Here is a 70,338-nt window from a genome sequence, read left to right on the forward strand (position 1 = left end):
CAGGTGGGCCTGGGTTCGAATCCCAGAAAAATGGGGACAAGAAGCCTGAGCTTACAGTTGGAGCATGGGACGTCCCTGTGCATGCGCAGTGAGAGGCAGGCAGTACCCGCAGGGACAGTGTTATCCCGGCCCTCCTGCCCACTGCAGAAAGTCAGGAATGGGACCGAGAGCCCCAAACCATCCCGAGATGAAAGGAGAGCTTCTAGCTCAAGTAGGGGAGCGTTCACGGCCATTTCCCGGTGCCCCCGGGTCTGTCTGCAGCCACAGACCCCGAAGCTGTTGCCTCTGGCCCGGCAGCCTCTGCACAGAGATCCTTGTACCTGTCACCTCCCTCAGCCAAATAAAGTGAGGTGATAGCTGACACCTGGTGAGCGTGGATGGGAGCAGGAAACCCGGCAGACAGGCCAGGCCCAGGGAATAAGGGAGCAGGTGGGTCGGAATGGGACAGAGAAACTCAAGGGAGCACTGTGGGATCTTGGGAGAGAGTCATAAGGCAAAGAGGATGCTGGGAGTTACTTGGGTCACAGTCTTTAAATGCACCAGAGTAAGAGGTCCAGAGGGTGGGGAGCGGATTCTGGAACTTGTTGTTGTGGTTCTCCTCAAACCCGGCGCCCAGGGCAATTGTTACCACCGCAGCCACCCCGTCATTCCTCCGGCATGCCAAAGATGCTCCCACCACAGGGCCTTTGCACATGCTGTTCCTGCTGTCCATATATCAGCTTGGCTTGCTCTCCTACTTTCTCAGTTTCTACCGCTGGCCCTCTATGAGGAGGCATCCCTGAGCAGTCTCTTGTCACCCTCTATTTCTTCTCGTCTTCATACCGGGGTTTGCTCAGGACCTGCTTATGTTTTGTGAGCACAGCCATCAGTGGCTCCGGAGTGTACCATCACCCCAGACACAAGCTTCATTCTTCACCCCTTAACCTCAACAGCAGCCAAAGGTGAAGAGGTCATCCAGTAAGAAAGGAGAACCAGCCATGGCCCTTTTACTCAGCCCAGATCTCGTGAGGTCTTTCTGCGTGCCAGGCCCCGTGCCGGCCACTGTGGGTACACATTACACCCCCCTCCCAGGTACCCGGCAGCCAGATCTCTGGACAAGGGATGACAGGAGGCGCCAGGGAGGCAGGGCGTTTGGCTGCGACCCCGTTGCTGACTGCTGCACGGCCTCGAGCAGGACACGGCACATTCTGAGCAGCTGTTTCTACACAGGTACATGGAGACACGGAGCGACGTTCCTGGGAAGCCTGAGGCACGGTGACACAGGGTGCACACACGCGGCCTTGAGCGACTCCCAACCTCGCAGCGACAAAGTCACCCCTTTTCACGTCCGCAAACCTGCCTGTCGCTGCGAGGAGGAAGTCTGCCGGGTGCTGCTGGGGCCTTCACACTTTTCCGACAGGCGGGGGAGCTTCTACCCGCCGACGGCGACACTGCCATGTTTTCAAGGTGTTTGCTTCGGGGTTATAGTAGGACACGCTGGGGCCTTTCCCCCAGAACCCCTCTATTCTGTTCCACTCTTCAGAGGAAGCACGCCCCGATTTCCATGTGACCCCAGCTTCAAATGTGGCCGAAAGGCAGACAAACAGCACAGAGTGTGCAAAAATAGAGCCCCCCACACACAGTCAAATGACTTCCACCCAAGATGGCTTAGCAGTCTCCCATCTAACGAAGGGACGAGAAGGCTCTCTCAGCGAGGCTACGGGACATGGACATTCTGGAAACAGAGCCCTTCCCTTTGCCTCAAACCTAAAGCAAAATGTGCCATCGAAAGCAGAGCGTAAGACCATCAAGGTGCCGGGGGACAAGCATGCCCCTGGGGGAGGTCACAGCTCTTGCCGTAAGAGAGACTTGATACCGTGGACTGGCTGGTGAAGTGTTAAGCCCCGGCCTTAAGAAGATCATGACAAAAGGCCGCAGACTGGGCGAAAATGTTTCCAACACACAGAGAAGGGGCTTGGATTAGGCCATGATGAAAAGACACCCGACCAGATTAAAAAAAAAAAAAGGGCCAAAGATTTTTTTTTTCATTTTTAATGCTTTATTTACTTCTGAGAGAGAGAGAGACAGCGTGAGCAGGGGAGGGTTAGAGAGAGAGGGAGTCACAGACTCTGAAACAGGCTCCAGGCTCTGAGCTGGCAGTCAGCACAGAGCCCGACGCGGGGCTCGAACCCACGAACCGTGAGATCATGACCTAAGCAAAGTCGGACACTTAACCGACTAAGCCACCCGGCGCCCCAAAAGGGCCACAGATTTTAAGAGATATTTCACTGATAGCCAATAAATACGTGAACGTATACTCAACATCATTAGGGAAATAGATATTACATCCACGCTAAGATGTCACTACAGCCACGTTAGATTGGCTGACGTTTAAAAGGACAGATACTGTTGAGCGTTGGCAAGGGTATTAGGAAGCACTGGAACTCCCGCACGTTGTCACTGGGATTAAAAAGCAGGACAATTTTGAAAAATGGTACAGTGGCTTCTTTTTTTTTTTAAGCTTATTTATTTATTTTGAGAGAGAGTGAAAGATTGCATACAAACAGCGGAGAGACAGGGTTGGGGGGGAGGGAGAATCTCAAGCAGGCAACACGCTGTGCAGAGCCCAACGGGGGGCTTGATCTCACAAACCATGAGATCATGACCTGAGCCGAAATCAAGAGTCAGACCCTTAACCGACTGAGTCACCCAGGGCCTCCAGTTTGGTATTTTAAGAAGGGAAGTATGCACCTGCAATATGGTCCAGGCATTCCAGAAAAATAAAAGCCTGAGTCCACACAAAGGTTTGTACACAAATGTTCAGTGGTATTTTTCTTCCTAGTAACTGATAACTGGAAACAAATGTGTATCAATAGGTAAATGAGGACACAGACTGCTTCCATTTGTAGGACATCAAAACACAAGAATAAGCAAAGCTAATCAATGGTAATAGAAGCCTGACCCTAAAGGTGCGCCTGGGGGGCTCAGTCGGTTAATAAGCCTCTGACTTCGGCTCAGGTCATGATCTCACGGTTCGTGGGTTCAAGCCCCACGTTGGGCTCCGTGCTGACAGCTCAGAGCCTGGAGCCTGCCTCAGATTCTGTGTCTCCCTCTCTCTCTGACCCTCCCCTGCTCATGCTCTCTCTCAAGAATAAATAAACACTAAGAAACAAAATTAATAAAAAAGTAAAAAACAAGAAGTTCGACCCATTGTTGTTCGAGGGGTGGGCTGTTCACTGGAAAGGGCAGGAGGGAGCCTTCTGGCGGGGGGGAGGGGGGTCTGTCCTGTCCTATGATCTTGGTTTGGATTACAAAGGTGTAGACATTTGTGAAATTGCATCAAATTATACACAAGATCCATGTGTTTCATTGTATACAGATTACACCTTCGTTTTTTAAAATGTGATAAACAATGGGTTAAAGAAACAAACAAAAATCCCCTTCTAGGATGTAAAATGGTGCAGCTGCTCAGAAAGCAGGCTGGTGGCCCCTCAAAAAGTTAACTGCCGGGTCACCATGAGACCGGGTGATTCCGCACCGGGGTGTACACCCAGGAGAACCGAAAACATGGTCCGGGAGAAACTTCTACCTGAAGGTTCACAGCAATATACGTACAATGGCCAAAAACTGTGAATAACCCCAATGCCCATCAACTGGTGGCTAGATAAAAATGTGCCATATTCACAGAGCAGAATAGTATTTAGCCAAGGTGAAAACCCGAGACCCTCAGACCAAGGGAGAGAAGCCAGTCCCCAAGGACCACCCATTGCACGATTCCGCTGATCTGAAATGTCTAGAATTGGCAAAGCCATAAAGACAGAAAGTACATTCCTGGCTGCCAGGGGCTAGAAGGAGGGGTAATTGGAATTTCATAATCACAAGTACATACACTTTAAATCATTTAGGGGGCGCCTGGTTGGCTCAGTCAGTTAAGCGTCTGACTCTTGATTTGGACTCAGGTCCTGATCTCATGGTTGTGAGATCCAGCCCGGCATCAGGCTCAGGGCTAAGAGTGGAGCCTGTTAGGATTCTTCCTCTCTGCTCTCTCTCTCTCTCTCAAAATAAATATTTAAGGGGCGCCTGGATGGCTCAGTTGGTTAAGCATCCGACTTTGGCTCAGGTCATGATCTCACAGTTCGTGGGTTTGAGCCCTGCGTCGGGCTCTGTGCTGACAGCTAGCTCAGAGCCTGGAGCATGTTTCAGATTCTGTGTCTCCCTCTCTCTTTGTCCCTCCCCTGCTCTCTCTCTCTCTCCCAGAAATTAATAAAAAAAATTTTTTAAATATTTAAAATCATTTTCTCTTAATAAAAACTTTTTTTCCAGGGTTCCTGAAAACCCGGTGAGGCTGTGTGACAAATGCAGAACTTGGTATTTGTCTGCAGTGGCTTCCGCATCAGGCCAGCCCCGCCTGGGGGCCTCAGCCTACATCTCCCACACCCTCCATCTCTGCTGTGACTCAGCTGTGACGCTCCCGGTGGGCTCCTCCCTGCCCACCCCCTTGTCCGTTAGGGAAATGCATGGTTCACTCTGCTCCTGGAGTCTTTCCTACTTTCGTATAAGGAGAAAGCCTGATGGAGCATCCTTCCTTGCACTTCCCCTCAGCGCTCCCAGAGCAGAGCGTCCACCCAAATCCTCCCCCATCCCTTCTCTCTCTCCTTTTTTTTTTTTAATGTTTATTTATTTATTTTGAGAGAGAGGGAGACAGAGAGAGCACGAGTGTGAGTGGGGGAGGGACAGACGGAGAGAGAGAATCCCAAGCAGGCTCTGCACCCCCAGCCACATACCCTGACATCACGACCTGAGTCGAAATCAAGAGTCAGATGCGTAAGCCTGAGCCCCCCGGGCGCCTCTCTATCCCCCCTTGAGATGGCTGCTCTGGAATGGTCAGCGCTGGGAGGAGAAGGTGTGTGGTGGGGCCTCTGGGTAAGACGGTGTTTCTCGGTCGGTCAACCTGCAACTGCACCCTTCCCTAGAGCCCTCCCCTGGCCCCCCCAGGGGCCAACATGCACCCCCATGTGGCAGCCCCCACCTCACATGTTCCCACCCCACCCCCAATGATGCACAGTCCATGGTTCTCAGGTTCTGGGGCCTTCTGTGACAGCAGCGTATTCAGCCCCTCATTCATTTCACACCAACCTGATGTCCCCCCAGTGCCCGTACCCAATGTGCATCATTCTGTCATATCTCTTCCCTTCCTTGGGCACTGAACGCAGTCATAGACCACTGTCACTTTGAGCAGGAGACCTTTAAAGGTTAGAGAGATTTTTAAGCTTCTCCACATTAAAGTGGATATACGGACCTTGTCCTTAAAACTCTATATTCTGACAAATGTGCCTTTGCATATATAAAGAAACTTTGAAAAGATGAAAGGAAGAAGTACAACAAAGTTTCTGCCCAATTAGGGTCAATTTATATGCTGGGGTGAATAAGACGAACTCCTATTCACCCTTCAAAACCCTGTCTGGACATAACCTGCTGAAGGAAACCCTCCCTGAACCCCCCACATGGGAGTCATGAATCTCACAGAGAGACTTTCATCCCTAATACTGCCATGGGCGATTGGGCATATTTCACTTTTAACTGTCAATTTACTCTCTCTCCACCCCACCCCACCCCCTTTTGCAAACTAATGTTTTGCAATGACCTAGAGTCTGAGGCTGCAGGTACCAGAATGAAGCTGCTGCCCACAGGGCGGCCTGGAATGGGGCTGGTGCACGTGGTAACCTTCAAGCTGGTGTTTGCTCCATTTCTGAGACAAGAAAGTGGAGGCCAGGTTTAAACCACTTGCCCACAGCCCACGGTTGTTAGCCCAGGACTGCCCGACCCCAAAACGCTGTCGGCTGTGCCCGCTCTGAAGGCGACGCAAGGCACTGATGCACCGGGAGCCCTCCCACCTGCTGGGTCCACATGCGTCCTCTCCTGGAACTCCACAAGTTCGACCCACTTCATAGATGAGGAAGAAGAGGAAGTGGGAGTCTCCAAAGCTTCCTGGGACCCGAATTCAAGACTGGGACCCCAAAGAATAACCACAGGAAAGCCACTTGGGTGGTCTCTCCTTGCCCCTTCCCTCCCGCACTCATCAGATACCAGGGGTCCTCGGTCCCAGGGGACCATGGGGCAACGTCTGGGCATGTTTTGGGGGTTGATGGGGACAGAGGGAGGGAAGAGGTTCTGCGGGCCTCCAGTGGGTGGCGGTCAGGGATACTGCTAAACAGGACAACCCCACCCTGAAGAATTATCCAGCCCAAGAATCAGTAGTGCCCGGGCTCAGAAACTCAGAGATGACCCAACTTAGAATAGCACCAACACACGCATGCCCACACCCACACATGCACGCACACACACACACACGCGTGCACACACGCCCCGCAGCACCCTGACCTGCACTCCATCCCCCCACGGAACTTGATTGGAACAGACCTATGGAAACGGGAGGGGGCGGAGAGAAGCAAGCAAGGCCCCGCCCACAAACGTTCCGCAGTCACCATTAACGTCATATTTATTGTTATTTAGCTGCTCAGGAAAACATATACAGGTATATACAATATGCATGAATACAGAAGACTGCACTTTACATATTTTTTTAAAAAAGAAAGAAAAAAATAACACTCAATTTCATGAGCTATTGTCACAGTCTTCCAACCAAGCATTTCAGAAATGAATTTCTTTTAAGAGTCAAAAAAGATTACAGGATTGCCTAGCACACAGTAGAGTTAAGATTTCCTATTTTACATGTGCAATAACGTTTTCGTTTCCTTTCCCCCCGAAAAGAAGTTTGCTATGCAGTACCGATTACCAGTGTTTGGAGTCTCATGGTTTGGGTGTGTTTTTAATTTGCTTTGATTCTTTCCATTAAACCAAATTTAATGAAATAACATCCTTTTGCTTAAGGCTATTTTTAAAGCTGTTCCATTCTGGGGTCGTGGGGAGCGAGGCAGTTGAGAACTTCAGGGGTTTCCGACATCGAGGACCATGAGCTGATGGCCAGGTGCTAACGAACTCAACGCACGGCAAGTCAAGATGCTTGGCTCCCCGGCCTTAAGCAATTAAGGAGAAATCATCCCTGTTTAAAAAATACAATAAAACGATGCAGCTTTCAAACTGTTGTACGTGGCGGAATGAGAGGGGTTGCAGAGCTTTTAGAGGCTCACACTGTGGCTGATTCTCCTGCAGCCCAGGGAAGGGGGACATTCGCTTTTCCTTTCCTCTGGGGCCAGAACCAGTTCACACCTTCTCTCTACCTTCTCTCTCTTGGCTGATCAATTCACACGCCCTGCTTTTGCCTGCCTTCTGTGGGGGGCCAGCTGGGCAGGGGCCTCTGATCAGACAGCCTGTGCAAAGACCTTCCAGACTCAAGATCCGAGCCAAAAGGGCCCCCCTCCCCACCACAGGGAAGAAGAGGGGGAGGGGAAAGAGCGAGAGGACACTCTTCTCCCTTGGCTGAAAAGTTCTTTGAAATAAACAATGTGGGTGTTGTATGGAGAGCCCCAAGCTTTCAGATCACTTGCTGGAAAAAAAAAAAAAAGCCAGGTCTGTGAACTCTGGGGACCTGGGGGCAGAGGGGAGGGGGCGCAAGGCTCAAAACAGAGCGTTGAGTAAGACTTGCTCTGGAAGAAAAATGGAAGTAAGATAGGGGAGACACTGATTTGGGGGAAGGGCTATCAGCCACTTCTTGTCTGGCCCACCTTGGAATCCATGTGACCCCCACAGCCCCCCAGGTCACACAAGCCTTTCGCAGGCATCCACAGCAGCCAAAGGTGCCCGCCTGCTAACCCTGGGCTTCCAGTGACTGCCCTTCTGGGTCCTTGACTAGGTCCAGGTGCCGCGCTCTCTGATGCCACTCACTTGGCCACCCCCCCCCCCGCTCCCCCCACCATCTTAGCTCTGAGAGATTATTTCTTGGCGAGGTGCATGGGACGTGGCTCTCGTTTTGCAACACGGTGAGATTAAATCAAAAGGTGGGGATGGGGGTATTCTGGGCTTACAGAAAAAGGCCCAGGAATCAAAGTTATTGGTTATATTCATTGTTTCCTTCCTATAAACCGCAGGAGCCTGCAAACCCCTGCAGAAAAATACACTCATGTTCAGAGAAGTTGGGGGGGGGGGCTTGGCGGGCTGAGCCTGAGGGCTCCTTCATCGCCCTGGCAAAATGGGAGGTTGCCCAGGTTGGAGGGGAAAAAAATAGATGGGGAGGTGGGGACAGAATGGGAGAGGTGAGGGAGATACCCACCTCCTTCCTCGCACGACGCCTGGATGGGAACAGCTGTCGGCAAAGGTCAAGGGCTAGGAAGTGATCCTCCCCTAACCTGGGCACCCACGACCCCAGCCGGGCCGAGCCAGGAGCCCACAGAGACTCGCAAGCTGGAAGGGACCCATCCCCCACGCACACGAGGGCTGCTTAGCATAGCGTGAAAATTCAGAGTCTGGCTGTTTGCACGGAGGCCCAGAAAAGGAGAGAAAACAGCACTGTGGAACATTCCGACTCCTTCCCACTGAGCGGGCTGGACACATCACCACCTCGGTTGCAGGGAGGACAGCTTCCGGCAGAAGACAGAACAGAGCTGAGCTGAGCGTGTGTTTGTAGGAACGAAAATAATCTCTCTCTCTGTTTTCTTAGGGAACAGACAAAACAAAACCCCGGGCAGAATACCTAAGGGGGGCATTCATTGTTTGGCTCCTGTCTGACTGGTGACAGTTGGGTGTCAATATATAATATCGTGATGACAATTTGACTTTCACCCGGCAATCTTCCAGAACTACTATTCTCCAGGATTTCCACTTTAATAAGCAGTGAACAAAGCAAAAAGAAAAAAAAAAAAAAGGCGGGGGGGGGATGGTGGTGGGGAGAGGAAGAAGAATAAAAGAGAATAAAAAAGAAAGTAACTCTTGTCTTATTATGAAATAACGACACTTGGGCATACAGCAGCATGAAAATAAAACAAGGAAAGAGGTCATCTAAAAACGTATGCCAAGATTACAGAAAAACGGGAATTATCTAGCAGGAAAAAGGCTGAAGCAAAAGTTTGCTAACTGCAGAAGGGTTAACACTGGTAACATACTGTGGCAGACGAGTTTCTTTTTTAAAAAAATTTTTTGAGGCTTTTTTTTTTCCCCTTTAAATTAACCCTTTCCGGTCCATATGCCACTAAGCAGGTACCAACCTAGGAAAAAAAAAATCATCCACTCAGCAATAGTGGCCCTTTCAAATCAACAGGAGGGTGGGTTGGGGAGGAGGGGGCCCAGGGCGGGAGGGGAGGGGAGAGGAAAGGGCCTGGGAGGGGAGGGGCATTTCTAATTCAAGTTAGGGCGGCCACGAAAGTCCCGAATCTGTTGGAAATGTCGGAGTGCAGAGACCGCCAGGTGGGCACGGAGGCTCGGGCCTTGGCATCGCCCACGTCGTCTGTGCAGTGGACAGACAGGCACTGCAAGTGGTTACCCGGCTGGGTGGCTGAGGCCTTATTTGCAGGGAGGTCATGGGCTGCAGAGAGAAAACGAAGAAATGTTACCAACTTGCTCCGAAATGTTACCAACTCGTAACTCGCTCCTCTTCGCTCCTCTTTGGGAGGCCCTAAGGAGGGGTGGGGGGCAGAGTGGGAGAGGCATGCCCGGGAAGAGAGGCACCGCGCAGGCCCTCTTTTCCTGCCCGAAGACAGTCTGAGGAGATCTAGAGGTGTCTGGTTCAAATCCCCCCACTGCTGCCTCTGACGTGGCTGGGAGATCTCGGCCAAGGGTAGGCCCCTGGCTCAGTGTCAGGTGTCCCCTCTCGGGAAATGGGAGAACTGGGCAGGGTTTGCCCTCTCTGATAGATTAGAGTTCTCAAAAGATTAGCTGGAGAATAAGTGGGGAAGGCTTCCTGGAGGAGGGGTAACTAAACTGGGCATTGAAGTATATGTAGGAGTTCGTCAGCTACAATTATTAAAGGGTGGAGGGGAGGGCTGTCAGGGTCCAGAACACAGCTCATTCTCTTGTCATCCTCTGGACAGACGCTTGCGGAGGACTTCCTGAAACAGCGCCAAACTGCTCCAGCCAGTGCCCTTTGCCCACCCCCAGCTGCTTCATGAAGGGACTTGCGGTAATGGGGTGACAATCCCTTCAATCTCCTTCTCAGTCACACAGCACCAGAAACACCACAGATCATAGTGAGGTCTGGGTGAGACAGACTTGAGGGGAAAGGAAGTCTGACAACCACTCATAACTTAGTATGAATTACACTCAAAGAGAGCAAGAGCTGGGAGTTCTCGGGCAAGGAAGGAATGGACAGTCATTTCGGAGGCTGATAATGACTGCTGCCAAGTGACCGATGGTTCTGTTCTGACACCTACGACGTGTCCATGACTACTCTCTTTGCCCCCCGTTTTTAGAGCCTGACTCTCAGACTTGGGGGGGGAGGCGACCTGCCCGAGGTCACACAGCCAGGAAGGGGCAGAGTTGGGCTTGAAGACGGGCTGGTGGTACATTCCTGACTCCAAAGAAGTGACCAGAGCTGGAACTGGGGGTGGGGGCCCAGCTCTGGCCGAGGGAGCGCACCCAGATACTGAACTCCGTGACCGGCCCGCCCTCCCCGGGGCCCTGTGCCAGGCAGGAGTAGCCCCGCCCAGCCCGCCCTCCGGGATTAGGGGGGAGGCCTCCCCTGGGAGCCAAGCCGTGGTATGCAGAGAAAAGCCTCCCAGAGAATGGGCCAGGCTGTGACTAACTGGGCTCCCACCCTAGAGGCCAGAGCCACCCGGCTCACCCGGCATGTGGGGAGGAGCTGGGGCTGAGGAGGACTCTGCCTCGCTCCTTCCTTCATTCATCCAGCTAATGAGCCTTTACGGAGTCCCTACTACATGCCCGCCATGGAGCCAGCGCCACAGATCAGGCGGCTCCTCCTGGAGGGGACGGCGAGGACAGCCACTTCCCCCCCCTCTCTCTGAGCCTCAGTTTCTCATTGGTAAAGTGGGGGCAGTGTCACCTCCCTTGGGCCTTACAAAGGCCTGGCGTAGACAGTGAGCCCCAGGCAGGGCTGTTGGGACTATCATTAGTTTCTGGGGAGGGGTCATGAGGTGAGGGGTCCCTGCACCCGTCAAGAGGCCCCCATGCCTCGTCTCCACCTTAGGACTAGCCGCGTTCCTGCCCCTGAGACTGGATCTTCACTCCCATTTCACAGAAGGGGAAGTGAGTCTGAGGTGTCAAAGCTGGTTAGTAGTGATGGCACGGCTGATGCCACACCCAGGGCTTCCTGGGGACAGAGTACCCCAGGAAGCTAGAGGCATCAGATTCAGGGTCCCCTAAGCGCACAGGAGGGCCTGGATTCTGGCCCCCGCACCTCTGCTCCTGAGCCCAAGCTTGCCCCTCTCCCTGCTCCCCACAAAAGGAATTGTGCTCCAAGCACTGTGAGATCTGGATTGGGGGAGGGGAGCATCTGCCAGATTGAGAGAGAGAGAGAGAGAGGAAGAGAGAGAGAGAGGGGGAGAGAGAGAGAGAGAGAGAGAGGAAAGAGAATTCTGCAAGGGTTTCCTCACTTTATTTCGTACACATCGTCTCAAGGAGCCAACAGAGCAGTGCTTGCGCCCATTTTACAGATAAGAAACTAAGGCCCCCTGCCAAAGGTTGCACTGCTAAAGAAAGACGAGACCTAGGCCCAAGCCCTGACACCCAGCTCCCTTCCCCTGAGGCTGCATGATAAAGGAACATTTCCCAAGTCCCTTGCTCAGACACCGGAGGCCTGGGAACCCTTCTGGAAGCTGGGTTTGCCCAGCGATGTTTCCAGACTGACCCAAATGGTCAAATTCCCTAGAGACACTCTGTTCCCAAGTTATGGACGACTCGTCAGTATGAGGTGCGCCCATGCCAGAGACAGCCGTTCTTACGGGGGAGGGTTTACGAGGGAGTGTCAGGCACACAGCCCAGCCTGTCCATGTATGATCTCATCCCGTCCCCCCGCAGGCCCAGCAGCTGGCTGCCCCTTCTCCCCACCTGGGGCCCAGAGAGGGCGAGGGGCTTGCCCAATGTCACAGAGTACGGGCACAGGATTCCCCAGCCTCTGCCTCAGACCAGCAAGGGAGTCTGGTATCCACGCGGAATATTTTTAAGAGAGAATATTCTTCTTCAGCTCCTGACAAACCCCAAAGCATGACCAAACGCATCCTCCCTCCGGATTCATTCCAGCTGGGGGGACCCAGCACGCCCGAGGTCTGCCGCTCCCCCCGGGCTGCTGAGTGGCGGCGTCCCGCGGAAGCCGCCACAAGTCGGGGCCTGCCCCTGCTCGAGAGAGGCCCTCGTTCCCCGCTCCCTGGGGTGGCAGGCATGCTGGCCCCCAGGCCGGGACCCAGAGGTACAACCACCCCTCGCGGAGTTGCCGGTCAGGGGAGACTCAGCGCACCGCGGAAACCCATGCAGAGTGTCACATTTTCCACGTGTTAGCTATCGGCCTCCCCCGTCAGACTGGCTGCAGAGGGGAGGAGGTCTGTCTGTTTGCCACAGCACCCCATCACAGGAGGTGCTCGGTTGGGACCTGTAGGCTGTGAAGTGGCCCTCGCCCCTATTTGACAGATGGGAAGACTGAGCCCCAGAGGGCATACGACTGCCCAGGGGTCACCTGCAGCCAGACCACCAGCTAGGATTAATCCTTTCAGTCCCAGACCCTCGAGGGCGGGGCTGAGGTGGAATCCCAGATCCCCTACACCTGGGCAGCGGGCCCCATGTGCAGAGCCTTAGTTTCTCCATCTGTGACTTGGAGATAGTGATTCCTGGCAGGTCCATCTCAGAGAGGCTCAGGGAGACCATACAAGAGAAAGAGGGGATGTGCACGTGGCGGGGGGGGGGGTGTCGATCCTCCAGACAGGGGGTGTCATCAACTTAAAACACATCACCCTGAATGTGCTCACTTTGTGCAGACAGCACAGGGGACAAGGTGATGAGCTTCTGGGTCACAGGACCCAATGTCATGCCCGCCCAGCAAGAAAGGGCCGCAGGCAGTTTCCAAGGACATCCCACTCCCGGCCAGGTCAGACCACCTGAGTCCCCGGGCACAGGCGCGGAGCTGGGATGCTGGGCACCCTTCACGCGCAGACACAAATCCAAGCTGGTCTCTCCAGCCCCTCCTCAGCTCCCCTCCCTTGACGATGCAGCACGTGACTTGGTCATTTTTGCCACCAACATGGGACCACGGTATCGAGAAACCGGTGTCCTTGGGCCCACCCCGCCATGTACATGAGACCACGTCGGATTCTGCCTTCTGCCCTCCTCAAGCTGCAACAGGGGTCAGCAAATTCCGCGAAGGGAAGGAGAGGGCCTGAGCCGGTGCCCAAGAGACGACCTCACGAGTAACTGATGTGGCGCCCCTTGCAGGGCCGCAGCGCCAGCGCCCACCAGCTGCGGAGCACAGGCTTTCTGCGAGCATCACTTGAGCTCCCAGAACCTCAGCCCCGGAAGACAGGGCAGCAGGACTGGTGGTCATGGGGCGGTTACGGGGACTAAGTGAAATGACCCGTGGAAAAGCCTTTTGAGCACGCTGCCTGGCACACAGCGACCTCCCCACCTGAGTGGGGGACCCGCAGGGCTCCGCATGGCCAACAACCCTTTTGCCAGGGTTCAAGGGAGAGGGCAAAAGCCGTGCCTTTGTGTACCCGGGGACACTTCGTTGTTCATTTCACTTCCGGGGTGTCACCCCGGCAGGCAGGGGCTGGGTGTTTTCTTCTTTCAAGCCAGCAAAATTGCCTTTGTCGCCGTCTTGCTCTGCACTCAGTATCCCCAGGACTGGGTTCCAGTTTGGACGAGGCACGTGGCTCGGGGGTCGTGAGCCGGGTGAGGGCAGCCCCTCTCCCACTCCCCACCCCACCCAGGGCAGGGATTGGTAATACAGTACTACTTACGCTCTGTCCTGAACCCTCAGAACGGGGACTTCTGCCTGGCTACCTCCTGTCCCCGCCCCCTCGCCCACCATATGGAAGGCCGGAGGCATGGGGGAGGGGGCTGTGGAGGTCAGGGTGGCCTCCAACTAACGCCCAGATCAAGGGCTCCCTGGGTGCTAATCCAGGGTGTGGGCTGAGCAAGGTGTTAACCTGTGCCATAAAATGGGAACCAAGTTCACAGGCTTCTGAGAGGATTAATCGAGATAACTCGGGGTAAAGACTTTAGCACATGAGCCTCCCCAAAAGGTTAGCTGCTCCTAGGATTATTACACTCACTATTCTTCAAGAGCCCAGGGCCCCGGAGGCATCAGAGCTCAGACTGCCAGTAGGGGATACTGGCCTCCGGATGGATGGTCTCCATGGGTGCTGGGGAGGGGGCCTGCCCCGCCCCTGCCCACCAAGGGGTGGGGGACCCGGGTGTGATCCCAGGCAGAGCAGGCAAATTAGAATTCCGTGCGTATTTTTAACTCACAGCTTATGTAAGGAGCAGTGTGGGCCCCAGAACACAATAGCGAATGACTCTCGCCCGACTCACCCTCTCCGGATTCTGACAAAGGGAAATGTATTTTGGTTTTTCCTTTATTTGGACCTGGCAGGGGAGACACTGGCGTCTGACAGCTGCCACTCAGCTGCGGGGGGGGGGGGGGGAGGGGGGGGCTGGGCTGCTGGGCCCGGAAGCAGAAGCAGGCCTGGGAGCCACAGGGTTGGGCCACGTCCCATCGGCGCCTCAGTCCTGAGGCCTGGGAGCCCCGGAGGCCCAGGCACATCTGGGAGTCTCCTAGCTCCTGTTCCCCACCTCCCTGAGTGGCCCGGCGAGCTCCGGGCATTGAACATGGCCTTTCACTCTTGGCCAGGCCCCAGAGTCCAGGCGGGGGGGTGGGGGGGTGGGGGAGGGAGAGGCTCCCTGCAAAATCCAGCCGCTTCTCTCCTGCCCCACTGCCCTCACCCCCAGTCCAGGCCCCCAGGCCCCCACCCCACTGTCTCCCGCCTGCCCCAAGCCCATTCCCCCGCCCCCCGCCGTGAGTCAGGTGACTTTCCTAAAGCATCAACCAGAGCAGGCCCCTCTCCTGCTTAAACCTTCCATGGCTCCCCAATGCCCCCAAGATAGAGTTCCCAGCTCCACATAACCTGGCCTGCTCCCCCCTTGGGCCTCCAGACTCAGAGTCTCAACAAAGCCCTGATCCTTCCCACGTCCACAACCCTGTTCCTGACATTTCTTCTGCCTAGAACACCCTCCCCTCCTCACCCCTGCTGACTCCCACCACGTACCTGGCTGTCAGCCTTTTGGCAATGTTTCCCTGAGGACCCTCCTCGGAGGTATGTGACCCCTCTCTCTGCTCACAGATGTGCCCAGCCCCCCTAATGGCGAGGACAGCACCGGTTACCCCCGGCACTGATCTGTCTCACCCTGGCAGAGAGGGGTCCTGAGTTCAGGGACCCTCTGTAACAAGTTGCCAAAGATGAAAAACGTCATGGGGGTGGGGGTGGGGGGGCTTTGAGCCAGATGACCATGGTCTGCATCCTGGTCTCTGGCACTTCCTCAGCAGGCTGACCTTGGGCAAATCACTGTCCCTGTCTGAGCCTTAGCTTCCTTCCCTGTGAAATGGGACGAGGGGAAGCACCCCACTCCTTGCCAAGTCACACCAGGCTCTCCGGTGCCCAGCAAGTGGCAGGTGCCCAGGTCATGGCCACGTGGTGTCACAGCAGGCAAAAGCCATGGAAGAGAGTGTCGCCCACTGGGAGCCAGCGTCACGAGGATCTCTAAGCAGCCCTAAGGCCCATCTCCAAGAACCCGCCCCCGGGGACGTGAGGGACCCCTGCCACCCAACTGGAACCCTTCTGCAGAGCCCCACCCCCCAAGGTGGACCCCTCTTTGGCTGCCTATCCACAAGGTGTCCCTGGGCTGTGTCACTTCCTCCAGGGAGGTACACGGGGTCCAGGACTCACCCACTTTGGGCTCAGAGCAGGAACAGCAAATCCAAACGGAATGCTGGGCTGCCCAAAGTGAGTCCACAGAGCCACCAGCCAAGCCAGAAAATGGCAGTCCCGCCCCCACGCCAATCCTCCCCCCCTGCCCTCGGCAGCTTTGGGGGAGCCACGGCTCCGTGTGCACTGAAGCCTAGATCCATATCCCATCTGGATCCCACCAGCTCCAAGACCTTGGGCAAGCCTGACTTGCTGAGCCTCAGTTTCCCCATCTGTAGAAGGGGTTACAATCCCTCCTGTGTCCAGGCCCTCTCAGAGGAGCCTGGCCTAGGGGCCCTGAGGGCAGACACACCTGGCGAGGATCCCAGCCGTCTCTCTGGTCCCAGGCACACAGAAGCCACCTGATAAGGATCTGTTAAATATTCTAAGATAGCTGTGTGACCTTGGGCAAGTCGCTCTCCCCTTCTGGGCCTATTTGGACCTCTCTAGAATGAATGATAGTGGATAGATATACAACCCCCTTGACTCTTTTTATTCCTTTGGGGAAATCAGATTTTATACTCGATGTAGGCAGAGAGTATCCCCCCAAGTGAGGGAAACTAAGGCACCTTAGCCTGAGCAAGCCCCGGGAAAATGCGCCCACAACCAGGGATCAGGAACCGAGGGCTGGTGGCTGGCAGCCTGAGTGAGCCTCCCCCCCGCCCCCCAGCATCTTACAGAGGCAGAGGGACCGGCCACTCCCCAGCCCAGCCCTCTGCCTGCACCCCTACCCTTTCTCTGCCCTCCCTTCAAGGACAACTTCTAGCAATGTGTCACTGAGACAATGAGGGAAGGAAAAAGGTGACCACGCCCATGTCCTCAGTCCTGTGAGCTCCAGGGTCATTAAGAGGAATGAGCACTGACCTCAGACTCCTGCGGGCCGGGCCTCAGCCTACATCTCATCCGATGACCCCAACACCTGGGCAGAGAGGGCCCGATGCTCCAGCCCATTTCACAGGGGAGGAGACTGAGGTTCAGAGAGGGGCACTGCTGACCACGGTCACACAGCTAGCCAGCGGCCGAGCCAGGGTCACTCCCAGGTCTGTCTGATGCCAAATGTGTATGGGCTCATCAAAGTCACAGGAAAAAGTAAAATGTCCCAGCCAGGGTGGCAGAGATTACCTCCCCCGTCCCCACCCCCTACCCCGTTCTCTCCTTCTGTTTCCCTCTTTCAACACCCACGCCCTATTCTTTCTCAATCTCCCTTGTTCTCTGTCTCTCTCCCAGTCTCCGGTGCTCTTTCTCCCTCCCTCCCTCCTTCCCCATCTTTCCGGGAATGAATGCTCACTTTTTGGGGAAGGGCCCTAAGACTCACAGATGGGATGAGAACAACCCGGGTGGCAGAGTGGCCAAGTACGACACCTGAGGCCCTGTCCCATCTCCACAGTAGCCCCATCGGAGGGGGCGACACAGAGCTTGCAGGGGGCTCCCCCCACCCCCACTGATCAGGAGGGACCCTGTGAGGCCCCACCTTCCAAGGGCACGGAAAAGGGGGCTCGGCTGCCCTGCGGGGGGGGCAGCAGAGTCTGGTGCGAGGCTCAGCCAGGCCCCCGGAAGCCTTCGGAAATTAATTGGAGTTGACTTGGCTGAGGGCAGCTGTCACTTAGATTGAGAACTGGCTGAGGGCTCCACTGAGGCGAAGCAGCAAGGGCATTGCGGGGACCAGGCTGCCGAGCGCTGGGAGGGAGCAGGGGGGCGGGGGCCGAATGCCGGGGACCGTCCCCAGCCCTGGAGGAGGAGACAGGGTGGCACAGGAGGGCCAGACTCCACAGGACGCACGGGGCAGGCCCCTCACCCCAGCCCGAGCCTCTGATCAGGCTCCTTCTCCCGGCGCCTCCGGCCACACAGCCAGTGACCTGTGACAGAGGCAGCTAGTGCATCCCCCGGGCCACTCCTGGCCTGTGTGCTGCAGAGACATGACAGGCTGGGGAGGGGGGGTGCAGGCCGACGCCGCAGCCTGCCTCTTCCTCTGACAGTGCCCACAGTGTGCAGCAAGGAGCCCGGAGCAGGAAGACCACTCACTGCCCGGAGAATCCAAAGCGCCAGGTTTCAGCCTCGGCCTTGGGGACATGAGCCTCCCCAGCCTGTTCCCTCACCCATGAAATGGGGACGGAGGCAGTGGTATTCTGAGAAAACCACCGGAAGGGCCAGCGGCAACGCAAGCAGAGCACTTAGCGCCCTGCCAGGCACCAAGCACAACCGGGGGACGGATGCTGCTATCAGCATCTCCAGGCGAATTACTACATTTGAGACCCTCTCCATCCCCATCTCCGCATAGCGCTTCCCACACTCTGTTCCCTCTCGCCTTCTCCCCCTGGCATCGGACCCAGTGCTGGGTGGCCTTGGGCAGGGCACTGCCCCTCTCTGAGCTCCCACGTGTTTACCCGTGCGCTGGGAGCACCCAGCGTCAGGGCAGACACCTCCCCGAGCCCCCGGCACCCTGCCTGGCATGCGGCGGGCCATTCAACAATTGTTTTCTGAAACAAAACAGATATATATACACACACATTCCTGTTGAGGTCGAACCTTGTTGCTTTCAGCCCACGGAAGGAGAAGCCGGATTTAGCGACAACTCAGAATTTTAAAAAGTACGTTTTTAAAGTGCTGATGCTTTGGGTGGAAGCTCTCTCGGGGACACCGGCCCCGCACACCCATCCTCGGGTCTGCGGGAGTTTTGTGACCCCTCACGTGGAGCCGCCGGTGGGCTGTGCACCCTGTAGTGCTTTTGTGTCCCTGAGGAAGGGCTCTGCATAGGGATCAGTCGTGGGAGAGTCACGCGCTTTGCAGACAGAGGCTTGGGTTCGAATCCCAGCCCTGTCACCACCAGGCTGTGGGACCCTGCATCAGCTCCTTAGACAGACACCCTGCGCCTCCATTTCCTCACCTGAAAAAAATGTGTTCGGTCATCCTTGCCTTGCGGAGAGGGGCAACGGGCTGGTACCCAAGTGCCTGGCACCCAGAGGACCCTCGATATCCCATTCCCATAATCATTCTCCAAACCTGAGCCTTCTTTGGGCAGCCTGGAAAGTGGAGGCGGTGGGGGGGGGGGGGGGTGGCGAGACAACAGTAACAGCAGGGCGCTGGGCCAAAGCGCCACAGCTGAACAGGTGCACCCCGCTGGACGCGGGGTGCTGGACTCAGAAAAGTGATCCCAGCACAGAGCCCCCAGCACCCCGACGAGCGTTCTCAGACGGAGGGAGAGATACTCAGCAAACACACAAGTGCAAAACGGAGCATAGTCGCTCCCACAGCAAAAGGCTGGCCTGTGTCGTGGGTCCAGGGACAGGAGGGGATCTGGGAAGAATTTGCAGAGTAAAGGGCATAAAGGGGGACTTAAGGATGAATATAAAGCTTTGCAGCGAGAGAAGCAAGAGGTGAGCTCCAGGCCGGTGCTATGACCGTCTAGGAAGAACAACAAGCCAGCCCAGGGGCCCTGATTCGGGGCGTGAGGGGCAGGGAGGAAGAGAAACCTGCAAAGTTCAAATGAAGTCAGTCACAGAGGACCTTGGGGACCCCAGGAAGTGGCTCTGTCTTTGAGAGCAGAAGGGAGCCAAAGCAGGCTTGTGAGCTGGAGAGGGATGTCAGGAATCTGTCAAAATGAGTAAGAAGCTTGTACCTCATCCATTTTGGCCTTAGCATGGGACATTTGACTTAGAAACACATTCCATTGGGGACAAGGTCCTTTGTGTTCCACACCTCTAAACAAGGTGGTGGGGTCTGATCCCACCCACAAGAGAATGGCACTCTGGGAGAGCTCTGGTCCAACTGAGGGGGGCCACATCTTCTGAGTCAGACGCCTGTAACCCGGGTCCCCAAGAAACCCAGTCCAGCCTTGCCATGTCTTAGCTGATGACCTTTACAAGGGACTCCAGTCCACCTCTCTATACCTCTACCTCCCTTCCACGCAACAGAGGTGAACATTGTGCCCTGTGCATTTACATCAACAAATCCTCTCTGAGAATACAGGAGGGGAAACTGAGGCACAAAAAGACACACATCCCGGATCACCCAGTGGTGAGCAAAAGGGTTGAGGGAAAGTTCCTTGATCTCCCTGCATCTGAGTTTCCCCATGTGTGGAAGGAGACAGTACACCCACTGGGCAGAGGAGCCGGGAGAATGAATACCACAATACTAACAATAACCATTAGAGTTAATACCTGTCAGGAGTTCACTCCTCACCATAACCCCAGAGGACCCCTTCTACGCTCTCAACTCCCTTTCAGGAACCTGCCAGGGTCAGCAACCTACAGCCCACAGATCAAGTCCAGCCCACTGTCTCACTTTACCAATAAAGCTTTATTGGTACACAGTCAGGCACACACACTTAGATTTAGTCTATGGCTGTCCCATGCTACAACGGCAGATTTGAGTACTTGTGACAGAGACTGTATAACCCACCAACCTATTTACTCCAGGACCCTTAACAGTGAAAGTCTGCTGACCCCTGAACTGAGGCTTATAGAGATGAGGTCACTTGTCTATGTAAGTTCATGCAAGTAGGAAGGAGCAAGCAGGCACCCAGTAGGCGCTCAATACGTGCTCCCTAGAAACATGTTTATACGTAAACAACACTGCTGATCTCTGAAGACTCACACAGCGACATTCCTTCTCAGGCCACCTCCCTGCCTTCCTATTTAAAAATGAACACAACATTCAAATGTTGGTTGGGGTGCTGGGAGATTGGGATTGTTATCTTTAAAAAATTGTTCCGGGGGCGCCTGGGGGGCTCAATCGGTTGAGCATCCAACTTTAGCTCAGGTCATGATCTCATTCTTCGTGAGTCCGAGCCCCGCGTCAGGCTCCGCGCCGTCAGCACAGAGCCCACGTCGGATCCTCTGTCCCCACCCCCCCACCCCCCACCCCGCATCTCCCCTGCTCACTCTCTTTCTCCCAAAAATCAACAAACATAAAATCATTCCAGAATGTATTGACAATCTAGCAAAAGAGAAAGGCAGGCTCTCTGAGGCAGACTGAGTCAGCCACAGCTGGCCATGGGGGATGGGGGCCGCCAGAGCTCACTCCTGCACGGCCTGAGGACGCTGTCACAGCTCGGCCTCCACTCGCAGAAGGACAGGGACAGGCTGGGCATGGGCGGGCCCGAGTGGACACCAGTGGACAGAGCACAGGCCCTGGGGTCTTCTCACTGGCTCACCTCGTTTATTCTCTCAGCAATCCTCTCAGAGCCAAGGTCACACAGCAAGAAAGCAGAGAGTCAGAATCCAAACTCAGGTGTGCGTGAGTCCAGAGCCCGTATGGTCTAAGCCCCCCATGGCACCTGCCTGGCCTGGGGGAGAGAGACGGGAGGAAGAGCGGATGCTGGTCTGGGTTTGGGGGGAGCCTGCCGGTCACTCCCATCAAAACAATGGAGAACAGAGCCCCTGCATGCCGGGCAGCTGGCACACACATCCTCAGCTCCCAGCATCCAAGGGCTCTGGCAGGTCCGGCCTACGCTTTTGAGGTGAGCGGTGCCTGCCACCCCTACTTCCCTTCCCTCCCTCCCCTGCTTCGGGAAACCAGGGCCCAGCTCTGCCAGAAGCTGGCTGTGTGACTTCCGGTGCACCACTCACCCTCTCTGGGCTGTCGTTCCCTTTAGTAAGTGGCAGGAATTCCCTACCACCAGGCTTGTGATTCTGTGACCTGAAGAGTGGTACTGCCCACCCCAAATGGCGCTGCGGACCGATGGGAAAGGCTGGCTAAGCTGTACCTCGGGGATGGGAGGGGTGCTTGGCTCAGCCCTTTGGGTCCCCAGTGGGGCCTGCACCACCCAGAGTGAGTCTCTGGGGCTGACCTGGGAAGAAGGTAGGGTATGGGTTCTGCAGGGAACGTGGGGGCCACCACCATGGCAGAGCCCACACCCCCTTGTCCCTGCGGTTTTCCGACAGGACCCTAGGAAGGCTGGGCTAGCTGTGCTGTAAGACTGGAGAAACTGAGGCTGGAGAGGAGCAAGTCAGGGGCAGAAGTGTGACTCGACCAGACGGCTCCTGCCTGCCAAGCCAGCACTCGGTCATCTGTCCATCCGGAAGGTTTGACAGTGGGGTTTGCGGGGCACCGCTCCTGCCTGCTCGCCCCTCCTTCCGGGCCACTCTGTCACCCCTCCCTTCAGCTCAGCTGACTCTCCCGCCTCTTCCTCAGGTAGGTCTTTCCAAGCCCCTCAGTGGACTCCAAAGGGCCCTGTATTGTAACACCTGGTGCTAACCCTGACCCCTCCTAAGTGTCCTACCCTCTACCAGCCCCTAGAATATGAGCTCCATGAAGTCGGAGCCTAGTGTCCCTTAATCACCACTCTGGGCCTGGCAGTTAGCACACAGTAGGCCCTCAACCCGTGTGTGCTGACTGCATCAATTCCTAGGGGCAGAAATAGACCCTAAAGAATCACTAAAATAAGGAAGCTTAAACCACATCACCCCAGCCTCCAGACAGACCTGAATAAGAACTTTCCAAGGCTTCCCAGTGCCCAGGAAGCAAGCCTTCATTAGGAGGTTTTCCCACAGACCCTGACCCCAAAGTTTACTTAGAGGGGCCACGTCCCCTCACAGACTATTATCTGGCAACGGGGAATTATATCCACCTCCTTCCAGACCCCCAACCCAGCGAACACACTTCCTTCCAAGTCTGGAGGCTACGATTCTCCCCATTTATTTTAGCCCCTGCTCGTGAGCAAGGAAGCCACAAAACGCAGGTGCCTTTTCAACGGAAAGAAAAGCTGGCGGGGAGTGGCAGGGATCCGCTGACAAATTCCAGATATTCCCTCCCACCTGAGAATGACTACCCAGGAAGACCCCTTTCCCAACCAACGCCCCCACCCAGCCCACCCCTCCTGCCTCCTGGCCCCGAGCCCTGAACCCACTCAGACAACCTCTGTGATGAGTTTTCAAGTGGACACCAGGCATGGGAATCTGGTGAGTAACCTTCCGGAACCCACACCATCTCTGCTTTTCTTTCTTCTTCAGGGAAGGGGACCCCATCCCAGACACTGTTCTAGAAGTTTCCTGTCCATTCCTGCATGGGGTGATCCCACTAAACTATGGAAGGAGGGCCTGTTACTCCTTAAAGGATGCAGAAACAGGTGCACGGAAGGGGATGACTCGCCCAACAGCACACAGCAGGGAGCAACCGAGGCAGGACGAAGTCAAGTTCGTTTCCATGTCCGTTTCTGCTACTTTTGCTGCGCGCTGGAAACACAGAGGAGAAGAGGGCAGGAAAAGAAGGGAGAGGGGAGAAGGGAAGAGAAAAAGAAGATTCCCTCTCTCCTAAAGGGCTGCCACCCTCCCTTTCCTCTCAGTCCGCCCACTCTAAGTCTGGAAGCACCTGCCAGTTTCTCGGGGTACCGCAGGGTGGGGAGAAGCTAGCATGCACACCATCCGATGAGGGCATCTGGCCCAGGCCAGGCCCCACCCACTGCAGGGTCTGAGCCCTGGGGAACCGGGCCCCTAGGGAGGGGAGCAGGACACTAGGGAAAAGCCCCTGCCCTCAGGTGTGCAGCTCACCCAAAGGAGCAAATCTCTCTCTGGAGGTGGTTTCCCAGATGCCCCGGGGCAGCGCGGTACTGCCTGTCTGTTGCTAAGCAACAGGCTTGCACCCAACAACCTACCCAGAGATCACGACACGCTTGGGGTATAACAAGATCACGGACTTGGGGGCTGTTATAACATAGCTCAGGAGCTCTGTGCATCTAAAACTGGGCTGTCCACTCTCTGGAAAACAGTGTGGAGGTTCCTCAAAGAATTAAAAAGAGAACTACCCTACAACCCAGCAATAGCACTGCTAGGAATTTACCCAATGGACCCAGGAGTGCTGATGCATAGGGGTACACGTACCCCAATTGTCACAGCAGCACTCTCAACAAGAGCCAAAATACGGAAGAGCCTAAGTGTCCATCAACGGATGAATGGATCAAGATGTGGTTTATCTATACGATGGAATACTACATGGCAATGAGAAAGAATGAAATCTGGCCATGTGTAGCAACGTGGATGGACCTTGAGGGTGTTATGCTGAGTGAAGTAAGTCAGGCCGAGAAGGACAGATATCATGTTTTCACTCATATGTGGATCTTGAGAAACGTTATTAACAGAGGACCTTGAGGGAAGGGAAGGGGGAAAATAGTTACAAACAGAGAGGGAGGGAGGCAAACCACAAGAGACTCTTAAATGCAGAGAACAAACCAAGGGTGGATGAGGGGGAGGGAAGTGGGTGGTGGGCACTGAGGAGGGCACTTTTTGGGACGAGCTCTGGGTGTTGAATGTAAGCGATGAACCACAGGAATCTACCCCAAAAGCCAAGAGTACACTGTACACACTGTATATTGGCCAATTTGACAATAAATTATGTTAAAAACATAAATAAATTAAATTAAATTAAAAAATAAAACTGGACTGTCCAATAAGGCAGCCACTAGTCACATGTCGCTTCTTTTTTTTTTTTTAATGTTTTATTTATTTCTAGGTGAGAGAGAGAGAGAGACAGCGTGAGCAGGGGAGGGTCAGAGAGAGAGGGAGACACAGACTCTGAAACAGGCTCCAGGCTCCGAGCTGGCAGTCAGCACAGAGCCCGACGCGGGGCTCGAACCCACGAACCGCGAGATCATGACCTAAGCGAAAGTTGGATGCTCAACCGACTAAGCCACCCAGGCGCCCCACATGTCGCTTCTTAAATTTAAAAATCAATTCCTCAGTGCGCCTGGGTGGCTCAGTCGGTTAAGCGTCCGACTTCGGCTCAGGTTGTGATCTCGCCGTCTGAGTGTTCAAGCCCCACATCTGGCTCTATGCTGACAGCTCAGAGCCTAAAGCCTGCTTCAGATTCCGTGTTTCTCTCTCTGCCCCTCCCCTACTCATACTCTGTCTCTCTCTCCCTTTCTGGAAAGTAAATAAACATGAAAAAATAAAAAAGAAATCAATTCCTCATTCATGACGAACCATGCTGCAACAGCAACCCTCTGTGGCCGGTGGCCACTATCCCGGACGGGGCAGACATATCACATCTCCATCATCCTGGAAAGTTCCATCGGACGGCACTGGTCTAGAATCACAATCTACAATGTCCCAACCTGTGTCAACTGGGTTTCTTACAAAAGGCAAACTCCATCATTTTTCCAATAGCAGTTTCTATAGAAGTTTCTAACCCGGGGGCCGGGAGAATCCCTTTCCAGGATTACCAACCACTAGGGACTCCCACCCAAACATACCTCCCCTGAAGCCCAAAGCAGAGCATTGCTCACTGACCGCCCAAGATGCTCCCTTCCCCAGAGCCCAGACAGCCTCAGACTCGTTCTCACTTGAGGCAGCCAGAACGAACCAATCCGGATTAGCAGGGGATATTCAATCTATAAACCTGACCTTGTGTAATCACAGACAGGGAGAAACTGAGGCCCAGGGAAATAAGGCTCTGGACGGCCAAAGTCCACAATCCTCAAAGAGTGCCTAGATGTGCTGTGACCGAGGACACAAAATAGCAGTAATAACAGTGATTCAACCTCTGTATTGATCACCCGCTACACGGACCCCCCAAGCCTCAATTTACTCTAGTGCCTTCCTCAATTCTATAATGTGTGCATTGTTATCTCCATTTTCCAGATGACGAGTAAAGGGAGATTGAGAGAGCCAAGGGGACCCGCCCAAGGTCACACATTCACTAAAAGGGTGAGCATAACCTATATTGATACCTGGCATCCAGAGCCCTCCCAGGCAGCCCTGGGCCTGGCAGAGAATGAGGTGTGCGCCCAGGTCCCACCTCTGCCTTTTCCCGGCATCATGACCTTGGACAAGGCACTTCTGCTCCCTGGGCTTAGTTTCCCTGAAATGGCAGGTAAGAGGTCCTGCCTCAGTCAAAGAACTCAAAAATGTGTATAGACGCTGTATCCGCAGTGAAGAAGGATTATCATCCTTTATCAGCCACACTTGACAGTACAAACCTGGTCTTAACTTTTACTTAAATATGCCGTGAAAGGAATTTCGAGTCCAGAAAACAGTAATAAACTGGTTGCATTTCTTGAGCGGCTTCTCTGTACCACACACACCATGCCTGCTTTTGCATGACAAGAGCGAGGGTAGGTAGAAACGACAGAGACCAAACGGCCCGCACAGCCACAATTACTTGACACTAAATGTTTGCTGACCCCTAACACTAACTCACTGAATGGGCAAAATTACCCCCCTTGGACAAATGAAAAACCAAGGCTCGGGGAAGGGCGGTGATGGGTCCAAAGTCCCACGCACGGCTGGGCAGAAGCCACGACAGTCTGGATTCCATTTCTGGAGGTCGAATGCAGGGATCTTCAGGGAAGGAGGGACACGACGCGCATCAGACCTGTTGGAAATACCAAGTCCCGTGCTACTCGCTGAGGCTCCTCGGATATAAAGTGAGGACATTGGAGAGGGGCGTACGCAGCCTCTGAGCCAGCGCGCCCCCACCCCGCGCTCTCTCAGCCTTGGCCTTGGGGAGAGCTCACCGCCGCGGGCTTACAGCCCAGTGAGGGGACCTTCACGGGCCGCGCACACCCAGCCGCCCGCAGGCCCAGGGCCTGGCCCAGTGGATACCAGCCCAGCCTGTTTTTATCCCACTGTTTCGCCGCCTCTCGGTAGAGAAATTGCCCAAGACTAATTGCAAGTAATACTTAATTTTATCAGGGATAATTACATGAAATTAATTCACTTTGTTACCATTTGCTTTCCCAAGGAGCTGGGGTGAAAAAAAGGAGGCAGGAGAAGGGAGAGGGCCCCGAACAGGCAACGGGTAAGGTAATCAGGTGATGATGACGTAGTGAGGGCCAACTGTACGCGCGTGGGAAATGTTCCACAGCATGACAGCCACGTACCCCTAGGACAACCCTGCAGGCGGGCGTGTTGGACCAACCCCTCAACTGCCCCCACTTTACACAACAGGCCACTGGGTCCCAAAGGACCGCAGGCAGAGAGAGCTGCGCGCCGTCGAGGAGCAATGGGCTGTGGATGAATTCCTGTTTGGCCACTTCCTGGTGGTGTGCTCTTGGACAAGCCAGCTCACCTCTTGGGCCTCAGTTTCCTCATCCATCAGATGGGAGCAAGGCAGGTTAACTAACTGCCACGGTGGTTTTGAGGAGTCAACGAGGTAGCACAGGCAACATGCTTAGCACAGCGTTTGGCGCTCAGCAAGCACTCAACGGATGCAGCCGTGACCGCCATCATCAGGAAAGTGCTGCTTTCAAGCTGGGGGCCCCTGTCTCCACGGAACCCAGTTTGAGCCAGGGGTGGGGGAGGGTGGGAAGATGGGTTTGGGGAAGGCCTGGCTTTCTCAGCTTCCCCAAGGAGACCCCACACACAGAACCTCCGAGCCAAGAAGTACAAATGAGGCCCTCAGCAGCCCGAGAAACCCAGGCTGCCCCTCCCCAGTCTCCAGCTCTCCACCCGGCCCTCTGGGAGCCCCATTTGGGGGCACAGCTCCCCCGGGGCACCAAGAAGAAAAGGGGGCCCCTCTCCCACAGCTGCTGTGGTTGCCAGCCTCCCAGAGGTCTGGGGGGGGGGGGGCGGTCTGGAGACGCTCTGAAAGGCCGCGGGCGCCGGGGTTCATTCAGCTGTTTTCGGGTGGCTCCAATGAGTTCATTTTACCCCAGCAGAATATTAAACAGCTCCTGGGGAAACAGATGCTGGGCTTCAGTTTCAGAGGGAGGGAGGATGGGAGGCCACAAGCCGGCAAGGGGAGAATTCAAGTTCCCCTTCAGGCAGCTCCAAAGACCTTTCTAGGCTCAGTTCAGCCTGAGCCATTGCCACAGTGACTGGTGACCAGTGACCAAATGGCATCAGTGGGAGCCCTGGCTGGCGCCCCTGAACACCTTGCTTCACCTAGTCCTCACAGCCCCCCTACGAAGTGAGAACTCTGCTATGCCCATTTTGTAGATGAGAAAACTGAGGCACAGAGTGGCAACCTGACTCACTCAAGGCCACACAGCCAAAGGGCACTGAGATTCAAACATTACCTTGGTCCTTTGACCTCTCTCCACCCCCAAGCACCCTCTGGGAAACAGACACTGAGCAAACGGTCTCAGGGCAGACCCGAAGCTTCCAAGTGTCCTGTGTATTCAGATTTCCCTCTGCTCGGCAGAGAAATTATCCTACTTTCTTTCATTCTAATAATAATCTCTGACGTCGGAACAGTTTTGTTGCAGGCTACAAAAATGTCTGGGCGTGTCGCTTCCTCTCAGCTTTACTGCAACTTACCCATTCCAGACAGGGAAACTGAGGCCTAGCCAGCAAAGTGAACCCCAGAGCCACTGCCCAGTTGAGGACAAAGCCATGAAGCAAAGCCCCCTCTGCTCCCCCTGCAGATTCAAGGTCTGGACTCATGCCACTGCCGATGGAGGAAGCTGGCATTCCCTCCCACTTCTGGAGCACAGAGAAGTGGGGCGACTGGCCCAGGGCCACACACAGCCTAGGCTCTGGGGTCAGCTCCTTGCATACCCCCCAACCCCGCTCCCAGCTCTCATTGGCTCTCACTGGAAACCGTCACACTCCTGGCTATCCAGAGGTGCCATAGGGCTTCTTTGGGACTTTGTGGTTGCCTACATTTCCCCCCATCAGGGGGATTTGGGGGATTAGGAATAAATAGCAAGTTACTATGTACTGAATGTTGCCAGCTGTGAGTGGTCAGGTTACGTGTATGAATGAATGCAGTTACCACAGAACCCCCTGAGGTGGACGCCCGCGAGGAAACCAAGGCTCAGAGAGAATAGTTGTGACCATTACCACATGGACTTCATGTGCTGGGGGCAGCTCTGCCAGGTGCTGACCTAAGCCACTGACAGATTCGATCCTGTGTCACCTTGATGCCACCTGGGCCATGTGCACATTCTCCTGAGCCCCATGTCACAGACCATCCATGTCACCCTTGCCCTAGGATAACTCCACAGTCGATGGAGACCTTTGGTCACGAGGCATGAACTCTGGGGTGTCATGCTGAGGGGCAGCTTGGCCCAGTGGGTAGAAAGATGGGGGTGCAGATTCGGCTTTACCACCTGCCAACCACACCTACCCCTGCACCTCACTCACCTCATCTGTAAAATGGGTCCACAGAAGCAGCTGCGTCACAGGGGTGTGAGGACGCCATGGGTGACTCAGAGAAGGCGCTGCCACGTGCTGGCCTCTCAAGGAATCCAAACGCCACCTCTGAGTCAGTCCTGTCCTCCTGCTGGGTCCCAGAGGGCTCTGGAATCAGGGTTCAGAATAGGGACCCTCGTCCCACCCCTGCCTGTTACCAAATGGGAGACTCAGCACATCACCACGCCCTCTGGGGCCTCGGTTTCCCCATCTGTAAAGCGGGGCATCTCCTGGGATGCTGACGCTGTTAAAGCAGTGAACATGGCCAAGTGTGCCCACTAACCCCATACACACACCACAGGTGCTCCGTGCCATAAATCCAACTTGACATTGTTCTAAGGGCCGCGGCTGTGGCTGGCCCTGGCCCGCCCCTCCCCCCTCCCCTGCCACAGCACTACACCTACCCCCCTAAAACCAGAGCCCCTGAATCTAGTGAAGACAGCAGGAAGAAGCACCCATACCCAAGGGCAGGGGCTGGGCTCCAAAGGGTTAAGCTCAGCTCCGATTTCTCCCAAATGGCAAAGACAGAAGCTAAAAACCACCGCCCTGCTCCCTGCTGCCTGAAGCCTGACCCCTGACATTTCCACTCCCAGCCGCACTTGCATTTAAAAAAAAAAAAAAAAAAAAGGGAAGGAAGAAAATTTAACCATCCACACAGACAAACAGGTTGGGGAGTAGTAGGGGTGGGGGGGGCAAGGATAGGTGGGGGGTGCGGGGGTGGTGGGGGGGAACTGCAGATTTTCCTTTGGTAGAGTCCAGTTCACCACACCTCCCCAAAAACATTTGTTTAAAGAAAGACCTAGAAGGGAAGCAGAAGGGGGCGAACAGGAGAATAAAATAAAAAGGTGGCAGACAAATTCTCCGGAATCACCGGGCACCACTACATTTTCTGATTAATTAACCCTGAAAGGGGCCTCTCTCCCAGTCCTTCCTGCGGGTGGGGGGTTCTAGCTGGCGGAGCCCTGTTTGCAGAGCAAGCAAGCGTCTTTGGTGAGGAGGGGATCCACTCAGAGGTCCGGGCGGGGGGGGGTTGGGGTGGGGTGTGTGTGCTCAATCCCCTCTCGAGGCCGCGCTGTAGTTAAAGCCAAAGATGATAAGGAATTTATCAAACGAGATTTACACAGGGAAACCCTAATTAAGAGGTTAGTCTCCAGTTTAATTGCCTTCAAACCTAGGCAGGCAGGCCCAGACAGATGGATTTTCAGTCTGACCTCATTAAAATATAATAATAACCAAATAGGACACAGAGCAGAATCCCAAGTCCATAACGTGGCTAACAAGTAGGGGAGTGGGGCTCGGGCGGGAGGGGAGGGGGGTGAGGGGCCGGGGGCCTGGCCTGACCCAGAATCCCCTTGAGCTCACGTCCCGGGGGCTGGCCTCAGGCCCCTGAGCAGCGGGCACTTGCCTCGCCCTCTCTCCTCTCTTGAAATCTGGTGATTCCGGCCTCCCTGGCCCTTGAGGCCTTTTCTCCCCCAGCCCCTTCCCCTTGAGGCTGGGACACCAGAATATAAATTGGAAGCATGCATCCCCCCCCCCCATCCCTACCCCAGGCGGACGCCACATACCAGACAAAAACGACTGCAGGCCTGGTCATCTGGGGTTAAGAATGGTTTTTGTTTTTGGCAGGGAATGTGGAGGAGCCCAAAGGAACTGGCCAGGACATTGTCCCAGGAATGAAAGGGAGAAGGGCTGAAAAAGGGGGGGGGGGGAGGGAGACGAGCAAACACCTGGGGAGCCACAGCTGGGGATATTTTTTCTGTCCCCCAGGGACTGGCAGGCAAAGAGCCTTTGTGGCTCAGTGAGTTGAGTGTCTAACTTCAGCTCAGGTCACGATCTCAGGGCTGGAGCCCCGCGTCGGGCTCGCTGCCGTCAGCACAGAGCCCGCTTCGGATCCTCTGTCTCCCTCTCTCCCTCTGCCCCTCCCTGACTTGCTCTGTCTCTCTCTCAACAAAAATCAATAAACATGTATAAAAAAAAACAAAAAACGCAAGGGGAATATGGATGTACCCCACTCTGGGCAGAAAGGACTTTACTTCCTACCCCCACTCTTCTCCACTCCCCTTTTGTTTGATTGAACCATAAGTTGATGCTCGAGGCCGAAATCTCCAGCAGACGGGCTTGCCCACTGTCGCATGGAGAGAAGCCCCCACAAGATGGGAAGTCTTCCAGGTTTACTGCCACAGCTTTTCTGTCCCGAGCGGGTGACCCGGGCTGGTGACAGTGCAGCAGGTAGTAGTTATGAGGCTCCCGCAGCCGGGCACAGTCTCTAAGGGCCGCGCACGCTGTGTCTCCTAGCAGCCCAGGGAGAGCACGCCCCTGCCTGCCTACAGAGTCGAAATGTGATTAACGCTCTTTACGTTCTTTAGAATTGTTGGAAAAGTCTCCCAAGGTTAGCAAGGGACTGATGTTCTAAACCCTACACTGACAGGGGATCTAAGAAGGGGGTGTGCGGGACCAAGGTTCTCAAAGGGGCTCGAGAAGAGAGCACAATTTCTATCGTGGACCCTTTTTCTGCCTTGTCTTCTAAAACCCCAGCCGTCGGGGTTGGGGGGGGGGGGGCCTTGCCCAACCGCAGCGGCCGCCATCTCTACCCCCGGCAGCACCTAGGATCCCCCTCCCGGACTCTGCACACAAACCACTCACTGCCTGCTGGAAACTGAGTCACCCCGTAAAGAGGCAATGCCCCCCTTTCTGCAGCGCGATGCCCTTTCCTCTTGAAGACTCCTGATTCCTCCCGCCAGGGGGCGGGGGTACGGCCGCTGTCTTTATGTCAGAATATAGTGACCTCTACGATGTGCCGAATGCTGGGTGAATTCATTATCTCCTGTAATCCTCACTAAGACCCTGTTTAACCCAAAAACCGGATGAGGACACGGAGGCCTGGGGCAGGATGGGTCCAGGGGGAGGCAGTGCTGGCCTGGGCTTCATGCACTGCCCCCCTCCCTGGGTTCTGGGGCATCAGAAGCAGTTCCGAAGGCCAGCGGTCGGGGGACTCATGGAAGTGATCCGGATACCCTGTGACGGCCCACGCAGGTCAGGTGGGCCCTGGCATCAGTAACAAGCCTCAGGTGGGACAGGGGCTGTGTCCCGGGCCACTGGGTCTCAGGCAAGCAGGAGCCAAGGGAAGGAGGGGCTGGTGAGGACCGGGGCTGGGCATCGAGATGGGGGGAGGGGGGGACGAGGAATTCCAATGTCCAGGGCACCCTCCCTTCCCTACTCACCCCAGTCCCTCTGGAGGAAGGCCCTCACAGCCCTCCGAGGTCTAAAGACTATTGGGGTGGTACTCAGCCCCCGGCCCGGGGACCGGGCAAGACACACCCTTGCATCCGACAGAGCCCCTTCCTTTGTTCATTCAGTCACCGGGCGGCTCCTGGCCGCCAAGCCAGTGCCAGGCGCCGGGGGGGCTGTCACTTGGCCTTCGTTCCGGTCTCAAGGCACCCGTCAGAGCTGCTCAGCCTTCCTGGGCACTGCAGCAGGCCACCCCGTACCCTCTCTCCTTCCACTGGCCAGTTTCCTATGGACCGTCAATGCCGTTGTCCTTTTCACCTGTGTTTGCGGGCGATTCCCTCCCCCGACAGGCACGCTGCCCGCTTTGTTCACAGCTACAGCCCTGGCATGGTGTGGGGCACAGAGGAAGTAGGTGACCGGGCGACGCTCCCTGCCTACGGGGGTCCCAGAAGATGCCAGTATTGACCCATTTGACAGACAGGCAGACTGAGGCTCAGCGAGGTCGCACGGCCCTGCCCACCCCCAGGTCACTGCCCCTTCACCTTGTGGGGAACCAACGGTACAGCTCTCAGCAGTCCATGGCGGGGCTGACATTTGCCAGGAGAGGGTGAGACCAGGAATAAAAGGAATCCCTTTTATTCGGAACATCTGCGGGTTAGAAGTCAGCTTCCTGTTTCATCCTTCGTGGTCCTGAGCATGGGCTCCCATGTCAGGTGGGCCCAGGAGTGAACCCACACTCTGCCCCCACTCCTGGCCAGGTGACCTTGGGCAGGTCACTCTGCCTCTCTGAGCCTCAGTCTCCTCATCTGTAAAATAGGGCTTGATAGGATTGATACCCAATGACTGTGGCCTGTTACAACTGCCTTGCAGCTCAGAGCGTCAGGGAGGAAAGCAAAAGAAAAGCTTCCAGACGGTGGACACCAGGCCCAGGTCACCCAGAGGCTCAGCCTTGCACGCCTCCGGGGGCCAGCCCCGGGCAGGGCCTGTGCCTTTCCTGTCTGGGTGACCTCTGTCAGGCATGGAGAACAATGCCTGGGAAAAGAAGGAAACAGAGTCTCCCTGGGCCGGGACATAAATCGTGGCTGGCCCAGATCAGGGAGCGGAAGGACATCCCCCACGCCCCACTCCCGCGGCAGATTGAGTGCTCCCCTTGGGCTCCGCGTGCCTTGTCCTTGGGGGGAGGGGAACACCCACCCCTGCCCTACCCTGTGGCTCCGATGCTGCCAAACCAGGGGAGGACAGTTTCTGCCTCCCCAGAAGGGGCCAGCCATGAAGAAAGAGAAGGGAAACCCACATTTTCTCAGCGACTCTGGGTTCAGAAGCAACCACTGTTAATTGCACATCTACTACGTGCCATCGGACCCCATTGCTCCTGCGCGGGGCGCCCTCCCCTGGCCCCCTGTCATCCACACTCCTGACCCGACAATGCCGACCAGCCCAGAGCAGCCTAGACCCTGCCCGCCAGGACCATCTCTCCCTGCACACCAGCCCCGCCCCTGCTCCTGGACTAGGCCGGCTCAGCCCTGCCTGGAGGCCCCTGCACTTGCCAAGCCCCGTGCTTCCTGCACACCCTGACAGGGGCGGCTTCGGGGTGGGTGGACTGTTCAGGACTCAGGACTTCCGCAGCCCACTGAGGGCTGCAAGCGGCCAGGGCTGGGGGCGCTGAGGCCTAGGGATGCAGCGATCACTGAACACAACGTCCCTCCTCCTCCTCTCCTCCGCCGGAGCGCCGGGCATTAGGCAGTTACCAGCACACCACTGGTGGGTCCCTTGTCACTGTTCAGGTCTCTCCCTTACCTGTCACCACCCCACAGAGGCAGCCCTGGTAGCCCAGCCTAGAACCTCTCATGCATGTCCCCTTCTCTTAAGTCTCCATTCCCGGTCCTTCCTGCTGTTGTTCTCGGCTCGCTGTCTGTCCGTCAGTCTGTCCACTTTCCTAGAATATAAACTCTGTGATCACAGAGGCTTTGGTGTGTCTGGCCCCTCGCTGCATCCTGGCACCTAGAACAGGATTACCACGTGCTAAGTTTCGTTCACGTGTGTTGAGTAAACACATACGCCGGGCACTCTTGAATTCAGACCTGGCCTTGGGGCGCCCGGGGGGCTCCGTCGGTACAGCCGCCGACTCCTGATTCCCGCTCACGTCATGATCTCATGGTTGATGAGATCGAGCCCTGAGTCCAGCTCTGCGCTGAGAGCGCGGAGCCTGATTGGGACCCTCTCCCTCTCTCTCTGCCCCTCCCCTGCTCGCTCTCTCTCAAAATAAATAAACACTAAAAAAGAATTCAGACTTGGCTATCATGCATTGATCACCTGGAACCCCAGCCCCCATCCTCTCAGTCCCGCAGCTGGTCCAGGGTCTCTCAACACTGGCACATTTGACACGCGGGGCTTGGAAATTCTCTGCCGGGCCAGCTGGGGCACGGACCGCCCCATGCGTCGTAGAATATTTAGCAACAGCCCCGGCTTCTACCCACTAAAGGCCAGTAGCAGCTTCCCTCTCTGCAGTTGTGACAACCAGAAACATCTCCAGACACTGCCAAGCGATGGGGGGAAGGGGGCGGATGTCACAGCATCTCCCATGAGGACCGGGGCCAGGCTCCTGAGGGAGGCGCGTTACTCTCCCCAGCACAGAGCTGAGGACACTGAGGCTGACGGGGAGGGGGGGGGGGGGGGGGGGGGGGGGGGGGGGGGGGAGCGGGGCGCCGTGACTTGCCCAATGCAGGAACAGAGAATGACTCCCCTCCAGTTGATATCCAAGCCCTTGCTCTCAGCAACGTACCCCTCCCCACACTGCTCACCAACACGTGGGACACAGGGCTCATCGACCCCACAGCAACCATCTTAATAGAGGGGCAAAGGGATTATGTGCATGTGACAGGTGAGGAAACCGAGGCTCAAAGAGGTGAACCACCTGCCCAAGGTCACACAGCAGAGCTGGGATTCGAACTCTGGCATAGACAGCTGGCTCTCACACCCTCACTTTGTGGCAGGGCTGTCCCCTTACTCTCAAACGTGCTCTCTCTCTCTCTCTCTCTCTCTGTTCAGCCTAAGTCTGCCAGGTTCCCGAGTCCCCACCTGAGGTGCCAGACACAAGGGTTTAATATTTTATCGCCAGCTCTCAAATTGTTTATGGCTGGCGCAGGCTCCTGGCAAAGTGCTCAGAGGCCGGGGACCAGCTCATCTCATGAATTCCTTCAATGAGGAGGCTGACCATTACTCACGCGTATCAGGGAACTGTTCCCCGGCGCCCGGGGAGAGCTGTCAGGAGGAAGAAAAATACCCCCGCGCTGCCATCCGCCGCCAGCAGCCGTGCCTGACCGCGGCTGACCGCACGGGTGGGGACCAGCCCACCACAGTCTGTAAGGGGCGTGGAGCGCCCCCAGGAGAGGGTCCTGAGGTCGGTGCTGCGGGAGCCCAGCCCTGCCCTGGGGCCCCGGGAGCAGAGGGTCCAGGCCCAGCCCTGCCCTAGGACCCCGTCACATTTACTCAGCAATCCCTGAGGCCCACCCTAGGCTAAGCATCAGATGCACAGCCCCGTGTGAGTGCCCTCCGGCCTGCACCACTTGACAGCAGAGGGCAAGTCACACAGCCTCTCAGTGACTCGTCATCTCTTCCCCAATATGGGACAAAAACAACAGCGGCAATACCATGCTAGGCATCCAAGGGTCACGCATATGAAACATCCCACATACAGTAGGTGGTCAATAAAAGCTGTGTGCTGGCACACTGCCTCCTTTGTGACAGGCAGCCTTCTAAGTATCTGATCATGTATGTATTAACTCGTTGAATCCTCCCAGCCCCGTGAGGTAGGAATGATTATTATCCCCTTTTGCCCATTAGGACATGGAGGCACAGAGAGGTTAAGTAGGCTACCCAAGGTCACTCAGCCAGGAAATGGGAGTTGCCAGAGTTTGAACCCAGGGAGTCGGGCTCCAGAGCCTGTGTTCTTAACCACACATTATGATCACCCTATTTAGTCCTATATTTAGCTAATTGTCCACTTTAGCCCTCACAATACTGCTAGGAGGTAGGGACTACTTTTTTCCCTTTCCTCAATCTTATGAGGAAACCAAACTCAAAGCACTGAGGTGGCTAAGATCACACAGCTCAGAAGAGTCCAAGGGCCAGGCCTGAGACCCAGACCCCTCATCTGGCAGGATCCGGTGCTCCTGCAGCTTCCCCAAGGTCAGGAACTGTCTCCTACACAACCACCTCCATAAGAGGAAAAGGAGTAAGTGTTGCTATCATCAGGTGGCATCCACAGCAGCTCTGGAGACTTCTAGCTTCAGAAGTCCCCAGCCCTCGTCAGCACAAGGCTGAGCCAGGCAGAATCCGGAGGTCAAGAGCTAGTAAGGGACGGCCAAGGCCAAGGGTCAGCTGTAGTCTGATCCTTATTCTAGGGCTGTGCTGTGTGACCGTGGCCAGGTTGCCTGACCTCTCTGGGCCTTGGCTACCTCAGCCGGCAAAGGCTGCGGAGAAGGGGCCCAAAACTGAGAGAAGTCCTTTCCCCAGTCTAAAATGTTACCTCGATGTTTTCTTTGGCACTATATCTTTTTTTATTATTTTTTAAAGTTTATTTATTTTGAGAGAGAGAGAGACAGACAGACAGACAGGGAAGGGCAGAGAGAGAGGGAAAGAGAGAATCCCAAGCAGGCTGTGCACTGTCAGCACAGAGCCGGACGCGCAGCTTGAGCCCAAGACCCGTAAGATCATGACCTGAGCCGAAATCCAGTGTCAGATGCTCAACCGGCTGAGCCCCCAGGCGCCCCCTTAGCGCTATTTCGATAGTGAACTCTACAAGCGTGTGTTTCAAGATTTCCACCTATTGCGACACCGCGGCTCTGGCGGCTGTGATGTCTGCATGTCTAAGGTGCCAACACAAGTCTACACGGCATGTCCACATATGCACACCCGGGCAGGAAAAACTGGGTCAGCAGACACCAGCCCATGGCAGCCAGAACCAGAAGCCCTCAGAGACTTTCCACGAGGAGGCCGCCTCAAGCGTCTGCTGGAATGCACGAAGCAGGCCTTCTAAGAAGCTCTGAATTTCCACTCCACCCCCCGAAATGGCCACCCAGGCCCTGGCAGAGAGCTGGCCCATGGAACCGCTCCTCGGGGGGTGCTCAGGGGCTAACGGCGTCCTCACTGGGGAGCAGAGAGTGGGCGCCCACATGTCAGGGACACTGGATGCGTGGAGTCTTCCCCGGGGGAGGGGAGCGGTAGGGAGGGCGGATGCGGGGTGAGGGGTGCCCAGCACAAACAGCTCGAATTTCAAGACCTGTTTCTATACTTGTGGAACCCACCAAATGCCTCCTGCCCCAAACCCACCCCAGGAAGAAGGAAGGGAAAAAAATGTGAGCAAACCCAGCCCTTCTCCCTGTGACGGAAGCATCATTTCTCTCCATCCTCCTGCCCGACCTAACTTTAAAAAATCCTTGGTGCGGGGGGAGCAGGGACGGGGCCTCCTGAAATCCGGGACAACCACTTTTTACAGGCTTAAAAACAGATCAATTCTACTCTAAAGTTTAAAATGAAACATACCCCTGTTTGGGAAAAGAATTTCATTAGGAGGAAAATATAATATAAAAATACCCATTTAGAAAGAATGTGCTATTAATTCTTCGCACTCTATGCAGAAGGGAAAATTGCATTTTTATCTAAATGGCTTTTCTGCATAAGCCATTTACAATATTCCTTGCCTCTCTATAATAGGCCCTGCCACCATCAGTACCAGGACGGCCGGGCAGAGGGCTGAAATCAACCTCAAACACATTTAATACAAAACCCCTGAAAATCTATTCCAACAGGGACCTTAGCAAACAGGCCTGGCACTCCCTTTTTAAGGAAGAAATAAATAATTGCTGAGGGAGACCGGGGTGGGGTGGGGCTGAGAGTGGGCTGCTGGTGGGGGGAGGGGGGGGCCAAGATGGTTTAAGTTAAAAGCAAAGGCTCTGGGTCCCTTCAGCCAGCTGTAAAATCGCCACGGGCTTTCAGTCCCACAATTGCAGCCATTTGCCCGGCTGCGTGTGTTGACACGTGTGTGCTGGTGTCACACACGCGCGGGCGCACACTCGCACACGCTCTCACGGCTTGCCATCAGACGGGCAAACAAGGAAAGGATGAAATTCAGGATATGAAAACAAACTATTTTTAAACGCTAAAGCAAACACGCCAAGAGAGTAATACTGCTATTTTCCCATTAAACTGAGTTCCTCTCAATTTGAAAAGCGAGAGTAATCTAAACAATACTTCCAAACAAAACGCATGGAGTTTGGGGGTTGTGGCCTCCTCCGTTCTTTAACGACGGAAAAAAACCCTCCGCAGGGAAGCACAGCACAGCAGGGACGGGGCCAGTGGCTCTGCCACGTCCCACCAAACGTGTCTTCCTCCACAACAGCGTGCCTGGAGGCTCGGACATCTCCAGCTTCAAAATGCAATACTTTTTCTTTTTTCCAAACAGTTCAAAAAAAAAAAAAAAGTCTGCTGGTTCTTTCTGTCTCGGATTCCCAAAATAGCCACTTACTTAATACCAAATGTCGGGGAGCTAAATTAATTCATTAAAGAGATGGAGGGACTGTGATGGGCACGGAGCTGGGGGGCGGCGGGCGGGCGGTGGCTGTGATTTCGCTGCCAGGAGCCAGAACGCCTCGGGCCGCTCTCTTCCGGCATCGCTGGGTCCATAAATTCTTCCTTTCAAACCAGGAGTCCAGAAATGTCATAATTATAGCCGATACAGGTAACAGGTGTGCCCCTCTGTCCCTCCCACCCCTGCCCGCCACCGTCTTCCAGATGAGCTTCTGGAAGATTTAGTGGTCTAGCCTGGGGTGTCGTAATTACAGGAAATGACTCTAGTTTTAAGGGTTAGATAAAGACCCTCTCCAAATTTAAGGCCAGACACCAATGTCCATTAGACTTTAACGGGCCCACATAAAAAAAGAAATTGTATCCTCATCTCTCCAAATGCCTGTTTCCTCGGTGACTCAGGTTCATTTCGGGCTGGCTCGGCGCCCTCGTTCTGCAAAGGCAAGGCCCTCGGCGGAAACCGATGTATAGAGAATTAAGCAAATGGGGGCCGGGGGTGCCCGGGAAATCGTTCTCTCTAACACTGTGATGGTCGAAACCCATCTTTTAAAAAACAAATTGTAATGGAAGTGGAATTTTAACCCATCATCTGGAAGCAGAGAGCCGGGGAGGCTGTGGGGAGCCCGGGGGGGAAGAGGGGGTACCCAGAGCCGCCCCCGCCGCAGAGCCCTCACCATCAAGATGACACATGCTCCCCTTTTGAGACTCCAGCGCTCCGAAAGGCCAAAGCTGCGGGCTGTTTGGCTCCGTTTTGCCTCATCCCAGCTTTTGAGAGTCATGCATACTTTTTCTTCCTTCTTTGGAAGTCAAGCCATGCACTTCTCGAAAACTTAGGCGTGCACACACCCCAGCACCTCCATTTGTCAAGGAAGTTGCATGGAGGACGCTCCAAAAGGGTTATGACTCGTCAGTCTCCTCCACGTCAAGACTCAGCTTCCAGGCAATTAACAGAAGTAATGCCCAAAAACTTTCCAGGGACCGAGGCCCCAGGAGGAAACCCACGTTCTGTGGCTCTCTCCAAGACTCCGGGAGTCTGGGCTCGTCGGACAATTGGGCTTTTTCTCCCTCTGCTCCCCCCCACCCCACAAGCGATGGCTGGCCCTCTCTTCCCATCCTGGGGAGGTGGTGGGAATTCCAGCTGGGGGTCTTTATTACGTCTTGGGGGAGCGGGGCCCCTCAGCGTCCGTGCTCAGCCTTGCACACACGCACCCACACCCCTCCCCATCGTAATCCCAGCAAAATGCTTCCCACGCCGGGCACAAAATAAATGCTTATTAACTAAACTGACCCAAAATAGTAAATGTACAAGTAAATTAATCATGCCTCTCCCGGAAGCCTAACAGGATTACAAATTCGGCAAAAATTGACCACACTGAGATCAATAAGCTTCTACTTAAAACTGAAAGGAGCCAAAACTTTGTATAAGCTTCTTCTAGGGGGAGGGTACCGTTTATTTGTTCATTTCTTATTAAGACTTCTCAGGCCTGTGTGTGTGTGTGCGCGCGCGTGTGCGTGTGTGCACGCACAAGCAGAAACCGGCAAAACACATCCAAAGCTTTATGCCCAGACAATTTAGAAATAGTCACGGCATAAGGATCGTGAAATTGCTCTTGTTTAAAAAAGCCAAATTTTGGTCTACAGCCTCCACTCCCTCAAATACTAAACAACCACCAAAAGTTACATTGCAGGGGATGAAAATGGTCCATTTGTTTTGAGCCAATTAGGCCTCGCTACAAAAGCACTGAAGGCTGCTGATGGCTGGACCACGGGTCTCCCGAAGAGGAAGAAAAAGGAGACCTGAATTTCTGTGGCCCCTTTCCACACTCGGCTTCTCTGGCCTCAGGGAGAGCTCCCTCTTGCTGAATTCATCAACTTCTCTTCCCTTTTTGCCTACCATTCAGAAAAAGGGAAAAAATATACATTGTGTAGGAGGGCACTGCTTGCGTTTCCAGGCAGTGGGGCCTGCCCGCAAGGCCTGTGGCAGGCAAGATGATCCCCGAAGGGGCTGGGTGCTGGGAAGGAAGGCTCAGTGCTCACCGTATGGGGTCACCAGGGGAAAGGTCACTCCTTTTCCCCACCCCCATCGTCCCTCTTTAATGAAAAGGTCTGGGCCCCTCTGTGAAACCTGGTGCATCTGTAGGGGCCACAGGCACCTTACAAGGCCATGACCCACCCAGGTCCATCTGGGTCTTCGTCCTCTGCCCCCCACCCCCGTGCTGCTGAGAGACCCACCATTTCAGCCACTGGTGCCACATGGACCCCTCCAGATTTTTGGGTCTATGTGGAAGCACAAACCAAGAACTTTCTGCGCCGTTGCGATGGCCGACGACAGCCCCCCATCCAGCCCCTCACCCCCAGACTCGCCCGGGAAGTGTTCCAGAAATGGGTTCCGCACTCAGAAATCATTTTCCACTCCTGAATCCCAAGTATCGGTAAATAACATTTTGACTCCTACGGACCCACTTCTCCCCGCCCCACCCACCCGTCTAACTACCTTCTCTGAGAAAATAAACCACACCTAGTGTCCGTCCAGTCTTCCCCCCGACGGATGTGTTTTCTCTCCGTCTTCCAACTCTCAGGAAGAGAGAGCCCGGATATACATATCAGGCCTCAGGCCCTAACGTTTGCAAAAGGACTTTCCCGGCGGCCCACGCAGGCAGAGTAGGACCCGCTTCCTTCTCCGTGAGTTCCCAACCAACAGCCCTCGCCGGCTCAGGAAGGCTGAGCTTAGCTGATTTCAAAGCAGGCTATGTTTTCTTCGGACTCCCCACCCCCTCTCTGATCATAAGATGGTCCCTCAGAAGTATTTTATTCCTGGTGGTCGTTGCCAATCACTCGACAATGCTTGTGTTCCAAGATCAAGGGCGTTTGAAAACACTGCTTCACGGTAACTGAAAAGGGTCATATCTTTTTGACACCCTATCCTGCCCTGGATGACTGAACAGGGAGCGGTGTGTGTGTGTGTGTGTGTGTGTGTGTGTGTGTGCACGCGCCCATGCGCATGTGTGTGCAAGTGTGTGCGGAGGGGTTCACTCATTAACGGTCACCTCACGTCGCGGGAGCTCCCCGATGCAGGCAGAAACACCATGCTGGGGCCCTCACTCCACTTTGGGGCAGGCCACGCAAGGCCAGCTGTGCCACAAAGGTCCAGGCTCCTGTTGTCCCATAGATCCTTTGGACCCAAGCTTTAAGATCCAATTAAATCTTGGTGCCCGAACACTTGTTAAATTATTATCAGCGGCGAGACGGGAAGCCTGATCTTAAATCCTCAGAATCGAACGCATCTACGAGCCACTGGGTTCTCAGAAGACCGGCTGCTGGGAGAGGCCAATGGGGGAGGCCTCAGCACCAAAGTTGGTCCACACTTCCTCCAAAGGCATGACAATCGCTGTCTATTTCTGAGTAACCGTGGAGATCGGGTTTTTTTTTTCTTTTTTGAGACTTGCTGGATAAAAGCAAAGCCCCGTTCCCTCCCTCCCAGGGCAGGGTTGGGGGGGGGGGTCTTCAAAGCAATCAACTTCCCAAAGAACGTCCACAGCAATGGGCCCCAAATAGGTCTTCGCCCAAGGGTCCCTGAACCACTGTCTGGCACATTTCTTTCGGCCAAACCAAACACTGGCACAGGCAAGTCAGCCTGCAACCCAGAAAGCCAGGGTCTGCTGGAAGGTTGGGAATCCCAGGGCCAAACATTTCACGAGGAGCCCAAGATCTCACACAGAGAGGTGGGCGGTGGGAAGGAAGACAGAGACAGCCTTCGGGGTCACCCAGTGGATCCCCCCAGCAATTAAGCTGAGCTCACCGGACTGCTGAGCTTTAAAGAACAGAATGTCACAGACCTGCTTTGTCACAAGGTGAGTCTGTGTTGGGGTGTTTGTTGAGGGTCTTCCCCTTTTTGGGGACAAATCTATTCCATGTCAGATGTGCCTTCGGAGGGAACCAACTGGTCACTGCGAATGCACTCAGACCTCCAAACTGTTAAACTCAATTGCTTTTATGTTTAAAAGGGCATTTGGGCCCGTAGATGATGGATAAATCGTGAAAGGATGACGCACATGATCGCTATAAAGTTCTCCCTCAGATCCAGCTTTGCAAGGAAGTGGTGATTATGAAAACCTACCTGTTTCCTCAGCCAAGGGGGAGAATGAGAATTTGGGACGCCGTAGCTAGGATGGGCCCCCACTCAGGAGGTACCGGGGTGGGGGGTGGGGGGCTGCCAGTCCAATGTGGCCTCGTCGGGCCAAAGCTCAAAGCCATCAAGAACCCGAAACAGCCCCTCGGATTTCAAGGTACGGGGGAGGGGGGCCCGTGGGGCTCCTTCCCTGCTTCCTCCCCCATGTCCTTCCCCGGCAAGCACCATGTTGGGAGCAGACCCTTGATTTGCTTCCCAAACCGTGGAGGCCTCTGATTAAAATGCAGGCCAGCAAACAAAGCGGGCCTCAGCGCCCTGTAAGGGTTGTACCCCGTGAGAATGCCGTCCCTCAAACGTCCCTCCTCACTCACACTCTGAGGTAACTGGTTGCCCCGCTGAGGCTGCGCGCAGCTGCCTACTGTCACGGTGTGGCGAGGAGGCGGGAAGTGGCCAGGGCCACCTCCTCGCGGGGCAACCCAATCGGGCAGAAGGTGCCGGGTCCCCAAGGTACTGCTCCCTTGGGTCCCCTGCAGTATCTCAGGCCCCGTGTGGCACGGAGTTGTGCATTAGGACACAGAGGGTCCCCGAAGGCAAGGCTGTGACTAATTCGAAAGCCCGGCATCGTCTCCTCCACGTTGGTACCAAAAGATTACAATAAAAGAGAGGAATTTCCATAAATGAGAAGCAGCGTCCGCTTCCCACAACTGGGAGGGGGAGAAGGGTGGGGGGTGGGCACCGATTCAAAGATTCCTCTCCTGGCTGGAGAGTGGGGTTAGCTGAACTCAGACAGAGAGACACCGCCACGCGCACACTCACGCGCAAAACCCAGCAAGGGGCGATGTGCGTCTGCTCCCAAAATACTCCAGATCAAAGTCACCCACAGCCCAGGAGGCCTGGGAGGCCGAGGTTTCATAATTGGGATCTTCAAAATCCTCCGTCTATTTTTAGGACTTGCGCTCATTCCGTCCTTTACAGAATCAGAACCTGTCAGCTAACGCCATTGAGGCTGAAGGTTTAGCTCCTTTGCCCACTTGCCTTGGGAAAGCAGATTAAGGGTAAACTGGAGTGGCTGGATGATTTGATGGAAATACACTTGGCCATGCATATGTATATGTGCGTGTGCTGGGGGGGGCATGGGGGATGGAGGGGAGCTCCTTCACATGCTGAATCGCATGGGGCCCTGCTCTCCTCTCATGTGCCACAGGCAGGCCCAGACCGACACCCACCCTCGGCCACACTCCTTCGAGCCGGCCCCCAGACCACTTCATTTTGCTTCCGTGTGTTTGAGAAGGTGAGGAAACTTGAAACATTTCCACCAAATGTCTCTCTTCTCAATCACGCACTCATGTATATACCAACATCTCCACCACCAGCGATCAAAACCCACACTCAAATCTGTCCACCCAAGTCGGGCCTAAAAATAGACATCGTCCTAAAACAAACACATCGCTTGGCTAGTCAAGATCCCGACTTCAGTCAAAACGATAAAGCTCGTTATCCCAGACCCTCCAGACTGAGTATTTGGGTGGCACCAACAGGGGGACAGAGAGGGAAGGACACAGGGACACCCACTGGTTACAGGGCCTGCCCTCCCCCCACCCACGCCAGACAGACCCAGGTCCTCTCTGACATCAGAAGGTTTGGCGTTTTATGCTGCAATTTGCTGGGAGGCCTACTTACCCCGGCACACTCCCCATCCCCGCACATTTGATCCTACGACATAAAGGCTATAGCTATTTATTCTTTAAAATTAACCAAACAGAGGTAAATACAGTACTCCTTACTAGGGGTACTTATCGTCTCAACGCCTTTGGCAAAGCAGATCACTCCTGGGGCAAAGAAAACGGCCCTACATGATTGTCGCCCAAGTGGAGAAGGTGATTTTGCTAAATCTTCCAGGGTGGAGTGGGTTCAGGAGATCCTGTGAAATCCCAAGGACACACTCAAATTTGTCCTGCTAGAGTAGGAAGAATTTCCCCTCCTCTAATTTCACCTGGTCCTCCTGGACTGTTTATTAGAGATGTATATTTTATATCAGCAGAGAGTATCAAGTAACTTCTTGGCAAGGGCAGGCTCTATTTTTCAGAACCTATTAAGATTTTCAGGACCTATTAAGATTCTTTGTGGAAATTTAAATACCTCTGTCAGGCAAACAAAATCGTATCAGGAATCATAGAATTTCATTGCTAGAAAGAGATACTAGATTCACCAGCCCTCGCTCCCTTCCTAGAAACTTCAGTAAAATAGAAGTATGTTTCAACAGTCCCTTACTTCCGGTCTGAAGGGCCTCACAAGAAATCTAAATGAATTTATATTAAAGAAAGCTATACTCTAGGAAAGCCCTTCAATCTACAAAAACCGTTATGTATTCAGATATTTACACGTATAGATACACATGTAGAGAAAGAATTGAGATCTCTAGTATAGATCTGAAGGCAGTGGCTATTTAAAATCAAAACAGCCAGAAAAATCCAGTGGTGCAAAAACCACAGCAAGTTCAATGCCGATAAGCTTCAACCCCTTAAAAAACCCTTGTCCTTTATTAATATTTAGTAGAAATGTATAATTGCAGATGTGTGCTAGTTTGGGGTTTTATATCGGGAGGCGGGCACAGAAGACAGCTTTATTACAGCCATGAAATATTAAACAAGCACCGAAGAACAGTAGTAGAATGTCCCGGACTAGCTGGGGAGCAAGCTGGCTGGGAAGCCAAGCTGCACAAAGGGGGCTCCTATCTGTTTACATTACCCCTGATTAACACCTGCGAAGTTTTGGGTTACATCTTCCGGAGGCGCAAGAGTCACATGAAGCCATGCAATCCGTGCTGGGTGATTTCGCAGGGAAGTGGGAAGGCAAGGCTCCTTGCCTTCCCAAAACAAGTCTGAGTGAGCCTAAAAAATTCTCTCCACGCTCAGGGCAGTGGGGGGAAAAGACTCAGGAAACACCCCGAGGACCCCCCTCCTCCCCCCCACCCGCCCTCAGCCTGCCCCCTGTCTAAGGAAACTCAATGTCCAAATCCTGCCTGCCTACAATTTCTCAGCACTGCTGACTATTGTCCGACCGGCACGCTGAGAGAAGCATGAAATTCCAACAATTTCTCCCGCATCACTGTAAAAAGATCATACTTCCAAAAAGGGCAGGATTGCATGCGCGGCGTACACGGAGCCCTCTCCTATTTCAGTGTGTGTGAAGGAACGTTTCTAGACGACTCTGGATTTCAGGACCAAGAGCAAGCCACGGCGGGGAAGTTTGACAAGGATAAACTTTAGCCTGGAATACGGTGAATCCAAGTTTTCAAAATTGTTCAAGGGCCAGGAGGGGGTGAACATACGTTTTTCAGACTTCATTCCCTTTATCTGCAATCTCTCTCTCTCTCTTTTTTTTTTTTTTCTCCTCCTCTGTTTTTGAATTCCTCCACAGCCACACACCTATCACAAAGATAGGTGGACGATGTTGCAAATTCATCTCAAATTCATGTAACCCTCACTGATATAACAGATGTTTGAATAGGTCCTAACTCAGGCTGGCTTCCCCCCCTTCACAACCTCACCCTTCTCCCACCCCAACTTTGTGCAAACAGAACCTCAGGATGAGATGAAGAGCCTCATTATTATAAAAGTTGTTTGGTGGTGGGTGAAGAAGTCAGGAGAAGCGTCATTTGGAGAGGCTCGCTTACCTGGTAGGAAAAAAACCCTAACCACACGTGATCCTGGCATGGACTTTGCCAGAACTACAACTTGCCATTTGAGTTCCCTCCCCTCCCAAGGACATCTAGACCCCATAAGACAATCTGGCCACGTCCCACTGACTACACGGCTCGTGCAGTCTGAAGACTTATTCGTTCTTTCCAATCCGAGCACAGATCACTTTGTTAAATACCGACTAGTATTTTGTCATCGGAGCGAAGAATTTCAGAAACGGTGTTAATATTTAATCACATTAGTACTGGCGTGTTTTACGGCGTGACAAAATAAAATACCATTACCAAAATGGGCTTTGCCTGAACGGGGGTGGGAGAGAGGGTCCTTGCTGGGGCCCGGAACCCCCAGAAGGTATATTCAAAGCTTCCGGACAGCCGGCTTCACGGCCGATGAGCCCACAGGCATGAGTTTAAGGAAAAGGAGAACGTTTTACTTTAAAAATTCTTTTCTTGACTCTATTTTGAAGTGGCACACTTCACTCTGATTTTCAGCCAGGGGACTCGGGGGCCTGTTGAAGGCTCTGTGTACCTATTTATACAACATGTGCAGATGGAGCTGCAGGGTGTTATCATAATGAAAAGTTTAATCATCCTTATTTACTACCAGTAAGGGAGCAAGAATCGGATGCAGATACCTTATAAAGCCTTAACTAGAAGCCCCAAGGCTGCAGAGGCTGTGAGTGACCTCAATTCGGGGCTTTATCTAGGAAACTGTCCTTCCCACATCACAGAGTGGAAAACAAAGGAGGTCAAGTGGGTGTCCCTGCCGAGGCTGCTAAGGAGGCCAGCCCCGAAGCCGGTCCCTGAAGGAAGTCCCTGTCCCCTCCGCGTGCAGGGGAGGGCTGCGTTCAGCTTACAGGGGAAATCAACCCTAAAGTGCCTAGCATCTGTTTCCAAAAAAATATTTTCGCTCCTCTGACTGTGATAATGCAACAAACAAAACCAAACCTATCTTTAGTGACATTTCTTCATGCACAGGCTGCAATCTTTTTTTTTTTTTCTGGAAAGGAAGACTGGTTGGGTTGGGAAGAGAGGGCTCTGTGACACCTTTAAAAAAAAATCTTAAAGCCACTCAATTCCTCTTTTCCTAGTCTGCTAGTCTGCGGAGGCCCTTCTGAAGACTCAGGCCACAGGCTACTGGGTTTTCCCCACCAATTCTCAACATCAGGGGTTTTTAAAAAACTTTTCTCACCCCTATTTTGGTCAATATGTTCTTAATTACTGGGAAAGGGGGAGGGGAGGACGGGGAGGAGGAGGGGCAGCCAGGCCCAGCCAGGTAGAAGTGACAGGGGCTGAGATTTGTGCTAACCAGCTATCGATCGATCCGTAGGTAGGATCGAGATGTTGTGTACAAGAAAATAAAAGAGATGGGGCTGGTGGGGGGGTGGGTGGCCCTGGGCACGCAGGATTCGGTGTCCAACCCCATTTTAAAAAGGAAGGGGGGTGAAAAACAGGGAGCAGAAGCTGAGGGTCCCAAACTAACCAATTTATGGCCTTGCCTAGGAGAAGCCTGGAGAATGCTGATGCTAGCCGGGGTCTGCTGTGCATGCTAAACACGGCTTCAAATGAGAGAGCGCGTCCCGGGCTGGGCAGGAGGCGAACAAAGAGAAAAGCCGGGAGGCAGCATTCATGAATTAGAAAAACCTAAGCGGGGAAAGCTCCCCGGGATGGCCGGGATGGCCGGCCGTGGTGAAAGCCCCGAGTTACCCGAGCCACCCAACTTTGGGGGTGTGCGCCCCCTCCCCCTCTCCTTCCTCCTAAAACCTGCCGGCCACCTTAAACCCAGGGTCAGGGGAACCGGGCCTAGGAAGTCTGAGGAAGAGAACTCTAAGACTGAGCAGGAATCAGGGGATGTATGTTTGAAAGGCAGGGTTCCACCAGCAGCCGCTGGCTCCGTGGTCATATTCGGCCTGGTGAAACCCAGGGGAGGCAACTAGGGCTTAAAAGAAAAAGTAGGGATGCAGGGGGAGGGGGAATGATGATGCTACCTAATTTTAAGAAGCAATTATCTGCGGGGGGTGGGGGAGAAAGGCCTCATTAAAACAAAATGGTTATCTATGGCAGTCCAATCCTCTTTTGGTTAAAAACAAAACCAAACCCAAAAAAACCTGTTATTACTTTAACTGCGATAGAGGTCCACTTACTAACCTCCACCCCACCCACCTTAAAGCCCCCCCCACCCCCGGGCCTGGTGGGGAGGCAGTGCTTAGACTGCAAACCCAAGAGCCGGGAACCAGACATCTGTCACCAAAGCCAGGTGAGATATTGACAAACGCGGGTCCTTTGTGTCTTAAGAATATATATCCATATCCCCCAGACACAAGTGATGTCCTGGCAGGGCCAAGCACACCCCGCCCCGGCCCCAGCACCCACCCCCCAACCGAATGTCAAGGAGACACACAGGGCAAAGCGGACCTGCCTCCTAGCACCAGACAGGTCTCCAGGTTCCCAAGGAAGCTCTAATAGTTAAGAAGAGACAAAACAGCTATTCATTAGGAACAAATGTCAAATTAGGCGTTGCCTCTGAGTGACACTGCTGACACCAGCGCTGGTAACTTTTTTTCCCCTAAGATGCTGGCACACGGAAGGGACCTCAGGCCGGAGGCTCTGGCTGACTAGGAAAAGGTGGGAAGGTATGAACACAACTTCCCAGGTGTCCCGCCAGGAAAGAGGGGCGGGGGAGAGGCACACAATTCCGACAGAGTAGAGGCAGCCCTGAATGTTGAGGGTGAGGAGGGGTCTTGGCGTGAAAGGCAAGGGGCCTGCCTAGTGGTCTGAGCACCCAGCAACTCAGCTAAAACTTGGCGACGGTGAAGGGACTCTGAGATAATCCCCAAAGGGCTGCCACCTAAGTCCCAGCTTGAGTGTGTAACTAGAACCTACCTGGCAGCATCTGGGGAGGGGGTGGGGAGAGCGGGGGATCTGCCGGCAGAGCCCTTGCTGTACCCAAAGGAAGGGTGTCGGGCTCTGGGCTGGACACTATGAGGGCCCTGTGCCCTCCTAACCCCAAGGGACGGTCCCCTTTGCTGGAGCATTGGAGGTGGAGGCTAAGGCCTGCGGTGGGGGTGGGGACAAGCACATATACCTTCTTTGCTGTTGGGGTTCTGGGGTTTGGCCTTCTCCCAAGGTGCCAGCGTCTTGTCGTCGTCCGCGCCGTCCACCAAGGCCTTGTCGGCAGGCATGTACCAGGTGGCGCTGTGCTCTGCCATCAGCGAGTCCAGGTCGATGGTGCTCATCGCACTCTTGACCGCCTCGGAGCAGCAGCTGCCCAGCTCGCTGTCGCCATTCTGCCCTCCCGAGGACCCGACGGCGCACTCCCCCTTCTTGCCCCCCTTGAGCCCCAGGGGCTGGTCCTCAGAGATGCTGAACTGCTGCCTCTGTAGCTGGATCTGCGCCTGGAGGATCTCCAGGGGGTGGATCTCGTCCCCGGGGGGTGCGCCGCTGCTGCTCGTGGGGGTCCGGACCTGCTCCAGGCCCGGCGTGCCGGGGTGGCCGGCGCCCCCGCCGTAGCTGTCAGGCGTGGAGGTAGAGGTAGACATGATGCCCAGGCCGAGCGGGGGCGGGGGCGCCTTAGGTCCGTGTTCCCCAGCGCCCACCCCACGGGGAGGGATCTTGGGCGAGCCTGCCACCAGCGGGCTCCTACTCGCTTTGGCCAGGGCTGGGGGGTTGTCGGAGCTGGATGACACCTCGTCCTCGTTGGCGTAGCTGGTGCTCACCTCGTCCGAGGCAAACTCGCCCACGTGTGGGGAACTACCGTCTGACTTGGCCCCGCCGTCCAGGGAGGCCATGAGGTCCGACTGGTCCCCCAGGAGCAGCTCGGCCCCCTTCCCCCACGACGGCGACGTGAGCGCTTTCTCGTGAGGCGTGGGAGCCCCGCGAGCCTCGCTCGTGGAGGTTCCCCCGACGGCTGCGCCCGGCGCCTGCTGCTGCCCCGGGCTCACCCCAGGCGCGCCCCCGCTGTCTGGCGCGGCCGAGTACTTGTCGAAGAAGGTCCCGGGACTCACGTGACCACTGTCCCTTTTTCTTCGACCCCTTCCCCGGCCGCCGCCCCCGGGGACCGGCTTGCCGTCGTTCCCGGATGTTGATTCCAGGGTGTAGTTTGGGGAGAGGCTGGTGCCGTCCCCCTGGGCGGGCGGGTTGGGCGGCCCTGAGGCTTTGGAGCCACTGCTACTAGGCCCGGACGGGCCTCCGGACCCCTGGGCCCCAGGGGCAGTCCCTCCCGGGAAGTAATCCGAGCCCGGGTTGCCGGCCACAGCCGCGCCGTCCGTCTCATTCTGGCTCAGTTTCCTCTTGCCCTCGGGCGGGTTCTTCTTGTTGAAGGTCACGTTGAGGTTGGGGGCCCCGAGGCTGGCGATCATGTTCTGGCAGGCGGTGGAGAGCGCGGCCAGGCAGCTCTGGCCGAACAGGTTGTCCTTGGAGCTGGGCTTGTTGAAGGAGCCCAGCGACAGCGCGCCCAGCTTACTGGCCGAGCTGCGCTGGCTGGGCTGGAAATCGGGCTGCGGCGGGTAGGCGCCCCCGCCGCTGCCGCCGCCCGAGCCGCCCCCGCCCCCGCCCGCGCTCGGGGGCGAGTTCACGCCCGGGCCGCTGTGCGGCGTGGCCTGCCGGTTCGCCGCGCTGAACGGGAAGCCAGGCTGGCCCCCGAGCGCCGGGGCCGCGAAATCCGGCGGCGGGGGCCTGCGCTCGGAGGGAGCGCTGGGCAGCCCCACCCCGGCCCCGGGCGACTGCAGTTGGCCCAGGCCGGCCAGGCTGCCCCCGAACTGCAGGCCGGGGGAGGGCAGCGCGGGCACGTGGCCCTCTCCGGGCATCCTCAGCGGCTCCTGCAGAGGGCCCCGGAACAGCACTCCGGAGCCGCCAGGGGGAGGGGGCGGCGCCAGGCCGGGGTCGTGCGGGCCGCAGTCAGCCGGCAGACCTGAGCCGCCCATCCTGCGGGGCAGCAGGTCACCGGGCGGCGGGTGCGGCCCCGGGAACCACGCGCTCTCCTGCGCCAAGTGAGGCGCCTGCTGCTCGAAAGTGCCCAGGCGCCCCGCGCCCGCGCTTTCGCGCTCAAAGTTCGGCTGGGCCAAGCCGCCCACCGGGCCGCCGTGTACCAGGCCACCCTGGCCCACGTCCCCGGGGTGGCCTAGCTGAGCCAGGTTGGGCTGGCGCAGCCGCTGCTGCTGATTCCGCGAAGCCATCTGCTTAATCATGAGGGCCGCGTTCTGGCGCTGCTGCTGCTGCTGTTGCTGCTGCTGTTGCTGCTGCTGCTGCTGCTGCTGCTGCTGCTGCTGCTGCTGCAGGGACTGGTGGTCCGGGGCCGGGTGCTGCAGGGGTGGCCCTGAGGGAAAGCTGTCGGGCACAGGCGGCGTGAACTCGCCGGGCAAGCCCGAATAGGCGGAGGGCGAGAGGTGGTTGTCCAGGGCGCCGTTGTGCATGCTGCCGTTCCACGAAGCGCAGCGGTCCACTCCCGCGCTGCCCGGGAAGTCAAAGCGCGGCCTCTTGGCCACGTTCATGTAGGGGGGCGCGTCGAAATGCTGCAGCCGCTGGTTGGGCGCCTGCTGGGGAGGGGGGTGCTGCATGTTGAACACGGGCTCCGAATACGGGTGCATGCTCCGGTTCTCCAGCCGGTGGATGGGATACTCGAACTGTGCGTGCTGGCTGGGCAGCATGGGGCCCCCGTCCTGCAGGCCGCCGCTGGGCGTGCCCGCCTCGCCCTGCGGGGGCCGCGGGAGCGCAGGCGGGCACGAGTTTTGTCGGACCAGGAGCCCGGGTGGCGGCGGCGGCGGCGGCGGCTGCTGCGGCGGCGGCGGCGGCTGCTGCGGCTGCTGCGGGGGCTGCTGCTGAGGGGGTGGCGGGGCTTGCGGGGGAGGCTGCATTAACGGGTGCCTGGAGCCTACTCCCGGCTCCAAACCCACGGGCATCTTGCGGGCCCCGCCAAACCTCTCGAAGAATACGCCGTGCTGTTGTTGTTGCTGCTGCTGTTGCTGCTGCTGTTGCTGCTGCTGCTGTTGCTGCTGCTGTTGCTGCTGCTGCTGCTGCTGGGCGTGCATTTTGGACAAGCCCACCATGCCTGCGGCTCTGGGCATGGCCGGGGCACCGGGGAAGGAGCCCCCGGGAACCTGGCGACCCGCCGCATAATGAGGCAGCTGCCCTTCGGAATCGGAGGGCGAAAACATGTCGAAATGTCCCGAGGGCGCCTCGCCAGGGTAATTGTATTCCAGCGAGTCGACGGCTCCTTGGTTCGCCACCCTTCGGGGCTCCAGACTGTGGGAATCGGAGCTGCTGGAGGCTGGCAGGCCGTGAAAGGAGGCGGCTCGGTTAGGGCTCTGGTCCAGCGGCAAGCACGGGGCAGGCACCGCATGGCCCGAGGCGCCCGAACTGTGGAAGTCCGGGAGGTTCCCGGGTCTCTGCGGGCCGAAGCTCTCGGGCCCCTGGCTCTCCGCCATGTGGTCATAACCCTCCGCGAAGGGCGGCTGGCTGCCCAGGCCGCCGGAGGCGCCGCCGTAGCCGAGTAGGCGACCTCCGTGCAGGCATGAGGCCCCTGGGTCCGGACCGCCGAAGTTGCCCCCAAAGTGGGGGTGATGTTGGTGGGGGTGGTGGCCTCCCGGGTGGCCGTGGTGCGGCTGCTGGCCTCCGAAGAATCCGTGCACCGGCTGTGCCTGCAGCCCCCCCGCGTGCAACTCCGAGTGACCACGCGCGTGGAAGCCGTAAGGCTCCATGTTCATGCTCAAGATCGGGGGCTCGCCCAGCGCGCTCATGGCAGGGTCCACCGGGCCAGGGGGTCCCCCCGCGTGGAAAGCCGGGGCCTTAAAGTGGGCATTCATGCTTAGTCCTGCCTCGTTAAAGTTCCTCTCGCCCTGGCCAGCGTTCCTGCTGTTGATCTGGGGCTCGAATTGGTCCAGCCCAAACATACTTGGCGGGGGGCGGGGGATCAATAGGGCATGACAGCCTGCTCTCCGCGGCGCGCCTCCGGCCAGCTAAACGTTCCGACCCAGGGTTGGGCGCTCCGGGACGCTCAGCACCGCGGGGGCGCAGTGCGCACAGCCACCTCGCTGGCGTCTGGAGGCTGGGGGGTATCAGCTCCTCTCCCGAAGCTCTGGCTCTGCCCGACCCGGGCCTCTCACATCTTGCGGTGCCGCGAGGCCTCCAGGAGCCGTGCTGGGGGGCCCATGCCCCGGCAGTTGGCACAGCCGCGGGTGGGTTTGCACGGAGGGCACGGAGCTGCGGGCGAGTGGAGACAAAAAGTTAAGTGGGGGGAAGGAGGAAGGGAGAGAGAAGCGATCACCTTCTTAAGTCCGATCCGGGTCGGGTGGGAAGCCCCAGGACGTCTCCCGAAGCCTCCCGGAGTCCGTGGCGGAGCTGCTAAGGGGCCGAGCAAGGAGACCCCTCAAAGCCGTGGCTGGCGCTCGGGCATGGACAGAGCAGTCCCTCCCCCCCGCCCCCCGGAGTCCCCGCGCTCCGCAGCCCAAGCCTTCGCCGAGCACGATCCGCTTGCACAGTCTCCGTCGGCCCCGAGCAAGCGGCTATTGCTTCTTCAGCGGGTCGGAGGGCTGGACGCTCCGCTCGGCATCACGGGTGCGGGCCCTGAGCCGAGGGCGCAGCGGGGCTGGGGAGGCGGCGGGCGCCCCGGGTCCGAGGCGAGGTTTGAGGGAAGGTGCGGTTCCCCTGTTCCGCGGCGGGTGCTCTGCACCCCGGCGCGCCGCTTCGCGGCCACGTCTGCCGCCTGCTGCTTCTGTCCTCCTCTATTCGGTCTCTGAGTTCACAGGGGTCTCCGCGCCCGGTTCCAGGCGCGGGCAGGCAGCGAGATGAGAGGTTGGGTCGCTCCGAAGCTCGGGTTCCGTGCCTCCGCGCCGAGGTGCTTCGCGAGTCCCCCTCGGACCCGAGGAGGGGGGCGTACGCGGGTTGGGGGGCCACGCCGGGCGAGCGGGCTGAGGCGTTCCGGCTACGCTCTACGAGCCCGGAATGGGGGGGCGGGGGCAGTCCTGGGGGGGTCCGTGCACCCCTCTCCTGGCTGGCGGGGGGGCTCTGCGTGGGGCGTTCCGAGGGTCTCGGCTCCCCTCTCGGTGTCTGCCTCTCGCCCAGCGCCGGGAGAAGCAGCAACAAGTTTTGCATTTCAGCAATCAATTTCAGCCATTACATTTGCACCAATCAGCGCAGCCCGAGCTCCGGTCCCGGGGCGGGGCTCGCTCTTAAGGTGGTCCCGGTTGCTGGCTGCTGAGGCCCCCGCCATGAACCCGCACTTCGCCAGCTCCCGAGTCCCCCGCTCGGGTTTTGCCTCGGGGTCCGGCGCCAGTGCGCTGGGGGGCGCGCCCTGGCCTCCTGGCGCATCGGGGTGGAGAGGGCGCAGGCGGAGAATGGCGGGAGCTTTGCTTTGTTCGCCCCCCTGCCCACTCACACAGTTCCCAACTCCCCACCCCTAACTGAAGCGAGACCTGCGGGGTGGGCAGGGGGCGGGGAGGTGGGCGGTAAGCGGTGCGGGGCGCTTAGACAATGGGGTCGCCAAGCAAAGCTCGCCGACTCGGCCAGGAAAGTCGCTGAGAGCGAACTGCGCTTCAGCCCCGGCGCGATCCCTCGGTTCTCCGCCACTGTTTGCCTACTAGTGGCACCCAAGTTATCCGGCCCTCGGATTTTCCTGGAGGTGAAAGCAGACGGGGGACCCCGAAGTTAGGGTTCTCCTCGAAAGACCCGGGCCCTTGCTCACTCCTCCTCAGCAGGGCGCGCACAATCGTTCCCTGTCTGGGGTTCCCCCTTCTCGGTCGCCGGCTTCTGCCCAGGGGAGCCTTAACCACTCGGCCACTTGTGGGGGCGTGCGGGGGTGCACCTCGGATGAACGCGGAGCCGGAGAAAAGACCCGCGCGCAGAGGGGGAGCGGGCCCGCTGGAGGATCCTACCCCGGACACCCGGGCCAAGGCCCAGGCCCTCTGCGGGCGGGAGGTTGGCCTCCTTAAGAGATCAATTAAACTGAAGAGGCCAAAGAACGGAATTGGGTTGTGATACTAAAATCAATAGGAGTAATTTAATATCTGCCCTGCTCTTTATGAAATATTTATCCCAATAATCTTAGTTAAAATGTTTAGATCTTCCTGATCCCCACTGAGGCTGAAATCTATCTTGCAATTAGAAGTTGGGAGTTAGTGGGGATGGAGGGTAGGGAAGGTGTTTATTCTGTGTGCCTGCGTGTGTGTATTTTCCTCCCTGAAGTGCGCGTCAGGGAGGAAGGGGGAGAAGGCCTGTAATTTCCCTTGCCGTAAAATAGCGCGAGGCGATTTTGCTAGCAGACCAGCATTCTTAGGAGAAGGGGAGGGAAGAAAAAAAAAAAGAACTTTCTTTGAAGTGCCCCTGATATCGCTATTAAATCTAAATAAAATTAAGCACGGTGTATAAAAATGCCTTTTCCCCCCACAAAAGAAAGTGTTTATCACCCAAGTCTGTCTAGCGTTTGCTAAATTGCGCATGAAATCTGAAATGAAATAAACGTTATAATAAAACCAACCCCTGAGCCCTTTTTATTTAAAAACCTCAGCTTAAGCACTCCACCGTCGCGGGCGGGAGTTAAAAAGTTACCACGTTGTGTGCACACCGATTCATTGCTCCCCAGAGTCCCTGCTGGGAAAGCACACTTTGGGTGTTACAGAGCCAAAATGCCAGGAACACGGGCTCAACTTGGGGAGGTGAGGACAGCGAGCAGGGGCTCTTGAGGGACTCCCGAAGAAAATAACACCCCTCCCAAAAAGAATAAACATAAAAACGAGCAATAAAAACTTGCAACTTTGAAACTCTGGGAGCTGAAGCTTGCTGGGATCCAGGGTCCTTCCTGGGACCTTTCTGTGGTGGATGTCTATCCAGATATTTTTTTTTTCTTTTTGAAATTAAAAATGAAAACGACCCCCACCAAAAATGGGGTCCATAAAGAAGCATCGGGCAGAAGTATTTGTACAGGGCGGTGGAGTTTTAAAAGGATTTTTCTGCAAGATCAGGTTGTTGGTCTGTGATTAAATATTGATTTTGTGTAATTAGTTTTCATGTGAACTATCCTCTTGCTGATAGCTTAGAGGTTTCAGAACTAGAAAGAAATGGAATCGGACATGGAAATTATTACTTAGCAAAGTGACAGGGAAGCGAGAGCCGGAAAAGACTGAGGCTTGGCTGGTTCAGGCACAAAGAAATAAAGGTGCTGGACAGGCCTCCGGCGACCCCACCCCCACCCCAGGCCCTGGGCCGGAGCAGGGGAGACCCCGAGCTTCCTGCTCAGGCAGGAGACCACTAGAGGGGATGGTGGCCAGAGGGAGGATGGGTTTGGGCAAAGGCCCATGCAAAGCCCATGTCACCTGGTCGCATACCTCGTCCAGAGCCACTGGGTGCTGGGTGGCTCAGCAGGCCCTCTGTGAAGAACATCACGTCTCCTTGTGTGTCTGGGGGGAATGGTGGCAATCGGGACCTGTCTGGAGCCCTGGGTGGGCCAGGGCAGCGGGAAGAATGGCCCACAGACCTGCCGACCGGGGAGACCCCGGTTGGGGCGTGTCCCAGGCCCAGGCATGACTTCACATGGGGGTGAGGGTCCCCTGAACACCTGGGCAGGTTTCCTGTGGAATAACTGTGTGCTCCGGGGGGGTGGGGGGAGACTATTTTTCTGGGGCTGTTTCCAAGAGTTCAGTCTACAAGGTGTGTGAGTGTCTGAAAGGAGGGTGTGTTGAGGCCTGGCTGGCCTCCCTTCAGGATGTGTCTGGGTCATTTTTCCCTAACACTACGAGTGTTGTGCGGGTGTGCGACGTATGTCCGCGTCTTCGCCTGGGTGGGCGCGGCGGGGCACCTGTGTGTGTTTGGGTACATGCCTTCACAGGCCTCTGGGTGTCTCCGTCAGTGTCCCCCGGGGGGAGGTGCTGTCGTCTGTCCCCAACCCTATGCCTCTATGTGTGTGCACGCCTGTGTTTGTACCTACAGCTGTGCGTGCCCACGTCTCTGCTCGAGCGTGTACACTTCCTCTGTGAGTATGAGAGTGGACATCTGTGCCCGTGGATGTGCTGGCGTGGGTGCCTCCGCGGCGTGGGCGCCCCTGCGTGTGCTTGTGTGTGCACTCGGCCTGCAAGGGCCCGCAGTTTCTTTGGAACAGACACATTGCCCCCTAGCGCTCAGATGACTCAAAGTCCCCGCCAGCTCAGAGCAGGAGCAGCAAGGTCCACCCCCAGGCCCTTCTCTTTCCCATTTCCCCTCCTTAGGCCCTGCTCCCCGTGGGGTGCCCGATGCATCCAGACGGGGACCTTCTGGATGGGGAAAGGAGACCGCTGAACTGGGCCCCGGAGCTGAAGAGAACCGCTCCCGGCTTGGGACAAGAGGGGGCTGCCTGGAATGGCCCAGAGTTATTCCACAGGAAACTGGAGCCCTCCCTCCTGGGGCTCAGAGCCTGGCATGTTCGAAACAGCCCTGGAGCCCCAGTCTAAAAGGGGGCCCCCACCGGTGAACACCCCACCCAACAAGGCAACCGACACTCAGCTTCTTCACCCAGTAGACACAGGGCCCTCACACCTCCCCATCAGGTCCCCAACACCAACACAGGCACACACATGCCCCTACACACCTGCAGAGTGGATGTACACACTCACACGCGTGCATTCACACACACACCCATAGGGGACATGTCTGTATACATATATGTGCATTGACACACACCCATGGGGACATGTCTGTACACACACACACACATGCATTCATGCACACACACCCATAGAGGAGGTGTCTGTACACACATGCATTCACACACTCACCCATAGGGGAAATGTCTGTACACACTCACACATGTGCATTCACACACCTCGATAGTGGATGTGTCTGTACACACACGCACACGTGCATTCACGCACACACCCATAGTGGACGTGTCTGTATACACACACATGCGTGCATTCACGCACACACCCATAGTGGACATGTCTGTACACCATAATAGCTACTGGGTGTGGAAGGCTCAGTGCTAATCACTTTACATCCAGGGTGCCATTTCATCCTCATAAGAGATCCACCAGATTGGGGCTCTGAACTCATTTTACAGATGAGGACATGGAGCCTCACACTAGCCAGGTGACCCTCCCAAAGTCAAAAAGTGGCAAAGCTGGGATTCTAAACCAATCCACCTGACCCTGAGACCTGGCTCTTCACCACTGTCTGCTCTCCCTCAATGTTCAGGTAAAGCACCTGGCACAGTGCCAGGGACACGGTTAAGTGCCAGGAAGTGTTCGTGATAAAAGCTACTTTTATCGCTACTGCCATAACTATCATTATTCATATTATTGTGGCCACGGTGAGTATTAGTAGTCTCTGTGTGTCCCCCGCACACACAAACATGAGAAAATAGCACACACACGCACACACACACACACACACACACACACACATCCCCAGCCTTTCCCGCCCTTTAGAGCCTGGGAACTCATGGGGCTCAGGTGGTCTCCTAGACCCCTAGACAGGACAGGAGGCTACTTCCCCCGAGGCCAAGGCTACTGCACCCGTGGAAACTCCCTCTCCGAGGCAGCGGTGGAAAGGGTATGAGTTTTGGCATTCCACACCCAGATCCAAATCTTGTCTTCACCGCTTCTGAGCTGTGCAGCTGTGCCCAACACACTTCCCTCCTCCTGGCCTCAGTTTCCCCTGGTGAAAAGGGGAATGAATCGCAGCCGGTGCAGATGGACCATAAGTATTGGAGACGTTTAAAAAGGGGCACAGAGCATGACAGATGACCTCTCTTATTACCTTTATTGTCATTGTTATTTCTTCTGTGTTTGGATCTGGGGAGGTGGAAGGCGAACCCGTGATCCCCGAGAAATTGGATTTCTCTGACAAATCAGTCTTGCCCCACCAGCCAGTCTTGGAGAGAAAGGCTGATACTGTTAGGTGGTCACCTCAGCGTCCCTGACTTCACAGTGTGCTGGCGTGACTGGATGCAAGGGGAACCCAGGGCTGAAGCGTCCAGGAGGGCCTGGGCACAGCCGGGGCTCAGTACAGTAGCTGGCTAGAGGCTGGAAGGGATGAGACCCTCATCTAGCCACAGACTGCCGGTTGCTAAGCAACTGCATCTCCTCCCTCTCTCTATGCATATGATGCCTGATATTGAGGGGGGGGGGTCCTCTCCTCCATCTGTCCGTTGAATCAATGTATAATGAGTGCCTACTATGTGCCAGGGCTCAGGACAAAGTGGAAGTTGCGGTCCCAGCCCTCAAGCCAGATAAAGGAAACCACCTCATATTATAAGCAAAAGGGACTACATGCTAGCAGGGGTGAAATAACTGTGCTGGGAGGGAGGGATGACAGCGAGGGATTCCCAGAGGTGAGCTTTGAAGGTAGAACAAGAGTTCAACGAGCAGCACAGAGTCAAGGGACTTTGCAAGCAGAGAAATCTGGTTAGAGTACATGGTGGGGTGAGGGTGGGGTGGATTGGGCGGCACTTTGTTCCGTGATGGCCGAGGGAGAGGCTTGTCTAGAGGTCAAGAGATCAGGAGGACCAGGGTTGAGAGGCCCACAAAGGCAGGTGGGAAAATTTGGACATCGTTCTGGGGACCATGAAAGGGTTGCAAAGCCAAGTGACATAGTCAGAGGTGAGTTTTACAGTTTCTTTTTTTTTTTAATGTTTTATTTATTTTTGAGAGAGAGAGAGAGACAGCGTGAGCAGGGGAGGGTCAGAGAGAGAGGAAAACACAGAATCCGAAGACAGGCTCCAGGGTCTGAGTTGTCAGCACAGAGCCCGATGCGGGTCTCGAACCCATGAACCGTGAGATCGTGACCTGAGCCGAAGTTGGATGCTTAATTGACTGAACCACCCAGGCGCCCCCAGAGGTGAGTTTTAAAAGATCCTTGGAGGGGCGCCTGGGTGGCTTAGTCGGTTAAGCGTCCGACTTTCGCTTAGGTCATGATCTCGCGGTTCGTGGGTTCAGGCCCCGCGTCGGGCTCTGTGCTGACAGCTCAGAGCCTGGAGCCTGCTTCAGATTCTGTGTCTCCCTCTTTCTCTCTGACCCTCCCCTGCTCACGCTGTCTCTCTCTCTCTCCTAGAAATAAAAAAAACATTTAAAAAAAAAAAAAAAAGATCCTTGGAAGGCGCCTGGGTGGCTCAGCTGGTTATTGGCTCAGGTCAGGATCTCATGGCTCACGACTTCAAACCCACATCAGACTCTGTGCTGGCAGTGCAGAACCTGCTTGGGGGTTCTCTTCCCCTCTCTCTGCCCCTCCCCCACACTTTCTCTGTCTCTGTCTCTGTCTCCCTCTCTCCTAGAAATAAATAAAACATTTAAAAAAAAAAAAAAAAGATCCTTGGAAGGCGCCTGGGTGGCTCAGCTGGTTATTGGCTCAGGTCAGGATCTCATGGCTCACGACTTCAAACCCACATCAGACTCTGTGCTGGCAGTGCAGAACCTGCTTGGGGGTTCTCTTCCCCTCTCTCTGCCCCTCCCCCACACTTTCTCTGTCTCTGTCTCTGTCTCCCTCTCTCTGTCTCTCTCTGCCTCAAAATGAACTGTTTATTTATTTTGAGGCAGAGAGAATCCCAAGCCGGCTCCACACTGTCAGTGCAGAGCCCAATGCAGGGCTCAAACTGGCAAACTGTGAGATCATGACCTGAGCTGAAAACAAGAGTCGGATGCTTAGCCAACTGAGCCACCCAGGTGCCCCAATAAATAAACTTAAAAATTTTTTTTAAAAAAAATAAAAGATTCTTGGAGACCTGAGGGTCTCTCCTTTCTTTGTTTTCAGGGTGGACCCAAAAGCCATCCTTACTGCTTTCCCTGGAAAATGGAGTCGGGGCTGGGGAGAGTGCCGGGTGTGTCCCCAGGCAGCCAGCACGGATCGAGGCAGGACAAGCCGGCTTCCACACGTCAGGGGTGTTTGCAGGGACAGGAGCCCGCCACCTCAGTGGCTATAGATGCTGCTACCTGCTGATTAGGACTTCCCACCTGGCCCTCAGCTGGAGGAGGCCGAGCGACATTTACAACGTAGCCTAGGTTCGAAGCCTAGCTCCCCCACCCCTGACGACATGCCCAGCGGCAAGACCTGGACTGGAGCTCCAGCTTCCGAGTCTAGAATCACACCTGTCTCCAAGGGTGTCCGGGAGACTGAAAGCACGGGAAAGAACCCAGTGCACACAATAGAATGTGTATTATATAAAATTATTATATTATATTATATCATATCGTATATTATAAGCAGCTAGCCTGTAAGGGGAGTTCTATGATTTCTCCTATTTTATAAAGGAGGAAACGGAGGCACAGAGAGGTGAAGGGATTTGCCCCGGGTCATTCAGCGAGTGAGAGGCAGAGGCCACCCCCCGTGTGAGCACCCCGGAGGAAGAAGGGGGAACTGGCCCAGCCAGAGACAGTCCTCCTTCCCCTGCCTTTGGGGACCCCCAGCCTGGGTTGGGGGCCCTCTCCTTCCCTGCTCCTTCATGCCCAGCCCCTGTTCCCAGAGGCCTCTAGGGCCTGCCCACAGCATGTCAATATGACAGGGCCAGTGGCCTTCGCCTTGAAGCGTACCTGGAGCAAGAACTGGCCGCTCTGCTGCTCACCAGGTGGGGCAGGGCCGGGTTACTTGTGCAGAAAGAGAGCTCTTGCCACCAGAAACCGTTTCAGCCTCCCGGGGACCCAGCACACGGGGCCGGCTCTGCAACCGGCTTCCAGCCCCCAGCTGTCTGTGAGTCCTAGCCATCCCTTGCCCACGCTCCTTTCTCATGAGCCTCGCTCAGAGCCGCCATCAACACACTTAGCTGTGACCCGGCAGACCAGAAGCCAGCCTGCTGCTTGGAAGTATGGCCATTGGTAAGAGATGCCTGTCTTCGGAGCACAGACACCACGCCCCGCCCCCCGACTTCATTTTATCTTGAAAAAAGGTCCTGGGAGCCAGCTTCCTCCATCATCCCTGGGAATTTGCTGGAGCTCACACAGGCTGGCCATACACAGTGGGGCCCGGTCTCAAACTCCAGTCTGTAGGATCCTCAGGCTCTCCGGCCAATCACCCCATCTCCGAGGTTTGCTCTTCCCCAGATGGCATCCGGCTCTGAGCGTCTATTTTCCATTCTCTAAGTAGAGGGTGCTGAACCCAGGCCTCGGTCCCAGAATAACTCAAACCAGCTCCATGGGCTGGAAACGAACTCCATCGCCTGCCCCAGCCTCCCTCTGAAAAAGTTCTCCTTCGGCAAAATAACAGGCACCACGCATGAAGCGTCACGCACCACGCGGTGAGTCAGAAAATGCGAAAGGTCGGCCGGGTTCATAGTTATTCAGCAAATCTACTTAGCACGGTCCTCCCCAGCCCCCCAGCCCCTTCATTCTCTCCCTGCAGCAGTCAGTAGGGCGAGCTCATCACCCCTGAGAATCTAGCAGGCAAACCAGCTTCAGAAATGGAACCAAACAAGCATATACGATTGGAAAACTTTGGACCAGCCAGTTATCAGCCAAAGCCTTTCAAATTACTTTGTTCCCTCATCCCCACCCACCCCTGCTGGGATAGGCTGCAACATGGTGGGGTCTCCACTGAGGCTGGGGGTTGGGAGACTGGGGAAATCACTCCGAGGCAAGGAGAAAGTCACCCAGACTTGGTCCAGCAGCACCTGGGGCCAAAGACTCATCTCCCAGAGATGATTCCCAAAAGGACCCAGAATCTGCAGCCTTGTTCCGTGGGTCAGTGACAGCGACAGCCACAGGGGTTTGCCAGATAGGACCCCCCCTTAGCTTTCCCCTGCGGAGGGAAGGTGCGGGCTACTGTGGCTCAGAGCAACCCACGGGTGTGAGATCTGTGGCCTTGGACAGGTCATTCGCCTCTCTGTGCCTCGGTTTCCCCATCTGTAAAAGCAGATCCCGGCATACCTATGTCAAATGGTGTTTGTGTGAAAAAGATGAAGCGATGTGGGTTGAGTGTCGCAGTCCTGAACCTCCCCTAGGAGGTAAGCAGGAGCCAGTGTAGGAAATCAGTGGGGGGGGGGGGGGTGCGCACTGTCAACTGACAGTAGGAGGAATATGGTCTCCAGTTCTGACCGCTCACTTGTGCCGGCCTCCATGCTGAGTCCCCTCCGTAGCCTATTTCTAATTCCTAAAGCAAGAGTACACAGGGTTACGCATGTGCCCATTTTATAGAAGGGACCTCACAGGAAGGTGTGGCGCTTTGGGAAGGAGCCTGGGGAGAGCTGCTTCGAAATAAGAGCCTGTGAGGCCAAAGACCCAGGCAGGAAATCAACAGAACTCCCCGGGGAAGGCTGGGACTCCCCACCCCACCGCCGCCCCTCAGGCTGTGGAGCGGACCAGGGGCTGGCGGTGTGAATGCCCTTCCTACTGCAGCGAGGCGATGGAGCCCAGACAGAGTCCGTAATGTGCTTATTGGAGTCAGATCCTTGGGAAAGTTCACAAATTATCACTGTTTGGCCCGGGACAGTTGGAGGAGCGCTCCCTCCGAGAGTTGCTCTGTGTGTAAGGGGAAGGCACGGACAGCCTGGGGGTGAGCCGGATCAGCCTCAAGCAGGCTCGCCGTCGCTGTACCCCACTGAGCCTCAGTTTCCCCACCCATCAAATGGGGAGAATAATAGCCCCTTGGGTTGTCAGGGGGGCGAACCCCACACGGAGTACTTAGCACATAGTTAACACTCAATAAACGGCGGCTGCGCTACTACACGGAGCGAGGCCCCTGGGGCGGGCCTGGCTCCCACAGGGCGGCCCTGAGAAGGATTGATGAGGTGCCTGTGTCACACTTTTGCTCCCTCTCAGACCCTGGCTGTGCAGTTCGAGACTCCAAGCTTGCATCCAGACTAGAGACCAGCACACGGCCAGCTCTGGGGGGGTGCGCAGCAGGCCCGGCGTCCCCACCCTGGGTCCTCTGGGCCGGGCCCCAGCTGCGGCAGGGCCCACCCTCCCCTGGCCGCCCCCCACCCCCAGCTGGAGCCCGGCCGCCTCTGACATTTGCCACCAGGCCACCTGGTGAGCTCCGGGCGCCAGCTGCCCCCACCTCTGGCTCGGATGAGCTCATCTGGGTTTGGTAACTTCCAAAGCCGCCAGGAATGTTTGCTCAAATGTTCCAGGCCCCGGGAGCAGAAAGAGCAGCTCAGTGCCCTGGGCCCCGCTCGTGCACGCAGAGAGCAGGCTGCTATAACTCAGTCGGGCTGGCCTCCTCGGCCGAGGAGATGGATGCGGCCCTTGGGAAGCTATCTCACCCAAAAGGAGAATGCCTCCTAAATCACAGGGATTCCGGCGAGAGCACCCCGAGTGCGGCGCCGCGAGGGAGGGACTCTGCAGACCCCGGGCCTCCTCCTTCTGCCACGATGTCCCGCCTTCTTTGGAGGGACGTCAGGTGGAGGAAGGGAGGCCTGGAGGGGCTGGCCCCACCGTGACCCGTACCACGCACACGCGCACCCGCGCTCACACACGCACTCTCACATCCACATCTCCAGGTCCTGTCGACGTGACTCCAGGCCCCTTCCCTTCCCCGGCTCTGGCCACCACCCGCCCCACCTGGCCGGCAATCAGGCTCTAAATCAGATCAGATCAGATCCCACACGTCCCTGCCCCACCCCCTTCCTACCTCCATCCTTAACATGTACAGTGGATCCCAGCGCTTGGGAATGAAGATCAAGTGCTTGCCACGGTCTGCCAGGCCCTTGGTGTCTGACCCTTAGACACCTGGCTACACCCAGTGCCCCCAGCCACACCTCGCAGGCCCTTCCTCCGTCTTTCGCAGGATTTGCAGGTGCAGTGCCCACAGCTGGGGGGCTCTTTCCTGCCCTGCCCTCTGCCCCTAGGCGAGGCATAGCCATCCCTCAGCTCAGCTGCGGCATCCTCAGGGAAGCCCTCCCTCAGGTCATGATCTCAGGGTCGTGGGTTTGAGCCCCACATTGGGCTCCACATGGAGTATGGAGCCTGGTTAAGGCGCTCTCTCTCTCTCTCTCGCTCTGTCCCCCATCTCCCTTGCGTGCTTGCTCTCTCTGAGAAATTAAAAATTAAAAAAAGGAAAGGGAGATGGAGGTCACCAGGAGCTGGGTAGGGGGCAGTGGGGAGTTAACATTTTATGGATACAAAGTTTCTGTTTGGGGCGATGAAAAGGCTCTAGGAATGAGCAGTGATGATAGTTGAACAACATTGTGAATACACTTCATGTCTCTGAACTGTACACTTACAAATGGTTAACATGGGGGCGCTTGGGTGGCTTAGTCGGTTAAGCGTCCGACTTTCGCTTAGGTCATGATCTCGCGGTTCGTGGGTTCGAGGCCCGCATCAGGCTCTGTGCTGACTGCCAGCTCAGAGCCCGGAGCCTGTTTCAGTCTGTGACTCCCTCTCTCTCTGACCCTCCCCTGCTCACACTGTCTCTTTCTCTCTCCTAGAAATAATAAATAAAAAAAATTAAAAAAAAACAAAAAAAACCCAAATGGTTAACATGTAAGTGTACATTATGTATATTAATAATAAACAGTCATAAAAGCCTTAAACTATGCGGGTAAGTATCCAAGTATGATTTATCTGGTGAAACTTTTTGTTTCATTTGTGTGTTTATTAGTGTATTTGTATAAAATATGTTTCTGACTTTGGGTCAAGGTCAAGCAATTTTGAAACACACTACTGTAGGGGCAGATGGGGAATGAATCCTCAGAAGCCTGCCCTGACTTTGGGGAGAGTGACCAGCTCCCCGACTCTCAGCACTCAGCAAGCATCCCCTGCCGGCTAACCTCACGTTGATCTGTGGGTCACCAGAATTGGATCACAAGTTCATGAGGGCCCAGGGTTGTGTCACATTCATCTCCGTGCCCTCAAGATGTCAAGCTAGGTGCCGACACGTGACCAAGATGTAGGTGAGTCCAGTGGTCCCAAATTGGGATGCACCCTGACTTCAAGTCCCAGCTCCCCCACTGTTATGCTGTGTGAGCTTGGGCAAGTCACCGCCTCTCTGGGCTTCCATTTCTCATTCATTATAGTGACTGAAAACGCTGTAATTGACCACTTGCTATATGTCAGGCTAAGAGATTTATAGAAACATTGACTCACTTGTTCAACAAATGTATGAACGGCTACTAGAGGCAGTCCTGGAGATGAAAAGGTGATCAGGACAGGCAGGTCCTGGGGCTTTATTTTTATGGATCTTTATATCATCAAATACTCCCAGCACCCATTGTACAGACAAGAAGACTGAGGCCAGAAAGTTCTGTCTGACTCTGAGATTGGCCTCTTTGCTGCCTCCCATCACCCCATGGGGGTCATGAGGCTGCAGAGCCCAGGACTTGTGAGGAGTCAAGTTCTTTCTCATCCCACAAAGACTTCATTCAGCAGCCCTGCTGTGCACCGGACTAGCTCTGCCCTGGCTGGGGAGAGAAACCTGGGAACAGTCACTGAATGCCTGGGTGGGGGAAGGCTCTGTATCTGTGGGGGCAAAGAGGAGACCCTGGAGGAGAGAGGGAATCCGGGCAGGTCTCCTGGAGGAGGTGACACCTGAGCAGAGTGTGGCAGGAGAAGCAGGGAAGGGTATTCCAGGCAGTGGAACAGCAAGCCAGCAGGGAAGAGCCCCAGAGAGCTCCCAGTTTCCTGCTGGAGGGCCGCATGGGAAGGCTGGTCCTCTCTACTTTGCATACAGTTCATTTCCACAGACATTAAGTGAGCACCTACTATGGGCTGCATACAAGAAATGTGATCATGAATTAAATCAAATGTAGTCCCAGCTTTCCAGGACCCCATAGTCCAGACGGAGATGTGTATTAATGCAACAGTGTCAGGAACAGTGTGGGATTAGAGAGAGCAGAGCCCTGATGGCTTTGAAGGAGAAGACAAAAGAGCTTAGCGCAAATAGGTTCTGAATAAACTGAGGCACAAGGTGAACAAATGGGAGTTCCCTAAGAGAGGGAGGCAGTGAGAGGGGCGGAGAGAGAGACAGACAGAGAGAGAGAAACAGCGCCTCAGGCAGAGGGAATGGCACAGACAGAGGTCCTGTGGCAGGAAAGTTCCACAGGAAGCTCAGGAAATGAGAAAGATCAGAGAAACCAGAGGCGGTGACAGGGGCCAGGCCTGCAAGACTCAATGACCAGAGGAAGTCTTTGAAGATTAAGGGGCAGGGAAACCCATCCATTCATTCAATTAGTCAGTTTGCATTTAGCATCTACTGTGGGCCTTTTATACGGCTCTGTTCTAGGCTCTGGAGAAACAATACTGAATAAAATTGACAAGTTCCCACCCCTTACAGAGCTGACCCCTTCAAGACCAGATTTGTGTTCTTTCATAGACCATCTTTTCCTCTCCTTCCTTCCTCCCTCCCTCCCTCCCTCCCTTCCTCCCTCCTTTTATCTCTCCTTCCCTTCTTTCTTTCTTCCCTCCATTCCTTCTTTCTTCTTAAGCCATTCCTTCCCAAGGGTCTCAATGCTCACCCTCGTGTTATGCCACCAGCTGGAGGAAAACCATCTTCCGGCAGCTGCTAGATGGTAGTGACCCCGTGCAGTAATGTCACGGGGCTCCCATAACAGGTGGCTTCCAACAACAGGAATGTATTCTCTCAGACTCCTGGGGGACAGAAGTCCAAAATCAAGGTGTTGGAGGACTGCGCCCCCTCCGAAGGCTCTAGGGGAGGGTCCTTCCTTGCCTCTTCCAGCTTCCGTGGCCACCGGCCATGCTTGGCCTTCCCTCAAGTCTCTGCCTCCATCTCCACGTGGCCGCTGCCTCCTGTGTCTTTATCCAAATTTCCCTTTCCTTATAAGGACACCGGTCATACTGAATGTAGGGTCCACCCTAATCCAGTGCCCGCCAGGTTCTAACTTGATGACGTCTGCAAATGAGACCCTATCTCCAAATAAGGTCACACACACACAAGTTCTGGGTGGATCTGCATTTTGGGGGTACATTATTCAACTCTGTACATTCTGGTTCTTTTAAATCAACTAGAATGTTGATAGACTTTTATAAGATCCACTGGATAAAACTCATGGATAAGAATTGTCCAGATTCAGCATGAGCCATTCAATTAGGTGCTAAAATATATTTTATCAGGTATTTCAGAAAGCATTTCGGGGGGCACCTGGGTGGCTCAGTCGGTTATGCATACAACTTCATGATCTCGTGGTTTGTGAGTTCAAGCCCCACATTAGGCTTTGCGCTGGTGGTGCAGGCCTGCTTGGGATTCTCTCTCTCTTCCCCTCTCCTGCTCTCTCTTTCTCTAAACAAAGAAATAATAGCATTTCATTCTATTGCAGCCAATCTTAATATTTAATAGATTCAGCCAACACTTAACAACAACAACAAAATTTTTTTGAAAGATGCTAACTGCTGACCCGTTAGGTTTGATCAACATACACATTTAGCTTTTCCTCCAGGCAGAGGAAGAGTTTGAATGTGATTCTCCTCATTACGGGACAGGCTCCCCCAAACAGTTACTAATTATTTCCTCAAATAGAATTGTTTTTATAATTATATTATTATGACAAATATTTTTAACAACAATTATATCATTATAATAACTATTTTATAATAATTTTATTAAAATGTATAATCTATTTCTGTTACTTCGGTCAACTATAGTGATAAGCCAGAAAAAACAGAATACTGTAAACCTTAGAGCTTTATAGTCACAGAAAATGAGAAAACTGTTTTAAAATGTTAAAAATCTGTGGGCAGGGGCACCTGGGTGACTCAGTTTGTTGAGCGTTCGACTCTTGATATTGGTTCAGGTCATGATCCCAGTGTCATGGGATTGAGCCCTGGTTTGGGCTCTGCACTGAGCATGGAACCTGCTTGGGATTCTCTCTCTCACTTTCTCTCCGCCCTTCCCCCACTCATGGTCTCTCTCTCTCTCTCTCTCTCTCTCTCTCAAAGAATAAACAAATAAAAATTGTAGGTAGGTAGGTAGTTAGGTAGGTAGGCAGATGGTAGATAGATAGGTAATCAATCTGTGTGCAGGGGCACCTAGGTGGCTCAGTCAGTTAAGCGTTCGACTCTTGATTTCCACTCAGGACATGATCTCATGGTTTGTGGGTTCAAGCCCTCATTAAGCTCTATGCTGACAGCTGGAAGCCTGCTTAGGATTCTCTCTCTCTCTTTCTCTGCCTCCTCCCCCACTCATGCTCTCTCTCTCTCTCTCAAATAAAAAATAAATAAATAAAAATAAAAATAATAACTAAATACATAATCTGGCCTGGAGACGATGATGAGGACTGGGTCTGGGTGGACAGTAATATTTCTATAGCCCGCGGCATGGACTGACCCACTGAGATCCTGGTCATGTTTCCAGATGCTTCGTCTCAAGGCCTTTGGGGATCGCCCAGCAAGTTCAAAACCAGTCCCCTCCTGGGGCGCCTGAGTGGCTTAGTCGGTTAAGCGTCCGACTTTCGCTTAGGTCATGATCTCGCGGTTCATGGGTTCTAGCCCCGCGTCCGGCTCTGTGCTGACAGCCAGCTCAGAGCCTGGAGCCTGTTTCAGAATCTGTGACTCCCTCTCTGACCCTCCCCTGCTCACGCTGTCTCTCTCTCTCTCTCTTAGAAATAAATAAAACATTTAAAAAATTAAAAAATAAAAAGATTGCAAAACCAGTCCCTCCTGGGCTAGAACCAGCTTTCCTGACCCCTGCTTGTAAAATCCTTTAGACCCAGGAAACCAGAACCCCCTTCCCTCAGCCCCCAGAAGGACAACGTCTGCACAGCTCCTCCAACCAAAGACAGCCACTTGAGAAGGCCTTGTGGTCTGTGGAGTCAAATTTCACCCTGGAGGCCAGGTGAATTCCACAGTCTCCAGCAGAGCCCAGGTTTGAGCAGAGAGAAGGGGCTCTGCTCTCCTGCACATCTTGAAGCTGACATGCCTCCACCTCAGGGGCCCAGGGAAACGCCAGCCCCCCAGG

The 70,338-nt window shown here is 55.3% G+C and overlaps 1 protein-coding gene across 2 annotated transcripts; it reads right to left on the bottom strand.

Annotated features, from left to right (window-relative positions):
- Nucleotides 1-6,460: 6,460 nt before the first annotated feature.
- MN1 (MN1 proto-oncogene, transcriptional regulator) lies at nt 6,461-53,944 on the bottom strand. 2 transcript variants are annotated; one of them, XM_039225850.1, is made up of 2 exons: nt 49,631-53,941; nt 6,461-9,457 (listed from the first exon to the last, which is right to left on the bottom strand). In XM_039225850.1, exons 1-2 carry the CDS (start codon nt 53,430-53,432, stop codon nt 9,276-9,278), a joined length of 3,984 nt encoding a protein of 1,327 aa, XP_039081781.1. In that variant the 5' UTR covers nt 53,433-53,941; the 3' UTR covers nt 6,461-9,275. The 2 variants fall into 2 exon arrangements, with proteins under 2 accessions (XP_039081781.1, XP_039081782.1); XM_039225851.1 differs by lacking the exon at nt 6,461-9,457 and adding an exon at nt 40,367-40,606 and having other exon boundaries at nt 49,631-53,944.
- Between the last annotated feature and the right edge of the window lie 16,394 nt (nt 53,945-70,338).

The sequence above is a fragment of the Hyaena hyaena genome, unplaced genomic scaffold, assembly GCF_003009895.1.
Source record: "Hyaena hyaena isolate Hyena2069 unplaced genomic scaffold, ASM300989v1 scaffold_19, whole genome shotgun sequence".
NCBI classification, from domain to species: domain Eukaryota; kingdom Metazoa; phylum Chordata; class Mammalia; order Carnivora; family Hyaenidae; genus Hyaena; species Hyaena hyaena.

Bases quoted from the DNA above. Each gene is read 5' to 3' on its own strand.
- MN1 (XM_039225850.1), bottom strand. From the start codon at position 53,432: ATGTTTGGGCTGGACCAATTCGAGCCCCAGATCAACAGCAGGAACGCT. The intron at 9,458-49,630 runs GTATATGTGCTT...TTCTCTCTGCAG, and splicing joins GAACCCCAACAGCAAAGAAG to CCCATGACCTCCCTGCAAAT.